The sequence below is a fragment of the Gossypium raimondii genome, chromosome 12 (genome assembly GCF_025698545.1).
Source record: "Gossypium raimondii isolate GPD5lz chromosome 12, ASM2569854v1, whole genome shotgun sequence".
NCBI lineage: Eukaryota > Viridiplantae > Streptophyta > Magnoliopsida > Malvales > Malvaceae > Gossypium > Gossypium raimondii.
In genome coordinates this window covers 11,812,044-11,884,132 of record NC_068576.1, presented here as the reverse complement: position 1 = coordinate 11,884,132, position 72,089 = coordinate 11,812,044, and the positions used below count along the sequence as shown (strand labels likewise).

The following is a 72,089-nucleotide window of genomic DNA, read 5'->3' as shown; positions in this document are numbered from 1 at the left end:
CACAAAACTATATTTTGAAAACGATATTTTATAATTGAAGTGTTTATTGATAGCCTTGCAGACTTTTATTTAAATGTGGTTTGTAGTGATATTAAATGGATTTGAGTTGAATTTTAAACTATTGCTCGAGCATAAATTCGAAAGAATATTTCGCATGAACTTAAAAATACTTTTTCTAAGTTGACGCCAAATGCTATTTACTTGTACCTTTAATCTTTAAAGTGGTCTGGTACCAATTTAAATTTTTGCTTTCAGGTATATATATCTACATTTTAAATTCAACGGTACACAGCTTTGGGAAATGAGTATCTGCCAATTCACAAAGTAATTTAAAAAGAAAGGTGTTTTTTCAACGATTTGACTTGTGACGCCCCATACTTGGATTCGACAATTAAGTCAAGCATAGAGTGTTACAAGCTTATTATTAATATAATAATAATTGACTCAATTTAAGTTAACTTGCGTTAAAAATCATGTTATTCATAAAATACTCTTTTCAAAAATTAAGTTATGCTTTTCAAAAATAAATATTGATTTTAAGAATGGAAAAGAAATATTTTCATTGAGTAATAAGTCATTTTCATTAATCAAATAATTTTCATGAAACAAAAACAAAAAAATACGAAAAAGATTTCATATGTCATTTCCATGGAAGAAACACACTCCAATAAAAAACACCTAAGGTGCATTTAGACACCACATAGTAATTGGATGAAAGCACAATTACTCGAATAATAATTACACCTTCTTGTAATTAAAAGGAATTTTAATTTCTTCTATGTGCTTAGCTAATAGAATGTAATTATATTGTAATTTCTGTGTCATATTTTATGGTATAAATTATAATTACACAACTACATAATTTTAAACTCTATTTTTTTTACAAATACGACCAATAATACTTAAACAAGCAAAAAGGCCTAAAACCAACTCATCTTCCAAGAAAGTATTTAACAATACGAATACTAATAAAATTAACAAGAAAAATAAATATCGTAAGTAATTTCATCTAATTACTTTAGTATTCCGTATTTATTAACTTATTCTCTCTAACATTAAACACATATCATTTATTATTATTGATTAATCACTAAACAAATATAAATAATTAATATAAATACTATATAATTTAATTACTTTTATTACAAATAATCTATTCTCTGCATATAAAAAAAAAATTCTAAATGTATGATGGATATTGTAACGCCCTGAAATCTTTGTTTCTGTGAATTTTGTCATAAATGAGTATTTGCTTCAATGGCTAAGTGTTCTGAGTGTGTGCTTGAGGTCTTAGATTCAAGTCTCACTTTTGGTAATTTATGTTATTTTTGGTCCTATCCTTGTTTGTGGCGGTTTGGCTTATATTTTATTCCGATTCAAATTATATTAGAATGAGCCTGTTGGTTCGAGTGGTAAGGTGTTAGCTTCTCCAGAGGTCTTGTGTTTTAAGTCCTTGTGTGAACGGGAATGTTAACTTTTGCTTCGGTTATGGGATAGAAGTTCGGTGGTAGTGAAATTCTGAGTCAGTTTGGTTGTTAGTGGAGTAGTGAGGGAGGTGGGGATTTTGTGTTAAAGTTTTTATTTAATTTAATTTTTTATTATTTTTCTATTTCCCAAAAACTCTCCTCTTTCTAACGTTCTTCTGTTCTTTCTCCCTCAAAATGTTTTTTTCTCTTTTCTCCTTGTTTTTGTCAAAATCTTTCTTTCAAAATCGCGGTGTTTCGAACTTTTGATCTCTTCGTGCATCTAAATAAGTGAAGGTGGCGAGTTTTTGCTTGGATTAAGGGCAATTGTTAAAGCTAATCTAAACCGGTATTGCTTTTTGTTAGTATTAACTTTTGGGTTTTTGGTGGCAATCAATCATGAGGAACGAAACTCTACTCCTGCAGAATCGTAGTTGGGATTATTCAGGAAATGGGGTAAGTAATGAACACTTAAGTTTTACTGTAGTCAATCTCTTTGTTTTGGTTTAATTGAGGTTTAAATACTAATTTTGAGGCATGTATTGTCAGTTTTTAGGTTCTGGTGGTCTCGGGATTGTTTTCGCATAAAAAATGAACCGTGTGTAACGAAAACATGGAAAATTGAAGTTCAACGAAAGTTAAAAAAGTGGTCTGTCGACGCTACACGGGCGTATGCCCTAACCGTGTGCGACACACTACCGTGTGACAGGTGAGTGTGTGGCCGTGTGAGTCACATTGGCTAGGCCGATTGGGCGTATAAAATTTTGGCTAGGCTGTGTGCGCCACACAGGCAACGCCATTTTGGGCATGTGGGCCCACACGGACATGTGGGCTCAAAATTTTAAAATTTTTCTTAGGGTCACATAAGTTGTTCTGATCAACTATGAGCCTTTCGTAGGGTCAGTAAGGGCAAAGCAAGCCCTAATGCATGATATCTGCCATTCTAATAGGCTAATTTGAGCATTTAAAAACTGATATGTATGATTTGACTAGTTTGTAATAACATGTACGTTATCTGTAAATAAGCATGCAAGACATGTTAATTTTGTTATATCTATTATTTGTTATCTGTGTATGGGGTGGGATTTGTATCTGTGGAGGAAGTGTTCTGTGAGATGAAATTTCACCAATATACTGGCAGCTTGACTACAAACTATTATGTTAAGTTTGGTACATACACTATGTGGTGCGTAGGGCTGGGTGGGTGTTTTATACCCCATATAGTGTTGGGATGGTCGGAAATGGTGTGTAGAGGATGAGGGGTAGGACTTTGCATATCTGTATATATTTGATAATCTGATTTTGATAAGGACTTATGTCCGCTTCTGTTCTAATATACTGAAATTCTGAAATTGATGCATGTATGTTTCCGTTGACTTACACACTTAGTTTATGAAAACTCACATCTGTTTGTCTGTTCTATTTAGCTAATCCTTAAACATAGGCGAGTCGATGCGACAGAGGCTCTACGGTGACCACTAGCCCGTAAATTGTCTTAAATAATGGTTTTTATTTAAAATATAGATTATTTTTGAGAGTTTTGTAATTCTTGGACTCTCCAGACTATTGATTTTAATTTTGGTTTTGGGATGTGTTTTTTTTATTTTTATACTGCAATGTTTAACAAACCACACGATTTTGCACAACAAATGTGTTTTTGAAAACATAAACTCGATTTTTAACTTTAACAATATCCAACTTCCACTGCGAAATAAATTTCCTGAAAGAACAAATTGACAATGTTTTTCTTAACGAAAATATTAATAGGTTTTATTAAATGTGGATTCTTTTTAGTAATAATTTAACACTATAAGATTGATTTCAAAACCCTTCTTTGTAACATTACCAGATAGGCCATAACGTCTAGGTCAAGTTTGGGGTGTTACATTTAGTGGTATCAAAGCCAGGTTGCAAAACTCGGGTTGTAAATTTTGGGTTCAAAATTGAATTTGTAAAAGAAACGATTTTCAAACAAGTTTGTTTCTTATGAGTAAAGTATGTAGTACACCAAGTCTCCGGTGCCGATCCTGTAAGTACTTTTGGACTTAAAATTATTGTAGTTAGAACTATCTAAAACTATTCTTAGTTAGCTAGAAATTGTGATTTCTGCAAGATTTCTGAACTTCTGATAAATATTTAAAGCATAAAAAATTTGCTAATAAACACTAAAACTAATGCATAAAATTTCGTAATGTAGATAAAATTTTGAAATAATGAACGCTCATGGAACTCGTGATCTTGGTACTCGTGGGCGAGGCATGCGCTGTTGGGGGACTAGAGCTGAATCTTCCTCATTAGGCAGTATGCCAAATCTGGATACGAGCGAGACACTGGTATACCTACTACTGAGACTGGGTCTCAAAGCCGCTCGACAGGGGACGATACATTGTCCTAAGCTATGCTAAGAGTTTTGGAGAGGGTCACTGGACCCCATTCTGGATCTGGGGTTGTAAGTTGGTAACTGAACGACTCTGGTTCAACGGAGCTGAACTGTTTAGGGGCGTCACTAGAGTTATCCCAATTGTGGCCGAATACTGGTTAGAGGTCACCGAGAGAATAATGAACGACATCTACTGCACTCTTGAGCAGAAACTAAATAGTGCAATTTTTTTGCTTCGCAATGAGGCATATCAGTGGTGGTTATTGGTTGAGGAGGGTACTCAGTCGAATTGAATTAGTTGAGAGTATTTTAAGACTACCTTCTAGAGAAGTACGTAAGAGCGAGTTATGTGGACCTCACAGACGTGAGTTCATGAATCTTATACAATGGGATAGAACTGTGGCCGTGTATGAGGCCAAATTTCTGAGACTGAGCTGCTATGCTCGAAGGATGGAGGCATATGAGTACGAGAAATGTGTCCGCTTTAAGGATTGTCTAAGAGATAGTTTTAGAGTTCTAATTTCTCAACAGAGGGAGCGAGAGTTCGCTTGTTTGGTGGATAAGGAGTTTGGTGGATAAGCGAAAATCGCTGAAGAGGTGAAGCGCGTGGAGCGCCAAAATAGGGATCGTGAGAGAGGAAAGAATAAGAGGGAATCAAAGCCCTCTAGTTCTGTTCAGAGGCCTAAGAAATGGGCCAGACCTGATGTGCCTTCTAAGGTGGGGGTTCTACTTGTTCCTAATGGGTTTCAGTCGTGTAGTGACAGTGGTAGGCGCTATCTGGACGAGTGTTGGAGGAGATTAAGGGCTTGTCTGTGTTGTGGGTTGTTGGAGCATTGAATTAGAAAGTGTCTACAGCATTCTGATCAGATGCAAGCTATGGGTCCGGGTTTTGTTTAGCCTCAAAGGGTAGTACAATAGCCACTTAGGGGCCGTGGTCCGACAAAGAGTGGTAATGGTTTAAGCATATGGCAAAAAGCGCCAGGTAGAAGTGTTAATTAGACTGAGGCAAGGTAACCTACACTGGTTTATGCCCCCTACACAGATACACCCCTGATGTGATTACGAGTACGTTCGTTATTTTTTATGCCCCCTATACTGCTTTGATAGACATAGGGTCAACACACTCGTTTGTAGCTAGTACTGTCTCCGAAAACTTGGGGATTATTGTTGAGAGTACTTCTAGTGAAATTTTTGTACTGAGTCTGTTGGGTCAATCTGTTCGGGTTCATAGACTGTACAGGAATGTACCACTGGAAGTTCAAGGGGTTATGTTTCCGGCAAATTTGATAGACCTACCGTTTGAAGAGTTCAACTTAATTCTAGTTATGGACTGGTTAGTAGAGCACTGAGTCAGTTTGGATTGCACGACTAAGAAGGTTATTTTGAAAACCGAGGATGATGTGGAAGTGGTTGTAATCAGCTAGAATTGAGATTACTTATCCAATGTGATCTCCACTCTAGTAGTCGAAATACTGATTCGAAAAGGGTGTGAAGCATATCTGGCCTTCATAAGTGTTTCAGTTTCTAGAGACTCTTCTGTCGGGAATATTAGAACAATGAAGGAATTTTCAGATATATTTCTTGAGGAATTACCAAGCTTGCCTCCGAATCGATGAGTTAATTTAAGCATTGAGCTTCTACCGGGTACAACTCCGGTGTCCATCGCTCCATACCGAATGGCACCGAAAGAGCTTACGGAGCTAAAGGCTCAGCTTCAGAAGCTTCTGGATCATGATTTTTTCCCTTCTAGTATGTCTCCATTGGGGGATGTGTATTGATTACCGACAGTTGAATAAACTGACTGTGCAAAATAAGTACCCACTTCCTAGGATTGACGATTTGTTTGATTAGTTTCGTGGGGTTCAGTATTTTCTAAGATAGATCTCCATTTTGGGTATCATCAACTTCGGGTTAAAGAAGCTAACATCTTTAAGATGGATTTTAAGGCTCGTTATGGGCACTACGAGTTCCTAGTCATGCCCTTTGGTTTGTCGAATGCTCCGACTGCATTTATGGATCTGATGAACTGGGTTTTTAGCCGTTTTTGGATCAGTTCATCATAGTCTTTATCGACGATATTCTGGTGTACTCTAAGACCAGGGATGAGCATGATGAGCATCTTAGAGTAGTGCTACAGATACTTCGAGAGAAACAGCTCTACGCTAAGTTGAGCAAATGTGAATTTTAGTTACGAGAAGTAACTTTTTCGGTGCACGTGGTTTCTACTGAGGGGATCCGAGTTGATTCTAGAAAGATTGAGGTTGTACTTCATTAGAAACAATAAGAACGTTTCTAAGATCTGTAGTTTTCTAGATCTTGTAGGTTATTATCGGAGGTTTGTTGAGGGTTTTCGTTGATTGAAACTCCTCTGACTAAGCTTCTACACAATAATGCTCTTTTTTCTGGATTGATACACAAAAATTAAGCTCTGAGAAGCTCAAGTTTGTTCTGACTCAAGTTCTTTTTCTGATACAGCCTGAATTTGGTCAGGAGTTTGTGGTTTATAGTGATGCGTCTCACATCGATTTAGGATGTGTACTAATGTAAGATGGTAAGGTTGTGGCTTATGCATCCCGACAGCTTAAGTCACATGAGGGGAATTATCTTACGCATGATCCCGAGTTAGCTGCTGTGGTGTTTGTTTTAAATATCTGGAGGCACTATTTGTATGATGAGAGGTGTATCATCTACACCGATCATAAGTGCCTCAAGTACGTCCTTACTCAAAAAGAGTTAAACCTTAGGCAGCATAGATGGATTGAGCTATTTAAGGACTATGACTATACGATAAAGTATCATCCTGGTAAGGCCAATGTAGTGGCTGATGCTCTCAGTCATAAAGCAATGTCTGATTTTAGGGCGATGTTTGCTCATCTCAGTTTGTTTGTTGATAGAAGTCTGTTAGCCGAGTTGCAAGTTAAGCCGACTTGGATTGATCAGATTCAGGATAAGCAGTTGAAGGATGATTATTTAGTTCTTTGGTTTTGTCAAGTTGAGAGTGGTAGTACATTTGATTTTAGGTTGAGTAATGATGGGGTTCTATGCTTCCGAGGATAGGTTTTTATACTGAATGACTCTGATTTGAAATAGTCGATTCTGAGGGAACAAATTTTGTTTCCCATTGTCTAACGTGCCAGTAAGTTAAGGCTGAGCACCAGTTGCCTTCGGGTTTTCTTCAACCTATTAAGATTCCCTTATGGAAATGAGAACATGTGGCGATGAACTTCATTAGTGGGTTGTCTTTAACACCTGCTAAGGACTCTATATAGGTCATTGTGGATCGATTGACCAAGTCCGGCTATTTCATTCTGGTTCAGACAGATTATTCTCTGCAGGAGTTGGCCAAGCTCTACATTTCTGAGATTGTGAGATTTCACGGGTTCCAGTTTCGATAATTTCTGATAGAGATCATCGCTTCACTTATCGATTTTGAAAGAAACTTCATGAAGCTCTGGGTTCGAGATTGAACTTCCGTACTGCGTTCTATCCTTAGACCGATGATCAATTTGTGAGGGTGATTCAGATACTAGAGGACATGCTTCGGAGTTGTGTTATTGATTTTCGAGGGAGTTGTGAGCACTTCTTGCCTTTAGCTGAGTTCGCCTACAACAACAGTTTTCAATCTAGCATCCAAATGGCACCTTAAGGGGCTCTGTATGGTCGTAAGTGTCGTACTCCATTGTGTTGGACTGACTTAGGTGAACAACGGGTTTTGGGTCCAAAGTTGGTTTTCGAGATTGAGGACAAATTAAGATTGATTCAGGATCATCTTAAGGAGGCACATTGAGTACTCTGTGGTGGATTTCATGTTCCTTAAGGTATCTCCGTGGAAGAAGGTTCTGTGGTTCGGGCGTAAGGGCAAGTTCAGCCCTAGGTTCATTGGGTCGTATCGAATTCTGAAGCGTTTTCTTCTATTATTGACAGGTTTAAGAGTTTTCTTCTAATTGCAAAACCGTCCAAAGTGGGGGCCAAGTCAACCCAATTTTTGGCTGCACATGGCTGATTATAAACCAACTTTTTGGTTTAATTATACAAGGCCCTTGAAGAGTTAAAGAAATTAGAGATTTACCTGAAGATTTGTTAGAGACCGAGTCATAGTCCTGAGTTGTTGTGGCATTCAAATTGATCAAAAATAAATGAAAAATCAGCCACATTTCCTTAATTCATGGCCGGCCACTCTTGGAGGAGGTTTCAAAGGATGGACACTCCTAATTTTAGCAAACTAGCTCTCTTGCCTCAACTATAAATAAGAGCTCATTTCTCACTTTTTCAATCATCCCTCATCCTTCATCCCTCTCATATCTCATCCTCTCTCTCAACTCCTTTAGCTCTCACACCTATCATCATCCTTGTATAAGAATTTTAGCAAATTAGCCTCTTAAAGAGCCTTTGGTAGGCCACCTTGGACAACCATCAGCAAAGGAGAAACGTAAAAAAGCGAATGAGCCTCGTCAGTCAGAGTCTTGGGTGACAGCCACTTTGAATTGGGTTTAATCTTTCTTTTCTTTTCTTTAATTTAAAGATGTTTTCTATGAGTTCTATGTTCTTGTTTACAACAATGATAACTTAAATTTTATTTAAGCTAGGATGATTATTTTAATTAAATAATATTTATTTGATTCATGCTTATAATGTTTGTGCCTCAATCGATCATGTTTTCAATTAAAATCAAGTTTGTATTTCGTTCATACGTGATTGAAATGCACCTAAATTAGCTGAGCAATCCTAACCAGACGATCGCTAATGGACGCATAATTGAAATGGTTATGCTCAATTTATATCCTAACCTGATTAAATTGTAGGTTGCATAACAACCCTAACCAGGCTCTGTTATCTACATAGTTTTTAGATTTGTGTGATTAAATTGTTTCAAACCTAACACGTCCCTATTGCCTCACACGAATGCTAAGAAACCCTTAGTAAATAAGGATCAGTAAAATGTGTATTTACTAAGTAAAGGGTTCCGACAAGACCTAATTTGGTTTCCAAACTCATGAAAGATCAAGTTGCCATGGAATGTTTTTCCGAATATTATTAAGCATGATGATAATAAATTAAGTTTAATTAAAGTAATTGTCTTAGTTTATTTATGTTACGATTGTTGCAAATTGTGTTAAGTTTTGCTAAAATCTATTTCATTAATATAGTTTGCATATTAGGATAATTTACATTAGGGATCATTGCATCTAGTTTATACCACTTCTCAACTATATTTTATTTTTATTTTTCAAATTGTTAATATAATTTTACTAATTAAGTAACTTAGCACAAATAAAATCCCTGTGGAGACGATAACTCGATACTTACTTATTACTTGATAACGATTGTGTACACTTGCAGAAACCCGAGTGTTACAGAGATCGAGGTTAGACCAGATTTGACATTTGAGGAGGAGTCGGTTAAGATTTTAGATCGAGATGTAAAGGTTTTAAGGACGAAGTCAATCCCATTAGTTAAGGTTCTGTGGCAGAATCCTGGCACTGAGGAAGCCACATCGGAACCTGAGGATTCGATGCGTCAGTAGTATCCTCATCTGTTTGGATCAGGTAAATATCGAGGCCAAAATTTTTTTAGGGGGTAGAGTTGTAATGCCCTGAATTATTTATCTTGTTTCCGTGAACTCTGTCATAAATGAGTATCTGCTTCAATGGCTAAGTGTTCTGGTGTGTCTTTGAGGCATTGGGTTCAAGTTTTACTTTTGGTAATTTATGCTATTTTTGGTCCTATCCTTGTTTGTGGCGGTTTGACATATATTTTTTCCTAGTCAAATTATATTAGAATGAGCCTAATGGTTCGAGTGTGAGGTGTTGGCTTGTCTGGAGGTCTTGTGTTTAAGTCCTTGTGTGAACAAGAATGTTAATTTTTTCTTCGCTTGTCGGATAGAAGTTCGATGGTTGTGAAATTCTGAGTCAGTTTGGCTGTTAGTGGAGTAGTGTAGGAGGTTGGGATTTTGTGTTAAATTTTTTATTTAATTTTATTTTTTATTATTTTTCTCTTTCCCAAAAACACTCCCCTTTCTAACATTCTTCTGTTCTTTCTCCATCAAATTTTTTTCTCTTTTCTCCTCGTTTTTGTCAAAATCTTTCTTTCAAAATCGTGGTGTTTCGAACTTCTGATCTCTTCGTGCATCTAGGTAAGTGAAGGTGGCGAGTTTTTGCTTGGATTATGGGAAATTATTAAAGCTAACCTAAACCGACATTGCTTTTCGTTAGTATTAACTTTTGGGTTTTTGGTGGCAATGAATCATAAGGAACGGAACTCTACTCCTACAGAATCGTAGTTGGGATTATTCAGGAAGTAGGGTAAGTAACGAAAACTTGAGTTTCACTATAGTTGATGCGGTCGTTGAAAGCACCAAAAATATCCTATCCCTAATAAATAATGAAAAAGAGTAGTAAAAGGGAAGTAGGGTCAAATCCTCAAGGACTGGACTTGCAAAATATCTTGTTCTGTGAAATCTCAGGCAGAATCTTGCCCAACAAAACTTGCGTTCCTAAAAAAAATAAAATAAAAATAACAGAATTAAATGTTTGGATTTGAAAACGAAAAATAAAATAAAAACAAATTTAAGAATATTGAATCGAAAGTTAGAGAAATTAAAAATAGAGTTGAGAGAAAGGAAATTCTTATAGGAGATACCAACCTCCAGTTGTCTCGTTCCGCCTTGGGTTCAATCCTCAACTTTTAGATAATCCTTCACAAACTAAATAAGCCAGTTATAGTGGAAGAGGACACCTACGACCACCAGCTTTAAGGATTTAGACTTACGATTTGGTGGAACCTGACTTTAGCCAATAATCGCTTCTGTGGGATCGTCTTATGCTAGATCAACACTTCTCAATGGTGAATCCCACGCCATTTTGTCTCTTGGGCTCGCCAACCTCTGACGTAGTAAGCTAACGAACCTACTGTGGAACCTTCCCAAAACATACAAAGTTGCCGCCTTTGCATACGTTGAAAAGCTTACTTCTTAAGGGACATGGACGGAAGCGTCAGCCCCGTAGTGCGGAGAAACGATGAATACTCGTTGAGAAGGCTAAGTACGGATTCTAAGCCTCAAGAACCCTTTTTGGGGAATATCGAAAACCTTCGGCTAGATGGGTTCAATGGCTCATGGTTGTGGTGGAAAAGAAAATAAATATAATAAAAATAGAGATTTTATTAAAAGGAAATATGAGAAGAACAAAAGCCTAGACTTTTGGGGAGAGAGTGTTTATAGAAAAAGATCCATATCTTTTGAGTCACTTCACCCCCTATTTATAGTGCTAGGGGAGATAGTCTAATCCTACTTAAATTCCTAAAAGATCAATACATTTAATTGAAGAAAAATAAAATAAAATCCTAAAAATAATCCTTAATAATTATCGCAATATTAATTATCCTAATAAAATTAAAATAGAGTTTAATAGAATAAAATCTCTTCTTTTAGCATTTCAACCCTTGTGTCCTCCATGCTTGCACTTTTGGCACCAACTTTTCCTTGTCTCGCACATTGGCCAATTTTATCTCTAAATTCACGCTTTTGGCCCTTAATTTTGCTTTTGCCTCAAATTTAGTTGCTATGAGATAAAAGAGCATAAATAGCTCAAATTAGAAGGATCATACTCAGAATAAATACATAATACATAAAAATACGTTATTCTAGAGTGTTATCAATAGTCAATCTCTTTGTTTTGGTTTAATTGAGGATTAAGGACTGATTTTGAGTCATGTATTGTCGGTTTTTAGGTTCTGGTGGTCTTGGGATTGTTTTCGCATCAAAAACAAACTAGGTGTGTAACGAAAACATGGAAAATCGAGGTTCAGCAAAAGCCAAAAAGTGGCCTTTTGACACTACACGGGCATGTGCGAGGCCGTGTGGGTCACACGGGCTAGGCCGATTAGGCATGTAGACCACAAAGACATGTGGGCCCACACAGGTATGACACACGGGCGTGTGAACTTTGGGCCAGGCCGTGTGGGCCACATGGGCATGTGGACCCAAAATTCTAAAATTTTTCCTAGGGTCACATAAGTCGTTCTGATCAACTGTGGGCCTTCCGTATGGTTGGTAAGGGCAAACCAAACCCTAATGCATGATATTTGTTATTTTGATAGGCTTATTTGAGCATTTAGAAATTGATATGTATGATTTGAATGGTTCGTAATAACATGTATGTTATCCATATAAAAGCATGCAAGACATGTTAATTCTGTTATAAATGTTATCTGTTATATGTCATTCGTGTTTGTGTATGCGGTGGGATTTGTATCTGTAGAGGAAGTGTTCTATGAGACGACATTTCGCTGATATACTGGCAGCTTGACTGCAAACTATTCTGTTAAGTGTCATACAGACACTGTGTGGTGTGTAGGGTTGGGTGAGTGTTTTATACCCCCACGTGGTCTGTTGGGATGGTCGGAGATAGTGTGTAGAGGATGGGGGTAGGACATTGCATATCTGTATGTATCTGATAATCTGATTCTGATAAGGACTTATTTCTGCTTCTGTTCTGATATATTGAAATTTTGAAATTGATGCATGTATGTTTCCGTTGAGTTACACACTGAGTTTATGAAAACTCACATCTGTTTGTCTGTTCTGTTCAGGTAATCCTCAAATATAGGCGGGTAGGTGCAATGGAGGCTCTGAGGTGACCTCTAGTCCATGAACTATCTTAAATAATGGTTTTTATTTAAAATATGGATTATTTTTTAGAGTTTTGTAATTCTTGGACTCTCCGGTCTATTGATTTTAATTTTGGTTTTGGGATGTTTTTATATTTTTATACTGCAATATTCGACAAAACCCACGATTTTGCATAAATAAATGTGTTTCTGAAAACACAAACTCGATTTTCAACTTTAACAACATTAAACTTCTGCTACGAAATAAGTTTCTTGAAAAAGCAAATTAACAATGTTTTCCTTAACAAAAATAATAATAGGTTTGGTTAAATGTGAATTCTTTTTAGTAACAATTTAACACTATAAGATTGATTTCAAAACCATTCTTCGTAATACTCCCAGATTAGGTCATAACGTCTAGGCCGGGTTTGGGGTGTTACAGATATAAGGACTTGTAGCATATTTTGACCTTCAAATCATGCACAAATATGTTTTGAAAGCCAGAGGATAATTAAATTTGAGTTTAATTGTTTATAATTACTCATATAATTACTTCAATATTCATCATCCCTTAAAAATTAAAAAGTATAATTGGAATGCACCAAATACACTCAAAATCTAATTATTATTTGAATTTTCAAACAAATCCTTACACATTTCCTAAATTTGCTTGTAGAATATATACAAAATAATTCTCTCATTGAAGAGAAAATTTAGGAGAGATTTCCAGACAGCCTTTGATGTTAAAGATGAAAGTTTGAGAACTTATAGACCAAAGGAAATTCTAACAAATATATTACTCAATTAGACTTGACAATGATATAACCTTCAGTTAAACCAATCCCAAATTCCTCACAAATTAGCTTATTACCAATGGGTACCAAGTTTGTACAGTAAAACCTCGATAAACGAATATTTGATAAATTAATAATCTCAGTTAAATAATATTTTTTCGATCTCGACTTCGACCAAGGGGATAAAATAATAACCTCGCTAAATGTATAAGATAATAAATTTTAAAAAATCCTTAAGGGCCCAATGAAAATATAAAATAATATTTTATTAAATATACTAAAATTTTATATCTAATACATAAAAATAAAGTTCTTTCTAGACAACTCTTATTTTTTTCAATTTTATTCTTTGCTAAAATATGTATCTATAGTTAATTGTTTCTTCTTTGCATGTGAATCATATATAATTTAATCTTTAAATTTTAGAATGGCATAAATCAAATCTGGTATATTCTTCTCGTGTTGTATTAAATAATTCTTCAAGGTATCCACGGCTAGAAAAACCTCTTTTGGAGAAACATGTGAAAAACACTACTGTCATTTGGATCTTGCTTGTCATCAAATGCCACATCCATTACTCCTGGAATAATTTCTTCATCCGTAGGTGACTCCATCAAAGATTCATTTTCACTTGGATAATTCAAAATCTGTTCAACATCCATGGCATTTCTATATTGTAAATAAGAAATTACTTTTTTTTAATTTATGAATGCCTTCAACATTACCAATTTCTTGTTCGGGAGACATCCTCATCGTATCGAATTTTGCAACGTCAGAAACAATTTGCAATAGTTGCAGACTTCACATCAATATTCCAAGAAACATTAATAAAATGGATTACATCAAATACATTAATCTTTTCAAGATTTATTTCTCTTTTCTTGTAACCTTTCAAGATGCTAGAATAAAAGCGACACCGATAATAAATCTTAACTGCTCTAGTAATTCCAACATCACATGTTTGAATTTTTTATATTGAATTTGGAGGCAAAAAGATAATTCAATGTTTCTCAAGCCTTTAATAACCTTGGGATGGGCTAGGAAATTGTCTACTATAAGCAACACCTTTCTACCAGTCGTTCTAGCATCAAACCAGCAAACAAAATCTTGAAAAAGTAATCCAGTCATCCATGCTTTTTTTTGGCTCGATAATGACAATTAAGATTGTCAATATTCACATCTTTAAAGCATCTAGGATTAGCAAACTTACCAATAACCCAAAGAGGCACTTTATCTGAACCATCCTCATTGCAACAAACCACAATAGTAAGCCTTTCCTTGTCCTTTTTTCGTCCTTCTAATTGATTTGTAGCCCGTGAATGATCTGCTTGCAAACGATAAAATAAGCATGTTTCATCCATATTATAGATATCCTTCTAACCAAAATTTTCCAATTTAGCTCTTATTTGAGGTAAAACATCTTTAATATTCTCCATAACAACTGAACCACTTTCACCAAATCTTCTATAAGACTTAATCTCATCTCTTTCCTTGAACCGTTCTAGCCAATCAATTAAGAAGTTAAATTCGGAATTTGTATCACCATACATTTTCTATAGAAACTATTTTGCTGTAGTTTGAATCATTTCTCCAATCATGTTTACTTTCTCTTGATATTGGAGAAACCACTCATACAATACATTCTCTAATTCGAGATATTTGGCTGATTTGTGCCTTTTAACATTGCTATTCTGTATCTCTTTTGACAAATATTCAAATGACCTTTTAAGAGTATTTGATATTGTTGAATGGCTAACAGAGAGATCAAATGTTTGTTGAAACCTGATAAACTAATAACCTCGGTAAAATAATAAATTTTTCGGGTCCTAATGGTACTATTTTATAGAGGTTTTACTGTATCATCAAAATGGTGTTTCAGAGAGGATGAAGCATGATAACATGTTAAATTTGCATGATTTTTTGTGTTTAAATCAGTTAATTCTTGAATTGATCCCTGCTAAATTACTGATTTTATGTTTTAATCTTGTCAGGAATGCAATTGGAATGCTTTGAGTAAAAAACAAGTAGAAAAGGACTAATTTACAGCACAGTCAATAAAGTGGGACCGAATCAGAAACTTAGAAATAGTCAAGGACTTATCAGTTTTTTTTTTTACCTTGTAAAAGCTAAAATTAGAAGAAAATCTGATTTTATTTTTAGTTAATTCTGATTTTGCGTAGTAGATAGGTAGGCCAAATTTAGTAAATCATATGTATATAAATAGGGTCTTTGTGGTATCTTGAAAATACACTTGAATTCACTTGGAATTGAATAGAATTATTTTTTCCCTTCCAATTTCATACGTTGGTAGCATACTGCTACTCCATTTCCATTTCCTTGTTTCTTTGCAAAATTGTTTAATTGATTTCCAAGTCCCTTCCCTTTCCAAATTCAACCATGGTCATTCAAATCCACTCCACAACCAACTAAAGCATGATTAAAGTCATACTTCACTAAATTCTAACTTAGCTTTAGGCCGGTATTCTTTCTGGTCGAGTATCGTGAGATATGTATCCGTACTAAAATCCTTCCAATCGGTATTCACTATTTTTCCTAAGTATCGGGATTGAAAAATTCATCCCTTAAAGTTAACTCGATTTTAAATCAAAAAGTGTATTGGGTTGGAGTCGTGCTTGCAAACAGTTGGGAAAACGAGTCGGTCGTGCTATATTCGAATCTCCAAGAACAAATCAAGGGAAAAGTGATCGAGTTTAAACTCTCGTGCGGTTGAGGCTGTTAATCCGAGTTGGATTCTTCAAAACGTAAGGCTGTCCGAATCTTGAATCGCGAACACGTGTATCGCGGTTAGATAATCAGTAATGGTTGGTTCGCAGGTCATACCAGAATCAACTTACGAGAGGAAGAATTGGCGGCTAGAACGTACTTAGCCGCTATAACCAGCTTATTATTTGGAGGAGAAAACTAATTTTTAAGGATTGGTCCCGAGATCATAAATCACCGAGTCTAGGGCTAAAGGTTACTTCTTTTGTTATTAAAATTCAAACTTGACTTCTAATTTTATTTTATTCAATATTTACTTAATTGCTTATTTCTACCATTTTATTATTTAATTTACAAACACTTCAAAACTCTCCTGATTCATTTGTTTATTTTCCAACAGGACGTTTGGAGTCGTAGGCACGACTATTGCCATGATTATCGACACGATAGAAATTATGTTCACAAGTTAAACGCAAAAATTGATTATAATACTACTATTTAAGGTTCAACTTTACTACCACTCTTTACTACTATTTATAGTTATTTTAATTGTAGGAATTATTTTTGGTTGTTTCGACGCCCATCAAATTTTGGCGTCGTTGCCGGGGATTGAAGATATTTTTTTCTAATTTTCTTACTTACCTCATGACCAGACCAGAACTGGAGTCTCTAGAGTTTGAACCAGAAATAGAGAAGTTGGCTCAAAAACTCTGAAGAAAAGCCATTCAATGCGGTAAATGACCAAATCTTAGATTCAAAACCATATCTTACACCGAGGACATTTTCTCGTTCAACGAACCAAATAAGATGGTCGAACAAACTATACGCCAACTCGTGGCAACACCGGATGAACAATAGCCCTTATGTATAATTTATCCATCGGGAGGAACGTTGTCCGAGTTGAAGTTGGGTTTCATAAATTTACTACCGACCTTTAGTGGATTATAGAACTAAAATCTACATACCCATCTCAAAGAATTCCATATGGCGTGCACAATCATGAAGCCTTTGTAATGGCCTAAATTCAAGGTTATCCGAACAGTGGTTTCGTAACCACAAGTCTGATTTAAAGAGAAATTTATTTTAATATTTTTGCATGAATATTGATATGATAGGAAAATCGTATGAAAATATCGATAGAAAAATTTTACCGATTTAGTGATTAGTTGAAAAAGAAATTATTGAAGAAATTAGGTAAAAACAAGGTATCGAGACCTCGATCTTGTAAAACCGAGTCAGAAATATTTTTATAAATATTTATGAAATGTTAGTAATATGGTATTAAAATTTCGTTAGAAAATTTTAATGTTTGGGTAGTCAATTAAGTGAAAAGGACTAAATTGAAAAATGTGTAAAAGTTACTAGAAGGATTAAATAGCTCAATTGTTAAATGATGAGGGACATAAATTGTAAATAAGCCCAAAAGGAGATATTTTGGGCGGCTAAAGCTGAGAAAAATCAGGAGATTTAGTGAAATGAGGGTAAAATGGGAAAATAACAAATTTTACTAACATAAAAATGGAACCAAATTGGAATATCTAGAATTCTCTTTATTTTTCTGCATTCTCATCAGCCAAAAATGTCCTAAGGGTTTATTGAAGCTATTTTTTCATAATTTTGCACCAAGTGAGTTAATCATTGCCTTTTCTTGTAATTTTTGTGTTTTTAAGACTTTTACAACTAGGTCCTATTACTAAATTAATTAGTTTTGATTTTATGAATGAAATTGAAAGTTGCTATGAATATGTGCTAGAATTTTATGATGAAATAGTATGAAATTGAAGCTTTAATTTTTTATGAGATGATTTTATTAGGTAATTTCAATAGAAATTAATTTATAAGACTTAATTGTGAAAAGTTTGGAATTAAAGTTTAGTGCTAAAATTTTGATTTCCAAAGGTTATAAAATAGTTTAAAGTAATATAATAAAGTTTTAATTGAGAAAAATCAGCTCAATTGAGAGGTTAATTGAGCAAGGATGAAATTATCATTTATTGAAAGCCTAGGGGAAAAATGGTAATTAACATCATGCACTAAAATAGTTTTGGACAGCAGCAGTAGGTTAAATTTGAAAAATCACCAAAAATTGTAGAAATTTAATTAGAGGATGAATAGAATATGAAATTAAATATTATTTAGACTAGTTTCTTATAAAAGAAACGTGTAAGCAATGGAATTGTAAATCATGAGATATAATAGATTTTGTGAGATAAGGTCAGAATGAATTTGGGTTCCCCTATTCTGACTTTGGAAAATCATTACAAATTGTAAAAAAATTATTATGAGTTATAATTTATGTTCTTAGAATCCTTAATGAGTATATTTTCAAAAAAAACAAACGGAAACATCATCTAAATTCTGTACAATGAGATAATTAATTTTTAGTAAAGAGGGGTCGGAACTGTCAAACAGTGAAATAGGGGAAACTTTAAAGAATAAAATGTACTTATTGGCTAAACCAAAAATTCTGAAAATTTTATGGTAAGAAGATATGTGAGGCTAGTTTCGAGAAAATTTATCGTATATTAATTTTGAGTTCCGCAGCTCAAGATATAAATAATTTAGTTACTATGACTCAATGAGACAGCTTTGAATACACTATAAATAATAATGGAATTATTGAGAATGTTACATATGAACATGAAATGTATTAGATTAATGATTAAATTTATTTATTTAGATCCAGAAAATTCAAATACGAAGCTAGATCGAGGAAAAGAAAAAGTTCGGGATTAGTAGATTTTTGTTTACGAACAAGTATCGAGGTAAGTTCGTGAAACTTGAATTATATTCTTAAATGACTGAAATGTTTGTTATTGATGTGAATATGATTTGAATGTTCATTGTATGAAATTTGATGAAACACTGATATATTTGATAGAAAGGGGAAGAAATCTTGGCTGAATGGAAGGAAAATTCGATAGATCTCTGAAAAGGAATTGACGGTAAAAAGAATCTAGCCCGGACGGGTGGTCCTATCCTGATATAGCCCACCCGAAGAATATGTGGAAAATGGATTTAGCCTGGATGGGTAATCCGAATTAGGGTCTGAATTTAGCCTGGACTGGTAATTCAGATCCACGCTCATTAGAGTAATTGTCGTTGCAGGGGATTTAGCCTGGACTGGTAATCCCGACAATACTCTATGAGTTTATATTATAGGGGATTTAGCCTGGACCAATAATCCCGCTGTAAGGATGAGGTTCGCGGGAGTGTGCTCTCTGAAATAGAAATGTGCGCACATGAATGTGAATTGACGGATCCAGATTTGTACACTTAGGTGTACCCCTAAAAATCCATCGAAATTCCGAGAAGTTCAACGAGATAAATATGGAAAAATAACAAGGAAATGGAAATCATGGAATTGATGAGCTCATCAATCATGGTATAAATTATTGATACATGGAAATTGTTGGACTAATTTGAATGTTGAGTTTGGGCATGATAGGGGAATAATGTATGGAATGGGTGTATGAATGTTTATTGTTTTGTATTGAATGTATTAGGTAAGTATAATTCTTGTTACATGAACTTACTAAGCACAAAGTGCTTACCCTGTTTCTTTTTCCCCTGTTTTGTAGTGTTAAGAGCTCGGAGGTCGGGTTCGGTCAGAGACGTATCACACTATCAACCTCAAAATCTCGGCATATAAAGAAACTTTATTTTGGAAATCAATGGCATGTATAAGCTAGTAAAGTAAATGTTAATGTGAAATGAATGTATGGTTAGCCATTGGTATGGCTAACAAATTTTGGTTTTGGTATGTGATGAGGTTATCTTATGAATACGTTAAATTTATCTTGAAAATATGTTGAAATTGATTGGTTGTGTTGGATTGGTCTCGGTTTAAAATTGCAGGGAAGATTAGATACTTGTAAAAGGGGTTATATTAAATTTAAAAAAAACTTTGGGATTTTGCGAAAAATTTATTCGGTAAAATTTGGTAATGCCTCATACCCTATTTCGGCGACGAATATGGGTAGGGGTTATTACAGCCTTAGGGAGTAACTGAAGATCAAATTAAACTTCGTGTTTTTCTTTTCTCATTAGCCTATTCTTCAAAAGAATGCTATTTTATTCACCTCTGAGATCTGTCAATACATGGCCTGACATATCTTGTTTATTTCTTAACAGGTTCTTTCCTGCAGCTCGAGCAGCTGAACTAAGGAGGGACATTGTAGGAATTCGTCAGAAGGAGACTGAATCGATCTACGATTACTAGGAGCGGTACAAAAATTTGTGTGCAAGTTGCCCACAATATGGACTGACTGAACAATCACTCTTGTAGTATTTCTATGAGTGGTTACTCTCGATGGAAATGAAAATGGTAGATGATGCAAGTGGGGGAACTTGTTAATATGACGCCTCAAAGAGCACGAGAGTTTATTTCAACCATGGCTGCTAACTCTCAACAATTCTGACCGGCTACAGAACCCACAAAACGGGCTCATGGTTTAAGTTCTCTGTCTTTAGAAGATAAAATCGATAATCTGACTAACATTGTTCAAAACTTGCTTACAGATAAAACGAGCCCAGCACGGTTGTGCAGAATTTGCGCTAGGCCAGACCACCCGATGAACTTATGTCGAATTTTACATGAGGATTCGACAGAACAAGCAAATGTTGTCGAAAACTTTTCAGGACCTCCCCAAAGGCGATATAACCCCTACTCGAACTTATATAATGTGGGGTGGGAAGATCACCCAAATCTAAGTTGTGGGTTGAATCCTCGATTCAATCAACCTTTCCAACAAAGGCCACCTCTGAATCAACAATTGTCACTCCCAAAGTCATCTTTGGAAGCCATAGTGGAAAGGCTAGCCAATAGTACCGATAAGTTTCAGCAAAAAATGACATGCATTTGTAGGAGTTAGATAAGCAAGTGAGCAAGCTTACACTTAGAGTTAGCTATTTGGAGTCCCAAGGTAAGCTGCCATCTCAATCTGAACCTAATCCTCGACATAATGTAAGTTCTATGACATTGAGGTGTAGGAAGGTTTTGGAACCCGTTCATGGTATGATTCGTGCCTACGATGCTAATTGACATAAGAAGAAACTTGACACAAAGGCTCCAATGGAGTCAGCACCACAAAAATCATTTGTAGTACCACATTCGTTTCTTGGAAGACTTGTCCAATGCAAGAAGGAGCAAGAAGAGAAGGAGATCCTTGATACCTTTCGAAAGGTAGAAATCAACACACATTTTCTTGATGCAATTAAGAGGAAGAGGAAGCTCTTGGGCAATGAAAAGGTTAGTGTCGGAGAATATGTCTCCATCGTTTTACAAAGGAAAATACCACCTAAATGTAAAGACCAAGGTATGTTTTCCATATCTTGCAAAATAAGTAGTGTCGGTATTAAAAAATCCATCTGTGACTTAGGCGCATCAATTAATGTTATGCCTTTGTCAATTTATAAACTACTTAACGCGAGTCCTTTGAAGGAAACATGTGTAATTATTCAGCTTGCAGATAGATCAGTGGTGCATCTAAAAGGAGTGTTGAGAACATTCTTGTTAAGGTAAACGAACTAATATTTCCTATAAACTTCTACATTATCGACATGGAGGATGACAACTCGGCCATCTCTTCTGACATATTTCTTGGGAGACCATTCTTGTGTACCGCGCGAACTAAAATTGATGTTTGGAGTGGAACACTCACCATGGAATTTGATGGTGAAGTGGTTAGGTTTAATGTTTATGAGGATATGGGACATCCCAGTGATAAGTTACAAACTGTGCCTTGCAGGAATGTAGATCTCGATGTTAAGCAAAAGGAATTATCGATGATCAAAAAACCAATACGTGAAGTTGTCATGAAAGCCTCGAAATTAGAGCTCAAACCATTTCCAGAACGTACAAGGATTCTGACAGTGAAAAATACAAACTTGAACGGAAAAGCTCAAAGACGCCTCAATCCACTAATGAATGGGGAATTCAGGAAGGGCTTCAAGGATAGTGGGCAAAGGTCGAAACCTTTCTGCAAGAACATCCAAGTGCACGGATAATATTTAAGGTCGTCAAGCTAACGACGTTAAACAAAAGTGCTTTTTGGGAGGCAACCCAAATTTATTTTTAATTTATTGAATTTTTGAATTTTAGTTTAATTTAAATTGAAAATAAAATAAATAATAACAAGATTGTTATTTAATCAAGTTAATGTGTTATTTTCAGGTACGTAATGGAGGTTGTCAATTTTTTGGAAATCGGATACTGATGGTGGTGTGGGCACGACGTGCTAAATACTAACAATTATTTAACTATAAAAAAAACCCAACACCCTTAACCCAAATAATAATCCCAAAACCCAAATCCATTTAACCTACCAACCCCATACCCAAATACCAACCCAAATGAAAAAAAAACTCACACAATACCCAAAACCCAAAACAAACCCAAAACCCCCTAACAAGCCTAACGAAACCCAAAAGAAAAAAAAAAGAGAAAAAGGGAAGGAAATTGGGCCGAACAACCAAATTGGCCAAAAGAAAGGAAAAAAAAAAACAAAAGAAAGGGACAATAGGGCCCAAACTGGCCACAAAAAAAAAGAACAAAGAAAATGAACAAAATAAAACACCCAAATCCCAAAACTCTTTTCCTTCTTCATCTTCTCCATAAGGAAAAAGACCCTAACTGTTTAACACCACACCACCGCCATTTTCCTTTTTTCTCCTCCACCAATCGACAACCTCTTCTTACCACCACCAACACTACATTCTCGCTGTTGTTCTCCTCGCCGGTCAACTCTCTCTCCCTTCTCCAAACATCACATCTTTTATTTTTATTTATTTTGTTCTACAATAATCACCAACACTCTAAATGTCAAACCACCATCTTGACCGACATCGAATCTAAAATCCCCATCACCACCATTCGAAAATTAGACCAACCAACGTCACCATGCCACTATCTGTCGCCACTGTAAACTGCCATCGTAAGCAACCAAAGTCGTTTATCCCTAAATACCATATGAAAACCATGGTTTGAACTCGGAACCAAACGACCGACAATATTCTGGCTTCGCTTAATCGCAGACGAAATTGATTTTTAGCACCTCCAATCATTGATTTATACGATGACGACTTAGAACCTTCTCCACCTCCTATGAGATGAATGGCCATGTAACAGCCCGATTTAGGACCTATTCGGAACACTAGTTTCGGGACCACAAATCTGACGAGAAAAAATTTTATTTTCATTATATTTTTATGGCCTACAATTTCACAGAAAGATTTTGTGAAAATTTCATTCGAAAATTGTAAAAAGTACAAAAGTTGAGTTTTACATGTTAGAGTTGTCCAATTGTTATGAAATTTTAAATTCGAGGTCCTTAAATGAAAATTAGACCATTGGTTAAATTGTGGACAAAAATGGACATGAGATAAGTGAAATAGGATTTTTTTTAAGTGAAGGGTATTTTAGTCATTTAGATATTAAAATGAATTAAAAACAAAATTAAAAGCCAATTTTTGTCCATCTTCAAACTAGGGCCGAATTTTACAAGGGGGAAACTGTTGTTAGGGTTTTCAAGCTTCCAAGCTCCATAGTAAGTGATCCCAAGCCCCGTTTTTAATGTTCTTTACGTTTTTGGAGTCCCGGTAACTTGATTTAGCTTATTCTAGCAATAATTTAACCTAGGGTTCATATTTGGAAAAATACCCATAGGTGAAATGTGTTTATTTTGATGTTTTATGGTAGAATCTGAAGCTTGGAATTATGTTAAACAACTTTTGCTAAGCGATTTTAAGTGAAAACGAGTAAAACGACATAATCAGTAAAAATACCTAATGTTCATAAGTGTTAGAGTGGGAATTTGATGTTACCATAGAAGGGGAAAGTGTTCACCATGTTATAAAACATAAGAATAAGGAATGAAATTTAATTTCTGATTTTTGGGACAAAAGTGCAAATATGTAAAAGTTTAGGGGTAAAATTGTAATTATTCCAAAATTTGTGTCGAGGGCTATTTTGATAAATGTGAATATTAAATAAGTTAAATTTGATATTATAGATCAAGAAGAACGTGGAATCAATCTAAAACGGGGAAAGGAAAAGATTGTAGATTAAACTGCAAAAATTTCTATATTTTACGCCGAGGTAAGTTTTTATGTAAATAATGCATTAATTTTTATTTATGATTTGATGTCCTGATATATTTTATGATATGTGGACGAAAGATATATTTTATAATATATGTGGTTGAATACCGAATAAATTTTACAAAATAAGGAAGTGTGAGAAATTTTCTCGGTTGAACCTTAGGAAGATACAAGTGGCATGTCATTAAAGACCTATGTGAAATTGTGAATAAAGTGGATCCTGGTGCTGGTCATATGTTCTACCGGTGGCTGGGTATACCAGCATATGTTGTGGATACCTTACAGCTTGTGTGAGCAACACTGAGTAGTAACGAATGACTGACAGCTTGTGTGAGCAGGCTCGTGATGCGAAACTGTGATTAATGTGAACTCGGGTGCAAACTGTGATTAAGTTCTATCAGTGGCTGGGTATACCGGCATATGTTGCGGATACCTAACAGCTTGTGTGAGCAGCACTGAGTAGTAACAAAAAACTGACAGCTTGTGTGAGCAGACCCGTGAAAGTGAATAGCTCGAGAACGAGCTTTTATGTGAAAAATGATGTGAAGTAGCTTTTCCTACAAGTGAGGCACTTATGTGTAAACTTCTGACGTATCCAATAATATTCCTAAGTGTTCAACCGGAAAATGATTAAGTGAAAAAGAATGTGAATATGTGGTGGGCAATGTGCGCGATATGTGGTCAAACTTGAATGAAGTTGATATGGAACAAGTGTTACAACGAAGATTTGTAAATAATTGATGATAAATAGCTATTGGCATGGCTAATTATGAATATACTTTAGTGTTATGTGAGTGTAAGTGAGAATTAATGCAAAGAAAACATGCTTGAGTAAAATTAACAATAAAAATTATATGGAGAGCATGCAATGGTATCACTTTGGAAAATCACCAAAATATTTTAAAGTGAATTAAATGTTGAATAAAATATTAAATTTAAGCTTATTGAGTCTATTTTCATATGGAAGAAATAGAGTAAGTAAAAGAGTTATAAATTTTGAGATATTTAAATTTTAGTAAGATAGTGTCGAATGATTTTGAAATCCCTGTTTCAAATTTGGAAAATCTCTATAAATTGTAAAAAAAATTATGGATTTTAATTTACATTCTTAAATTCCTCAATGATTCTATTTTTAAGGGAAACAAACGAGAAAACCATTTGAATTTTGTACTAAGAGATAATTATTTTTTAGTGAAGAGAGGTCAGAGTTGTCGAGCAGTGGAACAAGGGAAACTTTAAAGAATAAACTGTACCAATTAGCTAAATCAAAATTTCTGAAAATTTTATGGTAAAAATATATATGAGTCTAGCTTCATGAAAAATTTACGTATCTTAATTTGGAGTTCCTTATCCTTAGATAAAAATAAATTAGTGATTGTGATGCGGAAAAACAACTTGCTGGAATTTGAATGTATAGTGAATTTATAAGTGATTTAAATTATGTATCTATGGAAACATGTTAAAGACTTGTTTATTGTTTATACTTACTTACTAAGCTATATGATTACTCCTCTTTCGTTTTCCTTGTTTTATAGTGTTACCAGTCAGCTCGGAATTCGAAAATAGTCGGGAACTCATCTACACTATCCACAACTTTTGGTATTTTGTAATCAATATTTCTAAATTATGGCATGTATAGAAGACTTGATTTTGATTTTATATGTTACAAAGTATTTAGCCTAAATGTTAGTATATGTTATTTGATAAATTATTTTATACAATGCTAATGATGATAGTTAAAATGTTAAGTATGATTTAAATATATTTGAGAATATAAATGTTGGTTGAAACATTGGAATTGGCTGGGTTACTATCTGAAAATTTGCAGGTGAGGTTACATATTTATAAAGGGGATTATGTCAAAATTTTTGTTAAAAAAAATTCAGTTGGAACAATAACAAGTGTTTGTGTCTAGTAATACCTCATACTTTGTTCCGACGAGGAACACGGGTAAGGGGTGTTACAGGCCACGCCTACTAGGAATCGTCACTGACGAAGCCCAACTTTGATCGAGACAAAACATTCAAAGAGCAACCTCGCTACTTCAGAAAGGTCGATTCCTAACCTACAACCCATTTTACCTCTATTAACGTATTATGTAGGTTACTCGAATGAGGTCGTAACTTTTAACGACCATGGAGAAGGTCCCTCGACTAGAAATGTGCGTGTTTTTCAGTGTTGAACACGGTTGTCCACCATTCGAGCCAATCGACCACCAATACATAAGCCAGCAACGCCTCCACATAGCAATACTGATGCTGCTGGAAATTTGAGTCCACCACCCGACTTGCCCGACGAAAATGTTCAACCATCACGAAATGATCAATGTAATAAGCGAGGCTGTGCCTACACTATTCCCACTGAAAGACGATTATGGGGGCTTCTAAACTCTTCGACCTCGGAGCATCGTGTAAGATTCAACAACATTCGACAACATCCACTCTTGGTCTGTAAGCAAATTGATCTTTACACTCTTGATATGTTAAATATTTGTAATGCTATGAGGAGCTATTTTGATGCTATTGGTTGGAGTTCATTTGCAAATATTTCATGTAGTGCATATTATGAATTGATTTATGAATTCTACACAACATTTAGCTTCAATATTAATGCGTTACGAACTGTTGAAATGCAAGACGTTCTCTATTTTTGGTTACTTGGTAAAGACTTTAGGATGTCAATTTTTTATTTTAATATTTCCATAGGTTCGTTGACCTTGGCAACATTCAAACTGATTCCTACCATACTGTTGTGTTAGATATTCCAAGTAACTTTCATGCTCAAGATGTTTATTGTGCTTTAACTCATTCTAGAAATCAACTTTATAATCCAAAGACCTCTAAGGACTTATTGGTGCATGAACTCACTTTGAGATATATTCATCAATTTTTAGCTTTAAGTTTTTTTAGTCGAAATGATTTGTCATATGTTTTAACTAAAACTGAATTGTTTTTTTTTTTTTGTGTGTGGTGTATGCATTCTGGATTTAAAGTTAATTTAGGATATCAGTTTGTACGGAACTTTCATGTTGTTTTGCGCTCTAATCCACCACTAATACTTGGCCCGTATATTACAAACTTAATCTTTCAACTTTTTCCCTCTGAAGTCGATTTCTTGTCTTTAACATGTGCATATACTATGGATAGTCTAGATGAATATTGTTTGGATTCTATGGGTTGGATTGCCGGCACCCCTACTACGTATTATTTTGTTCCTCTAGGTATACAAACTGCTCGTGGAAATAATGTCTTTCACCAACGTTCAGACTTCACTACTAGAGAGCAAGAGGAACAACCTCCTTCATCTGTAGAAGCATGTTTAAGCCAAATCGAAGCTCGACTTGAAACAGTGGAAATCCAAGTCTCCACAATCCTCGACATCTTGCAAAGTCGTTACCCCCAACACCGACAACATTGTTAAAAACACATGGGGAGTATTCTTAACCTTTCTCTTTGCTTGTTGTTTGAGTTACTGTATTTTGTTGCATATAAAACATGTTTGAAGACAAGTATAAATTAAGTTGGGGGGTTGAAATGGTAAGTATGCATGGTTGATTGATTGATTTTTGCTGCATGTTTCTCTTTTGTATATGTTCAATCTTATGTTGGATTTATTCGATAGTTTGTTTGACATTGAGCCTCTAATCTCATTACTTACTCAATTTGGACAATTGGGTAATTTTTGAATTAAAGTGTTCAAGTATCTAGATTAATCGACATGTGTGTTTTAAAGTTGATATATGTAACTAGATTTTTCATGAAAATTGATTGTTTGGAGAAAAATATTCGCTTGTAAATAAATAAATAAATAAATAAATAAATAAATAAAGGCTTAAGTTATAAGTGAAGGTTTCGAAAAAGTGGTCGAATTTAATAACCGAGATGATGTGCTTGGGTTGTCATATCATCTTGTATAAAAAGGTTCAAGTGACAAACCAAAAACTTGCAAACATTTCGCTAACCGAGCTGTTAAAAAAAAGATTGTTTGAACTGAGTAATCAGGGTAGGGTGGTTGGGTTGTCATCCTAGTTCGCGTAAAAAGGTTTGACTACGTCTAAAAAATATATTATTGCATGAGTAATTGGGAATAATACCTTGCAAATTTTGGTTCAAACTCAATTTAGTGAAATTATTTAGTTTACATGTTTCAATTTTATTGACATTTTTTTATCAAACTAGGTATTTTGAGCACTTATTTATTTTTTGCCTATATTGTTTGCATTGATTATGGATGCGGAAAAGAGGCTTGATTTCTAATAAATTATTGAATAATTTCTAATGTATGAAAGTAAAATATGCTTAAGGACAAGCATGAGTTAAGTAGGGGGATTTGATAACATGTTAAATTTGCATGATTTTTTGCGTTTAAATCGGTTAATTCTTGAATTGATCCCTACTAAATTGGTGATTTTATGTTTAAATCCTGTCAGGAATGCAATTGGGATGCTTTGAGTCAAAAACGAGCAAAAAAGGGACTAATTTGTAGCATAGTCAATAAAGTGGGGCCGAATCAGAAACTTGGAAAAAACCAAGGACTTATTAGATTTCTTTTGACATTGTAAAAGCTAAAATTAAAATAAAATCTGATTTTATTTTTATTTAATTCTAATTTTGTGTAGTGAGTAGTTAGGCCAAATTTAGTAAATTATATATATAAATAGGGCATTTGTGGTATCTTGAAAATACACTTGAATTCACTTGAAATTGAATTAATTATTTTTTCCCTTCCATTTTCATGCGGTAGTAGCATATTGCTACTCCATTTCCATTTCCTTGTTTCTTTGTAAAATTGTGTAATTGATTTCCAAGTCTCTTCCCTTTCCAACTTCCATCATTTTCATTCAAATCCACTCCATAACCAACCAAAGCATGATTATATTCATGCTTCACTAAATTCTAACTTAGCTTTAGGCCGATATTCTTTCCGATCGGGAATCGTGAGATATGTATCTGTACTAAAATCCTTCCAATCGGTATTCACTATTTTTCCTAAGTATCGGGATTGACAAATTCATCCCTTAAAGTTAACTTGCTTTTAAATCAAAAAGCACATTGGGTTGGAGTCGTGTTTGAGGACAGTTGGGGAAACAAGTCGGCCGTGCTATATTCGGATCTCCGAGAACAAATCAAGGGAAAAGTGATCGGGTTTAAATGTCCCGCACGGTTGAGGCTATTAATCCAAGTTGGATTCTTTGGAACGCAAAGCTGTCCGAATCTTGAATCGCGAACGCGTGTATCGTGGTTAGATAATCGACAATGGTTGGTTCGCAGGTCGTACCGGGATCAATTTACAAGAGGAAGAATTGGCGGCTAGGACGTTCTTAGTTGTTATAACCAACTTATTGTTTGGAGGAGAAAACTAATTTTCGAGGATCGATCCCGAGATCGAAAATCACCGAGTCTAGGACTAAGGCTTACTTCTTCTTTTATTAAAATTCAAATTTGACATCTAATTTTATTTTAGTCCATATTTACTTGATTGCTTATTTCTGCCATTTCTATTATTTAGTTTTGAAACATTTCAAAACTCTTGATTTATTTATTTATTTTCCAATTGGACGTTTGGAGTCGTAGGCACGACTATTGTCACGATTATCGACATGACAGAAATTTTGATCACAAGTTAAACACGAAAATTGATTATAATACAAATCCCTGTAGAATTGACCTTACTATCACTCTTTACTATTATTTAGAGTTATTTTAATTGTAAGAATTATTTTTGGTAGTTTCGAAGCCCATCAAAGCCATAAAAGGAGAAAAAGGTAAATTATACCATTAATCACTAAATTAAGGATAAATTTTTGTTTTGGTCACTTATTAAAAAAATTATAATTTGATAACTGAATTATTTAAAAATTTTAAGTTAAGTCAAAGAACTATTCAAAATTCTAATGAGCTCCAAAAGACGATTCGACGATTGAACAGTATATCGATACCCATTGAAGAGTAGAAGAACATAACTTAGATCCAAATCAATTTGACGGTCAATGTGAAAAAATAATTGTTTGAATTTTAATTTGTAAATTCATGACGTAGAAGAGAAAGAAAAAAATCCTCGATTAGTGCAAGTAATGCGAACAAAAAAATCATATAATATTAATTTTAACAACCTGATATCTTAAATGAAAACTTATTTTAGTTAAATGAACAAAACGAAAACTCACTTATAGTAACCAAATTGTAATGATCAAAATTTACCCTAAAAAGAACGGTGACTTCAAGCCAAATGCTTTGAAAACCTTGAGAAGGGCACTCTCGTTCTCCTAACCATTAACAACATTCTCAGGAATGTCACCTGTTTTCGACTCCAGTACCGGAAAAGATGAAGAGGAACAAAATTTCCATGGCACTTCAGTACAATAGGATTACATTAATTGAACAAGCAATCAACATAAATTTTCCATGTCTAAGAGGAAAAATGAGGAACTTTCACTTGTTTTTATTGTTGCTGATGCTAAAAAGAAACAAAAATGACAGTATCATTCATATAGACAACTTTTTCTCAAGCCCAAACATAATCATTCTCCAGTGCTGCTGGTATATCTACAGACACTGAATATCCAACACTGGATAACAGCTTAAATGCTGAACTATTTCACCAATAAAGCAAAGCGAGGACGACAAACACCCCAATCAACAACAGAAGATTCTTCAAAACATTATCTGCCTGCTGCCCTCGTGTCGTCGGCTGGGGAAACCCATGAGCAACACCACCGTGAAATGTATTGAACCCATAAGGAAACCCTGAAGTTGTTCCATACACGGTAGCATCTGGAAATCCATGAAAATGAATATTAAACAAGGATGGCAATAGGCCTCCAAAACCCATGGTGAAGTTACCGATCCTTGCGGTTGCCATCGGAACAAAACTGCCCATCAATCCAAACCCATAATTTGCAAACTGATTTGTTTCCGGGGGTGGAGGAGGAGCAGTAGCCGGCCTTTGCCCAGCTGGGCGGTTTGGGATTTCCATGCCCGAATACGATTTAGAGCGCGGGTCAGTCTTGTTTTTCCCCCTGCCATAAAGGGGAACAAGTTTTTCCTCTTGTATCAGGGCCTTGCAAACCGGACATTCTTGAGAATGCGAGTGATGGTGCAACCATCTATAGAGACATGGCCAGCAGAAGAGATGACCACAAAGTGTGACGATTGGATCTTGAGCCAATTCAAAGCAAATATTGCATTCAAAATCACCAGCATCGTTAGCATTATTACTGCTCGAGCAAGATGGACTTGGTGGAGGCATGCTTGTTGATTCACCAAAACCACTCGCCATTCCTTATATACCTCCAAACACAAAAGATCAAATTTTCATGAGGAAAATGCACAGGATAATAAGGCAAAAAAAAGAAAGAAACAGAAATCCAGAAATTCAAGCTACCGAATCAAAAGATCACCGCTCTCAATCAAACTCTTCAAAACCCAATTCCCACTTTTTTAAAAAAAGAAAAGAAAATTTGAGATGCCAAATTACCAATAGCCACCAAACTAATAAAACCCTAAAACTCCAAAACTTTTTGAATTCGTCAAATTAGCCCATAAAACGATATTGATCATAAACCAATCCCAACAATTAGAGAAAAAAACCCTAACGTAAAATCAGAAAATAGATCAAAGAATAAAAACCCAGAAAACGAAAAATCTAGAAACAAGACCTCATCCGCATTCATTACAAAGTATAAACTAAAAGAAAAAATAAAAACAGATCTAAGAAGTGGGTAAAAGAAACTAACCTGAGAATCAAAAGAATAGATTGATGAGAGTCAAGGGAGAAGGTTATTAAATGGAAATTAGGTAATTTCGGGAATATTCGAGGCTATTCGAAAATTAAAGATTCTCTCTCTCTCTCTCTCTCTCTCTCTCTCTCTCTCTCTCTATATTAACAGAAGAAAATCAGTTAAAAGCAGTGGGGTGGCGTTTTATCTCTCTCACTTGGGGTCAGCACTAACACCTTGTTTGGTGATGGAGGAAAAAAACAACAATTTTTTTAGTAAGAAAAATAAATTATCTTTACTAATAATTGAAATACCACATTATATTAATGATATAAAAATATTACTAGCGGGAGTTGAGAGAGATTGTCAGGATATTTCTTACTTTAATTAGTGGTTGAGGGTTTGATATTCGCCCTGTGTATGAAGCAGTTTTAAAATTTGTGGTCAACATCTACCCTTTAATGAACCTATAAAATGCGAAGGATTAGTTATTGAGTTCGTTCTAATAGATACCTATATATAAGTGATTAATTATTACTAAAAATCTTATATTATATGGAAACTACAAATTTAAAATTCGAATGTGTATTTAAAAATAACATATAATAAATAATGTCATTTTTCTATAGAATGTCAAAAGACATCTAGTTAGTGAAAATAAAATTCAATTTTATAAAATTTAAATATTGAGTTGAATTGTGACATCAACACAATCAATAACATTATTTATACTAGAAATCTTATCACACGCATATGCGTGTAAAACCATAGATTTAGAATATAGATGTGTGTTTAAAAATAGCATACATTAAATAATGAAACTTATGGTTTAAAACTAATTAATCATAATAACACATTAAATATGTATATTATTATAATTAAAAATAGATTAAATTGTGAATAAAGCGAAATTTAAACACAAATAAATCAAGTTAACAATACTAAATGCACTACAATTGTTTATCACGGTGTTGTCATTAATTTGTGAGCTAGTGTTGAGCCAACTCAATTAACAATATTATTAATATTATAGATATAATGATAAAGATAATGAATTGTAAATATTAAAATAAAAATGTAGGGATTTTTACATAAATATTATAAAAAAATAAAAAAATAACCAAAATATTATATTTTTTATTTATGAAAATATTACAAAAAAACAAAAAAAATAGAAAAAAAAGCCTGCGTGATGTGACAAGAGACTGATAGGCGGCACCAAAGGTGCCATTCCCATAGGCGGCACCGATGGTGCCATTCCCATGGGCGGCACCACTCGTGTTATAAACACGAGATCTGTCCAGCTGAAGGAGAAAAATAAGAAGAAAAATAAGAGAAAGAGGAGGTGCTGCGGAAAAAGAGAGAAAAAGAGAGAAAGAGAAGAGGAAAAAAAGGTATTTTTTTTAAAATAATTGATTATATTGTTGTTATGTTTTTTTGTATAATTTTTATTATTTTTTGTTGTTAGTTTAGTTATTAAGATTAATAAAAACTGAAATTGATGGTTTTAGTTAGTATTATTATTATTAGTTTTAAAGTTTAGATGTTACTTAGTTAGTAAAAACTAGTATTATTATTATGGTTAGTTATTATTTTAGTAAAACCCTAATTATTATTATTAGTTACTATTATTTTGAGTATAAAACTATTATTATTTTATTGTGTTAGTTATTAGGATTAGTGGTTAAACGATGTTCATTTACAAAGTGATAACTGAAAAAGTATGAGTTTAAGGATGAAAAATTGCATATTGAAACATTAATTTTGTTATTTAAGTAATTTATTTACCGTTGGAGATTTTTTTTGAGATTTTGTTTATTTTTTGACAGATTAAATATTGAAGATGGATGATAAATTTTTTGTATGCGTTTATTTCGATGGAGTCATCTTGACAACAAGTGTTGGATGTGTATTTGAATGTCGGCAACAAATAGCAATGAGATTTAATAGAAATGTCTCGTTGGATGAAATGAAGGCAAGGATTAATGCAAAAATTCTTAGACGTTGTGGGGGAAGGATATCAAAAATTTTCTACAAGTTTCCAATTTCGACAAATCCAGTCAAATTCACCGAAATGGAAGTTGTAGACGACGAAGACGTGGAGACAATTGTCGCTCTTTACTGTGGGAATGGGAGTGACAAGAATGCATCGATTCACTTATTTGTTAAGTTAGCCGGTATGGAGCAAAATGAAGATGTCAATGCATCCGATGAAGAACACGGAGCTCAAGAACCGTGGATGGTGGCTCCAATATCATACGTTGATAGTGAATCGACTATGGGTGGGATCGGTATCGATCTGAATATTACACCCGATATTGATGTGGTTGGTGGTGAAGAAGAAGGTGGTAGCGATCATTGGGATGAAGAGGTCGATAGTGACGGTGATCCCGATGTGGACGATGTACCTGATGATATTGACGATGAAGATGTCAACAACGATGGAAACATTGACGCTTCTTCGGTCGGGGAGCAGATGCGGCGTATTTTGATACACAATAATCCTGGGCCACACATGTCGCTCATAGACCCGAACGCAGCGTATGTAGTTGAGTTCCCGGAGTACCCTGAAATAGTTCATCCTCACGGGCTGGCCGTAAATTCTGATCATGATGAGTTATTAATAGGCCTGAGATTCAGCTGTAAAGAAGAGTGCGTATTTGCTATTAAACAGTGCAAAGATGAACATATCGATGGATTATAAAGTTGCGGTGTCTACTCAGACAATATATATTGGGAGTGTTGGAAGGCGTGGAAGGTCGAATTGGCGTCTGAATCGCATTCATTAAAAGTTCTCGATGTGAGAGATCTGAAAATTTGTTGGTCCTCATACATGCACATCAACACGTATGACAGAAGATCATGGAAAACTTGATTCGAAAACTATCTGTACGTGTATCATGCCAATGGTGAAGGACATGCCGACCATTAAAGTTTCGATACTGATTACCGAGATCCAAGCACGATTCCAGTATTGAGTATCATATCGAAAGGCATGGATAGCTAAACAGATGGAAATGGAGCAATTGTATGGCGATTACGATTCGTCGTATAACGAGCTACAAGGATGGATAGCTGTTATGCGGGAGTACGTACAGGGGACTGTGATTGAGTTGCAGACAATGCCTTATTATGGCGGGGCGACCGCCATACCGACAAAAAGATTTTCCATCGGATGTTCTGGACGTTTGATCCATGTGTGCGGGCATTTCCCCACTGCAAGCCATTGTGCAGGTGGATGGGACATGGCTATATGAAAAATATACACAGATCCTACTTCTTGCGGTTGCTCAAGATGGCAATAGAAACGTGCTCCTGATAGCATTTGCCATCGTGTCTGGGAAAATGAGTTCCCCATCCTGCCTACTTCGAGCGCACATTGCGTGTTTGGGAAAATGAGTTCCCCGTCCTGCCTGACCTATCTACGTGGGAGGTGCCTCCGACGATTTTCGAGCTTCTCCCAGACAGAGGGCTATGGAGGAATCCAAGAGGTCGTCCGCAATTAAGCAGAATCCGTAATGAAATGGACATTAGGGAGAAATCCGACGGTAAGCGTTGTGGATTATGCAGGTTAAGTGGTCATAGTCGGAATAAATGCCCACAGCGAAACTTTCATGTCGGACAGTCGTCCGGATCGGGTCGGAATTGACCTAATGCTGTAAACTTTATATGTGTAATGATATAAAAAGTATAATTCATTAGAAATAATAAAAATTATTCAGCTTATGCTTATGCTTAAATTGTATCCAAATTAAGTAATAAAACAGTATATGGAAATTGGAATTATTAAAATTATATCGAAAATAGAGGCATTTAACCTTAAATTAGCTTTAATATAATGCAAAATTAAGGTTTAGGGTTTAGGGTTGGTAACATTAGTCAATATATTATGACTACAAATAATGACAATTTATAATTTATCACCTGTTCACCAGTGGATAAACATACAGTTGGTGACTAACCAATGCCAAAAATGGCATCCGATAGAGCGCCCAGGACTGCAGCAATGTGAGGCATCCGCCCATGTCTACAACATCCGGGTTTGTCACCCGACAAAGCTCCCGATACAACACTGCTAGAACGGCGGAGCCCCAGCTATATGAGCTAACACTGGACAAATCAGCTAACAGGGACAAGTACATCAAATGCACCTTGTTGTTGTTTGCATCGGGCATGAGTACTCCCCCTAGGATATGCATGATGTACGCTCGAGCAGCGCACATCAACTCACCTTCAGTGGTAGTCGCTGATAATTGTCCAAATTTGCCTTTCAGCCATGTAAATTTTAAGCCCGTAAAATTCGACTCATCATCCTCTGGCGAGCCTCCTAGGAGCTGATAACAAAGTGCAGCCGGATCGATAAATGAAGATACTCCCATTACGGGACTCCCGTCAATTGGGAGCTCAAGCTGCATTGCAACATCCTCCAAAGTCACAGTGCACTCCCCACACGGAAAATGAAAAGTGTGGGTCTCTGGGCGCCACCGCTCCACTAGCGCAGATAATAAATCATAGCGCAAGTCGGAAGTCCGGATCAATGCTGCTGACCCAAATCCGGCTTGCTTCAAGTACGGCATCAATCGGGCATTCGGAGCTTTCTTTAAACCATTCACACGGCCCCTTATTACTTGGTACAAGTCCTGATAGTGTTAAATTACAAAAAAAATATTACGTTAACATGATTTATTTCTATATATTACGTATATCCTTTTAAAAAAAATAAAACCCGTGATTAACAAATAATAAATCATACCGCCTGATTAGCCGCATCAGATATGTGTCTATCGGATCGAATCAATGGAGCCATTGCGATGCCTGCATGTTGAAAAAAAGTTAGTAAAACACTCTTACTTCGGCCATTTCTTCGTATTTTTTTCTCCGCATTTTATTATTTTAAAAAATATCATAGTTTCTAATTTTTATAATTTTACATTATTTAAGTGCATTATGTTTGAAATTTATTAATTTAGTGTGTTTTTAAAATTAATTTAGTGTCAAAAAAACTCTTATTCCCGCTTCTTTGCTCGTATTATTTTTCCGAATTTTATTACTTTCAATAAAAATATTATTTTCGTATTTTATTATTTTATATTATTTCAAGACATTTTGTTTGAAATATTTGTATTAATTATTTCTGAATTTTAAAAATTTAGTAAAACACTCTTACTTGACCATTTCTTCGTATTTTTTCTCCGCATTTTATTACTTTAAAAATATCATAATTTCTAATTTTATAATTTATTAATTTAGTGTGTTTTTAAATTAATTTAGTGTCAAAAACCCTTATTCTCGCCCTTTGCTCGTATTATTTTCCGAATTTTGTTACTTTCAATAAAAATATTATTTTCGTATTTTATTATTTTATATTATTTCAATACATTTTGTTTGAAATATTTGTATTAATTATTTCTGAATTTTTAAAAAATTTAGTAAAACACTCTTAATTCATCATTTCTTCATATTTTTTCTCTATATTTTATTACTTTAAAAATATCATAATTTCTAATTTTATAAATTTATTAATTTAGTGTGTTTTTAAATTAATTTAGTGTAAAAACCCTTATTCCTCATCATTTGCTCGTATTATTTTCCCAAATTTTATTACTTTCAATAAAAATATTATTTTCAGATTTTATTATTTTATATTATTTCAAAGACATTTTGTTTGAAATATTTGCAATAATTATTTCTGAATTTTTAAAAATTTTATAAAACACTCTTACTTGGTCATTTCTTCGTATTTTTCTCGCATTTTATTACTTTAAAAATATCATAATTTCTAATTTTATAATTTTACTTTATTTTAGTGCATTATGTTTGAAATTTATTAAATATACAATTTTTCAGATTTTATTATTTTCCGTGAATATACAATTTCCGTTTTTTTCTTTTCGTATTTTATGTTTTATTAAACATATTTTTTATCATTTTATTTTTAATGTTATTTTTCTAAAAAACTAATTACAACATTCTAAATAAATTTCATTAAAAAATCCTAATCAACATACAATTTACATAATATGAATTTTTCATGCTAAATAAATTTTATAAAATTTATATGCTAAATAACATAATAAAACACGATAATGTACATAACATAATTTTTTACACACAAATATTACAAAAATTAAAATTAAAATTAAAATTACCTTTTTTTCTTTCTTTTCCTTCCTCCCCTCTTCTTCTTCTTCTTTTTTTTTTCTCCTCTCCTCTCCTTTCCTTTTCTTTCCTTCTTTTTCTTTCTTTTTTCTTCTTCTCCTTTCCTTTTCTTTCTTTCCTCTCCTTTCCTTTTCTTTCGTTTTCTTTCTTTCTTCTTCTTTCCCTCTCCTTCTCTTCTCCCCACCCACCAGCCGGCTGGCCCATTATATAGGCAGTGCTGCCCATGGGAATGGCACCATCGGTGCCGCCTATGGGAAAGGCACCTTTGGTGCCGCGCATGGGATACCCTCCACCAGGGTATTGTCACATCACCTGTAGCCTTTTTTTTTTTTTCTGATTTTTGTTTTTTTGTATTATTTTCGTAATTAAAAAAATATGATATTTTGGTTATTTTTTTATTTTTTTGTAATATTTTTGTAAAAATCCCTAAAAATGTATAAAATTTATTAAAATAATGTTTTGGTTGAGTAGCAAATTTAAGGTTTTGTAAATTTAAAAGAGTATATTCAAATTCAATTATATGCATATTTTTATTTATTTTTTAAAAGTAAAAATATTACCTCGAATAATAAAACTTGTTTTAAATATGAAACATAATTTTATAATTTATTAATCGAGTTGGTGTCCAATTGAATCGTGACACCAATTTAGTTAAAGATTTATTAAGGATTTGTATTTGGTATACTAGCGATGTATTTTTTTATTCTATAAGCAAATTTAAAAAGTGTCACATGTCTCTTTTCTAAATATTTATTTTTAATATTTAATCGTATCCTTTTATTAATAGTATAGATACATAAGTTTGGTGAGTGACAACATTTCATATTAAAAGTTAACTTTTTTTCTTAAGAATTATTAATTTTGTAATGGTAATAAATTTGTTTATAATTCCATTAAATATGGGTTCTAGACATGTTAAATTTTAGTTTTTTTATTTAAAGTTTTTATAAAAGTATGAAAAGATAAAAAATCAGAATAATAATAATAGTCATTTAATAAAAGATATAATAATAATTTTTAACTATGTTGGTATCCGATTAATTCTTAACACCAATTTTGTTAAAAGTATAAATGTTTTAATTTTAAGATATAAAGGGAACATTTTTTTTTATCAAACAAACTTATTTAAGACTTGTTCTTTTTAACTTTGTTAAGTTCCACTTAGTTGAGTGATAAAGGGACACCAACAAAAGTGGGTAAAAGGGAAAAAGAAAAAGATTAAATACTCAATTACAAAATAAGGTTGTTAATGAATTCATGTGATGGTCTGATGGTAAAGAATGTTCACCGTCTTATATGTGGCCTAAGTTTGAGTCGAACTAGTCAAGTTTATTATTCGGGTTTTATCTTATTATTATAATTCACTAAAAAAAAGATTGTTGATAAGGTTAACCTTAAATAAAAGTTTTATTTAATAACCATATTAGCTGTGTTCTACAAAAACTAAAACTTGATTTTTCAACAAGTCAGGAGTTACCTCAATCATAATATTTCTTAGAAATTATAGAAATAAGTAATTAATCTTATAGTAGTTTTGGGTAAATTACAGTGATGATTTTTTGTTGTTGTTGTTTAACTATAAAATTTTTAAAATATTTACTCAACTAAGCAGATTTATTCATCCGTTAAATGTCGCTAAGTTCAAAGATTATTGACAGGAAAATATTAAAATTGAGATAATAATATATTTAACCTTCATTAATAATTATATATTCTATCAATTTGATGATTATAAAAAATTTAACTCTTAATGTTTACAAATTATCTAAATTTGATCCTATTTATAAAATAAGCAATTAATCTTATTTTATTTTAAAATTGGGTTGATTGAATTCCTAATAAAATAAAGTACGATATTTTATATAAATTTGTAGATGGAAATTGTGCAATTATTTTCGACCTCCCTTAGCCAACCTTGGTCACACAATCAAGAAAGATTTGTTTCTACACAAGAAAACAGTCTAAAATTGAACAATGTAATTGTTATACGTATAAGATCAAATCCAGTGGAGCAACTTCATTACCTTGAATACAGCATAAAATTATTACAACATTAACACACTGAAATTTACCTCATTGCTACACTTCCCACGGGCTGTCACCCGTTGATGAATTCCCAGAACGTTTCATCATCTTCTGCAAAACTACCGTCCTCCCCATCCTAATATCACGGCTACAATTTTCGGCCTGTCGACCCAATTCCTCAATGGTTTTCATAAATGCTTCTAATTTTCCCTTGATCTCATTGATTGCAAGCTTCACTGCATCTTCTTCTCTAACTGCAAAATCAGCATTATGCAATAAAGATTCCATCTCAATTTCCAACCGGCTAATCAGCACTTTTATGTTTTCCATGTCATAGATTGTAATGCGGGAACCGATCTCCATTCCGATTATTAACTCCTTCTGCCCTTGCAGCTCGTTCTCATAGCGCTTCCAAAGCCAGTTGCACCATTTTCCAACCGAACCAATAGGAACTGCCATTGCACCCGCCAAAGCTGTGACAACAGGAGGTGCAGCTATGGCTGCTGCCACCACGGAGAAAAGCAACACTGAAACAAAAGTGGCTACAAACAATACATTCGACACCCTCCTCCATGTTTTCAGAGATTTCATTTTCTTATCGAGCTCTCTCTTCCGAGATAGCAATTTCTGTAGCATTAATTCCTGCTGCCTACGGACTGAATCAAACAGTATAAAGAACTCCTTAGTGAATGGCTCCTCAGCTGCTTTAAATTTCCTTAGTTCTTCTAAGGTCTTCACAAATTTCCTCTCATCATCCCCAACTTGTAAACCCACCTCTTCCTCGAAATTCTTAACAGCCAACTGAATGATTAACTGGTTGTTTCGAGCACGCTTGAGGCAATTCTGAAGAGCAGTGCAGAATTCTAAAGTCTTTTTAGTGTTGTCGAAGTATTCCTCAACCAAAGAAAACAAGTCTGGATTGTTCCATATATCTCTCTGACATTCTAAGATGATTTTCACCACTTCTTGGTTGGTTTCAAAAACACATCCAGTGACCTCTTTGAGTGAGTCAAAAGATAAAGCTTGAACACCCATATTAGTAGCCAGTGTGCCAATGACATCGTTGGTGCGTTGATGGAGGGTCGCATCAAATTGCTGCAAAGTTGAATCATGTCTACAAGCAGCCTCGTAGGAGCTCCAGTCTGATTCAGTCCCAGAATCGATCCTGCCTTGGGAAGATACTTCTACAACACCTCCTTTCGTTTTGCTAGATTTGCACCCCATCATAACTGATCAACAAACCCAGAAACACTGTTCAACAGTAACCTAGGTTTACAGTGCTGAAGAAACTTCAAATTTAAGTGAAAACCCAGTAATCAAGTGGTCTCCTATGCCCTTCTCCAATGAAAACTTTTCATAAATCCAACAAAAACAGCTAATTCTTTGTTGAAAGTACAGCAAATTAACCAAAAAAATAAAGGGGGAAAGCTTGGGGGTAAGATTATAAAAACCCAGAGATAGTTTCCAAGTGTAGAGACCAATTAGATCGAGACGAGAACAAAATCAAAATAATTATCCCCAAAGGTTAAAAGATTAAATCTCTCGTATGTAATCCCAGAAATGGATGAGCTAAAATTACCTGAATTTGAGGTGGAAAGTCTTAAGAATTGATGGTTTCTCGATTCCTGATTTCTTCTCTCTTGAAATCCTTAGCAGATAATAGAGCTCTAAAAAGCGAAGCTGCTACGATCCAGTGAACTCAAGGAGGCACCCAATAGCATTAGATAAGGATTTCGAGAGGAGAAAAGAAAGGAAAATGAGAGAAAATAATTGTGAGAGAGGGGGAATGATGAGAGGAATGAAATCTAAAGTGTGCTTTATCTCTTATATTCTTTCCAACTACTGTAAGGTGTGCGAAGGGTGAGAGGAGAGCAGAGTTTGATTGTAGGAATGTCGAGAAAAGTCAAAGAAAGAAAATTGAATCAGAAAGCTTTAGGACCAAAGCCAAGTGCCCGGACACAAGGCGGAAACTTCCTAGATACTACTTCGCTCATGTGGCCCTGTATTCCACAAATAACACATCACTTCTAAATTCAAAAAAAAAAAAAAAAAACACATCACTTCTAGACTTGGAAACATTCAATATTCACAAGGATATAAATACTATTTTGGAATCTCTTAAATTTGAAAATGAGTAAGTTGTTCTCTTTTTTAACGAAAATTATAAAATAATTTTGGGATCTAAATAAGTTAATTAATGATTCAAGTTTATCATACTAACATATTTTTATTATTATTTTGCTTTGAAAAAGTTTCCAAATATATATATTTAAAATTTATGTGCTCTAACATAAAATTAGTTATACTGTAACAAGATTTTAATTTGACATGTTTAATTTTTTAATTTAACTCGAATAATTTCACTAGATTTGACTTGACTCGAATTTTATTTCACTTGCCTCGATTCGAAAAAACTTCAAATCGAGTTAGGATGATAAAATAAGACTCGTCAGCTCGATTAACTTGAAATTTTTTCACTCGATTCGATCAAACGCTCACCCTTAGTTGTGAGTGAGATTGAAATAAAAATATGTTAAGGGCTGAAGTGAAAAAACCATGAAACGTTGAGGATGAATTTTACAATTATACCTAAAATTTAATTCGACAAGTTATTTTACAAAATATTTTTGTTTCATAAACATCAAAAGAATAAAATAAAATATTAGCATTTAATTTTATAGAAATAGTATTTTTAATAAATGTATAATTTATAAATAAAAATGATAGCTATACTTAGTGTATAGGTTTTATTCTTTCGTTAATAACAAAAATAGTTCTTATAGAATAGAAGTAATTAGTGAGGACCAATTTTGATCCAAAGTTCCATTGTGACTATCCAACTCCAATCCCATTTGCACACCATTTTTTATATCAAAACTTAGAGTGAGAGTTTTAGAATTAAAACAATTAGGGGTTAAATCTAAATAAATTAATATAACGAGAGGTAATTTTGTAAATACTCCTGGCAAAGCGAGGTGGGTTTACACTAAACTTGAGCCCCACTATTTCCAAACCGTCCGTTTGGAGTTCTTTTATCATAAAAGTTAGGGGTGAGCATTCGATCGAATTGAATCGAATCGAATCGAAAATTTTTGAGTTAATTGAGTTTTCGAATCTCATTTTATCATCCTAACTTTATTTGAAGTTTTCTCGAATCGAGTCGAGTGAGATGGAATTCGAATCGAATCGAATCGAATATATTTGTTCGAGTTAAATTTTAAAAAATAATTTTGGGTGCTTGTAACCATTGTCACCCATCGTAATAAAATTTGTCCACATTAATCAAATTTTTTATTAACTTTCATCACTTCATAATTTATTTATTAATTTTTTATATATTGGTTAGCTTCTTTGCTTGCTTAATTGTTTCAATTATCTTCAGATTCTTGTCACTATTTATTTTAGAATTAAAAATATATTAAATGTAAAAATATAAATTTTTAATAAAAGTTATTTTAAAAATAAAATGTGAAATTGATACCAATATAAAATTTTAACACGAATATTTTATGGCATAATTAATAATTCAATTTTAATATAAATATTCAATATGACTAAACAATTCAATAATATAAATAATATAAAATGTGAAATTTAATTTAATAATATAAATAGTAGATATAAATAAAATTATTACTATTTATGTTTAGTGATTTTTTGATAATTTTGATTTTTATTTGAGAGTAAAGGTGAGAAGTAAAAGTTTAGGGAAAAATAAAAGTTTTGGGGAATAAAAGTTTGAGGAAAGTAAATAGGGGAGTAAAATTTTGGAGAAAATATTAAAAAAATTGGAGGGGGAGGGTTTGGGATAGATGGGAGGTGGGATGGGAAGGGAATAAAAGTTTTAAGGAAAAAGTGGGAGGGAGTAAAAATTTTGGGGGAAAATAAAAGGTTTTGAGGGTTTTTTGGAGTAAAATTTTGAGAAAAAATAAATGGGAGACTAAAATTTTGGTGGGAAATGGATTTTGGGTAGATTGGGGGGGTTGGGAGGGGAGGGGAGTAAAAGTTTTGGGGGGAAAGTGGGAAGGAGTAAAAGTTTTGAGGGAAAAGTAAAAAGTTTGGGAGTTGCGGATAAAAATGTAAAATATTATAGTTTGATATTCGAATTATTCGAATTATTCGAGTTATTCGAATTATTCGAGTTATTCAAATTCGAAAACTCAACTCGATTCGAACTTGAAATTTGAAAAAAAAATTCGAGTTGATTCGAATAACTCGATTAACTCGAATAACTCGATTCGTTTAACTCAAAATTCGAATTTTTTTTTATTTTTTCGAGTCGAATCGAGTTTTGCTCACCCCTAATAAAAGTAATATATTAGCTTTATTTGCTCAATATTTTGTCTATCCACTATTTTAGTATAGAAACTATTATAACTATTAATTCTGCCCATCTTTCAGAAGGATTTAACTCTTAAAGAATTAATGGAAAAAAGAAAGCTGATTATCGATTTCGTTTGTCTGTTAGTAAAAATGATGGGCAATTTATTCTATATCAAATTATAAGTATTTTGTTGGTTCATAAAATAAACACCAAATTAATCAAAGATACCAAGAAAAAAATTAAAGTGATAAAAATCATTTTTAATTTTTTTGTAAGACATCAAAAATGAATGAAAATAAAGACAAAATCATTATGATTTGTTTGTTCCTGAAAATATTTTATCCTCTAACAATCGATTTAGAATTACAATTTGAATTTCTTTCAATTTAAGGGATAAAAATGATATGCATGAAATGCAATATTTTTAAATAATGTAAAACACTGTGGTCAAGTTTTGACTAAAACAAATATCTTGATAGTGATAAAAGAATGCGTTGAGTTAATTATTATTTAATTAAATTATAATGTAAAAATTTAAATGTTACAATTAGCTCAAAGTTTTTGTAATCTTCAGATATTTGAAATTTAATCTTTATATTTTTATTTTAAGAAATTTAGTTTCTCTACTTTTCAAATTTATAAATTCCAGATCCATTTGTTAACACTTTAATTAGAATGCTAACAATTCTTTATAAGAGCTTGTGAGAGAAATATAATGGTACTAACAATTTTACACAATAAAAGAATTTTAATGATGCTAACAATTCTACACTGACTCTTATAAAGATCCATTTAGGTGGTTAAAAAATTAACAATGTTATAAAGATCCATTTATCATCCCCATTAGCATTGTAACCAAGCTAAAAATAAAATATTATATAAGCTAATCACCATGAAATCTTTAAAAGAGCCAGTCGAGAAATATAAAAAGTCAATGATGAAAGATGAAAAATATGACCATTTTACACAAGAAGCATAAACCAAAGCCTCAAATGTTTTTTAAGTGTGCATATAATTAAGTAAAGAGTAAATTACACCAATAGTCACTTAATTTTAATTTTAATGATAAAACAGTTACTCAACTTTTAACTCAATCACTAAATTTTCAAAAAATAACAAATCAATCTCCACTAACTATTTTCTATTACAGACGTAAAGGGAGTTGCCATTTTCCATCCTTCTCTCCCCTTCCCCTCTCGTCTCCCTCCGCCTACCACCGCTCTCCCATCCCTCTCCCTCTTCCCTACCATCCCTCCCCTTACTCTGATTCTTTCCCTCTCCCCCACCATCCGTTTCCCTCTCTAACTCACCCACCCTTCAAGCCCCTTGATTTTGTCTCCTAAAACCATGGGTCCTGTTCCCAACCAAAAATCTCAGTTAAATGAATAAAAAAAAGGTATTGTTCTTAATTAAATCAAAGTTTGTGTATAATTTTAAGATTTATCTCTAAACATTTTAAAATATTAAAATTTTATCAATCACGTTTACTAGAGTTTGAAAATGAGATCATTATCTTTAGAAGAATACCACTTACTATAATTGTTTTATAATACAATCAATCACAATTTATAATTGCTAGATTTGTTTAGGTGATAAATTTGAATTTTTTAATTATTTAAATAATTACAAAAATGTTATTTCAATTAATTAATCAGATAAATAATACTTTTAGTTATTCCAAATATTTTATACTATCTCAAGACGAATTGCTTGTCTGTAGACTAATATCTTAATTTGCAAAAAAAAAAAAATAAAAAGTGTAGTGGAAATCTAAATATTAATGTTTTTACGAATTCTTAGTATTTATGACGAAGATTACAAATAAAAATCCCACAAATATCTTAATATGTCATGGAGTGATTGATTAAGAAAACTTACTTTAGAGATTAAATAGGGAGTCGAGTCAAATAAACATGCTCCCAAAAACGTTGATATAATACTAAAAAATATTAAAAATATAATATAAAATTTTATTCAAATTTCTTTTTAAAGCTATCGGTTAAGCGGGAATAGGGGATCCTTATCGCCTCTATTTTCTGTTACATTGTTATTTGCGGCAGCCATTCACTGCCATTGATTTGAAATTTGTTTATATCGCTGCGCCACCGCTATTTGGACCCCTGATTTTGATTGATATTATTTTGATTCCATTACTAAATTCTGATTAATGGGTTCTTTTAAAAGTTTTTAACATCTATTAGCAGGAGCTATGATTCGATTGTTTAAAGTAAAAGAAAAGCAGAGAGAAACTGCTGAAAATGCAAAGGATGAAGCCGTCAGGAGAAAGCAAACTGCGGGCGAGTTGCGTTTACACAAAGGTTTGCTTGTTTACTCAATTCATGTTTTATTTTATTTTCCCCCTAAATCCCCTTCATTTTTGTTGCAAAATTCTTTAGCTTTCTTAAAGATTGAATGAGATTAAGCGCTGAAGCAACTGGATTTAAGAGGATCGGTTTGATCTAGGATCGAATAAGGCAATCAGAGGTTAATCAATTTGAATGTCATGCTTGATTTTGCCTAAAATTTGCAGACATTTCTGAGCTAAACCTACCCCAATCCTGTGGCATAACATTTCCTAATGGAAAGGATGACCTGATGAACTTCGAGGTTTCGATTCGACCTGATGAAGGATATTATCAGTAAGAGCTTTGTTTCATGACTCGTATCTTAAACCAAGTAACTTGGTTGTTTTCTAGCAATAATATTTTCGTTAAATTTGTTCTTAGAAGTGGAAAAACTCTTGTTGCACATACAATTCGGCTTATCGCATTTAATAATTCGCCCAACTTACTGCTGTTTTCGCAGCGGTGGCACATTTTTGTTCTCCTTCAAGGTTTCTCCCATCTATCCACATGAGGCACCCAAAGTTAAGTGCAAGACAACGGTAGGTCCCCTGATCCTTGTACCCAAATCGTGTTGGTTTATGTTCTGTTTTGGTTATAACCTGGGTTGTTTGGTGTTGTACTCCGATTTCCAGATCTACCATCCAAATATTGACTTGGAAGGAAATGTTTGCCTTAACATCTTACGTGAAGACTGGAAGCCCGTGCTCAATATAAACACAATAATCTATGGACTATATCATCTGTTTACGGTAATGGCTATTGAATTTCTATGAATTTGCTGCCATCTTTTCCATGTATTTGTATCCATATGATATTTGAATCTTGTGTAAAGGAACCAAATTACGAGGATCCTCTAAATCATGATGCTGCTCAAGTGTTGAGGGATGATCCAAAGTTGTTCGAGTCTAACGTGAGATGGGCTATGAAGGGTTGCCATATCGGAGACACCTTTTACTCACAGTGTATCTAGCTTTTGCGAGTTTAACGTATGTGGCTGAGGGCTTTAGAATGTGACATTCACCGTAAGCTCATACTAATATGATGTCGTTGCTGTTTGCTTTGGTGTAGCAGGAAACCGCATGTGCTTGTTCTATATGGAATTGGACTTCATCTTTGCAGCTCTCCTTTTAATTACAATATTTGAAAAACCATTACTTATAGCTTTGTAATTGTGTATCTTTGCCCTGCACCCCTACCTTTCTTTGAAAATACCCAAGATTCGTGTGATTTTCACACAAGGGCTTCTCTGCTTCTATATTATAATAACTTGCTTCCTTCTTTGTTTCAACACAAGATTTGGTTTCTGTTTACCATTTTCTTCACCTCTCAAGACTTTGAATAAAAGGAGAAGAAAACATAAACAAAATCTGCTCTCCTACGTACCAATGCCACCAAGCAATCACAAGACAAATGAAAACAAAGAAAATGATTGAAGTTTTCTTCCCGAAACTAATTGTCACCATACAAGCTGCAGTCTACTGCATTGATATACGTATTGTTATTTATATATATTAAATAATGAAATTAAAGATAAAATATTTATAAAAATAAAATTTTAATTGAAGTGGTAAAAATTTATTTTAAAAATATTGGTAGTATCAGTTCAAATATTATATATGTAAATTTTACAATACCAAATGAAAAAAACACTTATCAATTATATAAAATTTTATTTAACAAGTTTCATAATTACAATCCATCATCAAATTAATTCAAAATAAACAAGCAAAAAAATCATTTCATAAATCAAGGTTTATAGGTTAAAAGAGGCCTTAAGAAAAAAAATCAATTGAGCCTCTGCACTAAATTCGCACCCAATTAAGCTCTTGTTGTTAATAAAAAATCAATTAAGCCCTTCCATTAATAATTTCATTCTCTGACCATGTTAACCGTTAAAATTAGTTGATGAACCAATCAAATGGTGGCATGTGAAAGCTTCTGGTTTAAGCTTATATTCTCTCGTTAAAAATCATAAGATTTATAAACTTTATAAAATCTAATAAATTATAAAAATTTATAAAAATCATAAAAATAATAAAAACATAAATATTATAAAAATTTATAAAAATATAATAAGTTCTAATAAATTATAATTTTTTTAATAAAATTATAAAATATATGTAAACTACAACAATTCATTTATTGGTTCCTCATTTTAAAAATTAAACCCCTAAAATAAAAATAAACACGTGACATTAGATCAACTATTGGATAATGAGAATAATTGTCATAATCAATATTGTTTGAATTGAACTTGGTAAGCCAAGTGAATTAGTTGGGCTGAAATCGGTAAGGGTATTGGCCTAGAGAAAGCCATTAGATCGATTGGGTTGTGTAACAGCCCAATTTTGGGCCTAGTCAGAACAGTAGTTTCGGGACCACAAATCCGACGAGGAAAAATTTATTTTTATTATATTTTTTATGGTCTACAATTTCACGGAATAATTTTGTGAAAATTTCATTCGAAAATTTCGACGTTTGGGCACTCAATTTAGTCAAAAGGACTAAATTGTAAAAAGTGTAAAACTTGAGTTCTAGAAGCTAGAGGTGTCCAATTGTTATGAAATTTTAAATTGGAGGTCCTTAAATGGAAATTAGACCATTGGTTAATTGTGGACAAAAATGGACATGAGAAAAATGAAATAGGATATTTTTAAGTTAGGGGCATTTTGGTAAATTGGTAATTAAATGGACTAAAAGACAAAATAAAAGCCAAATTTCTTATCCATCTTCTCCATATGGCCGAATATGTCATGGAAGCCATGACTAGGGTTTTGTTCAAGCTTCCAAGCTTCATAGTAAGTCCATCTTTGCCCCGTTTTTAATGTACTTTACATTTTTGAGATATTCGTAGCTCGGTTTATCTATTTCTACCGTTATTTTGAGCTAAGGTTTGTTTTTGAAAATTTACCCATAGATGACATGCATGTTTTTTGATGTTTTATGGAAGAATATGAATGTTTGGAGTGTGATAAACAATTTTTACTAAGTGATTTTTGATGAAATTGCATAAAAAGACTAATTTGTAAAAAGTTGTAAAATGTGTGTAAGTCTGTGAATAAGTGAAAATTTTGGACTGCTATAGTTATGAAAATGGTTCGGCTAGGCCTAAAATGCAAGGAAATTGAATAAAAATTATTTTACGAGCCTAGGGGTAAAATCATAATTTTGTGAAACTTTAAGGGAAAAAATGTAATTTTGCCATAATGTGATTTTTGGACTATATTGAATAATGTGAGTATTAAATAAGTTAAATGTGTTATTATAAATCAAGAAAGATGAGAAATTGATCTTGATCGGTGAAATGTTGAAACGTGAGAATTCCCGGTTGAACCTTCAGAATAGAAATGATACGAATGAGATAGTTATGGTTCACATGTGTAGTACTAAGTGAAGGCTACTATGTGTACCGGATGACATTGACTATAAGGGTGGTGCTATGTGCTGATCCACCGTGTATTTGTTATTATTCCGATGAGTTCAACGGGAAATTGACTAAAAGTCTGTTTGTTTGCTTGTATTTTGCTTTCTGGAAAATGTTTTCATCATTTTCTACCGTTTGTTTGGTAGAAAACAAATTCCCATTGTAAAAGCTTTTCCAAAACACGGGAAAATAACGCATTCTTCTGGGAAAATGTCTTACAGGTTTTTTTTGGTAAGACATTTTCCAAAACACGGAAAATGACGCCTTCTTCTCCCTTTTCCTCTTCCCCTTCCCCTTCCCCTTGGGTTGCAAATCAGTGCCATTACCAGGTACCCTCCTTTATATTCTCTCTAGTATACCCATTTTTATCTCTTCGGTCATTCTAATTTTTGTTATCTATCTATCTATCTATCTTCTTCTTCTTTTTTTCAATCTCTTAGCAAATTTGCCAAGTACCCTACCCCACCCTAAATTCCTCAAGAGCTGCGCGATTTTGAAGAACAACGATGAGAAAGTTTGGTCAAGGACCAACACTAGGGTTGGTGTTAAAGATGCCGACAGTACGGTTTCAGGTTTGAGCCAAAACTTGAGGTTGTACGTACAATTTTTGGCTCCGGTGAAGCGAGGATTGAAGCCCAACAAAGAGGAAGGGAGAAGTATAATTATTACGTGAATATGGGTTACGCTATTCAGACCTTCATAGAGGAGTTCCCAGACATCTTCTACAGAGAGCTCAGTTTTGATATTTACAAGTTCGGATTCAATTTTCCCGCATTTGATTTCTTTGAAATGGAGTAAATAATTGAGAATTCTGTAAAATAAATTTGATTTTTCAAAGTTTTCCTTGTTCATCTATTGATTTTGGATTCTCATCGTTAAATTTAAATAAAAAAAGAGAGAAAGGGTAAAATGAAAATGGTGTCGGCTCAGGCCTTGCCTTTTTCATGGAAACAAGAGCATCTAGAAGCTGGGAAGCACCGGGTACATCTTTTTGTTCTTGATTTTTTCTCTTTATCGGTTGATTTGATGGTTTCTTTCTGTTTTGAAATATGATTTTCGATCTGGTAAATGGTTTGGTTACTATATAGTCAGCTATTTTGGATATCAATTTCGGAATAGGACTAGAATTGGCGGTCTATTTTGGTATTTTCATATATGATCTATAGTATATTTGCATTGTCTTGCAATTCTTTGGTAGATCATGTCTGGAATTGATGGTATATGGAATAAATTATTTTGTTAGATTACACCTTTTGGGAATTTCAATGCTTTTATGCCTTAAATCTTTGGAACTACCTAAGGTGATGCTATTGGAGCTAAAAATATGACCAATGTTTTTTGGTTTTTCTTTTTAAATTGGATTTGAGAGTTCACTTTTGTTATTAAGTACTTTTGTTTGTATTCAAGCTGGAAAAGATGAAGAAGCTTCACTGCATTTGATACTCTAATAACAATGATTTCAGACGAAGAGTGTATTTAAGTTGCATAACGATAGCATTGCAGTTTAAGGTTGCCTATATGTGTTTGTGCCTAAGTGAAGTGTCTTATTTCTACTTCTATTTTGTGATGTGTTGAATCTGTTCTGGTTGTTTAGAACTCTTCTTCTGATTTTTTTCAGTAGTCATTCATGTTCTACTAACTAGGGCTGGTAAACAAAAAGAACTCCCATTCTAGATTTCTATGTTTTGTCTTTGAATGTTGTGCCTTTTACATAGTTTGAAAAGTTAATATCCTCCTAAACCGTCCATTTGGTTGATTGAATTTTGTAAAATTTTTACTTTGGATTTATGCTTATGATAAAAGTTTTCAGTTAGATTTTATTACATAAATGGGTTTTCGCAAATGAACAAAAAATTATTTAGAGTATGTTTACCAAGTATTGTTACAATTGATCCCTCATTTCTTGCAGCTGGAGGAATTCCGTAAGAAAAAAGCAGCCGTGAAAGCCAAGAAGGCATCATCTACCTCCCAAACCAATGTTTCTGATGTTAGCTTAAATGAAAAAAAACAATTAGAAATAACAATTTCTGAAGTGTACTACTTGTAATAACAATTTCCTAACACAAATAAACATTTTTTGAAGTGTACTTTTTGATGTCTTAGAAATATGCCATTATAAGTATCCATGGTTATATTTAACTCATCTGATGCAATTTGACATTCCATAATATATGCAATTTATTACTAGTCTATGTTGTTCTATCCATAAGAACCATGATATAATGGATGAGTATATTTGTATCCTTAGATCTGTGTCTTGTGTATACCATCTTGTCTTTTGGTGTGCATGAGCTGGATCCAGGCTTTGTTTGGTTTGGATATAAGAGGCAAGGATAAGGAGACTCTTAAGCATTTTAGTTATAATGCACTGTTTTGTATGTCAAGCCTAATGTCATGTTGGTTTCTTAAGATAAGCTAATACTAATGGTTGGTCAAAGAACTTGAAGAAGCTGTTGAAATGAAAACATTGTTGTATGTTTTGAAGCTCCTAATACACTCACACGATAATTTGATGTAGAAAACTATAATTTTAAGTATATATATATGTAAAGTATAATTTGGCTTCAAGATTGAAGATATTGATACTTTAATGTGGTGTAATATTAGTTATGCACTTGGAAAATATTGTTGTTATCATGTGGTGTACTACTAATTATGCATTTGGATAATATTATTAATTTCTAGTAGTAATTGTGGTTAGGAAACTAATTTATAATTATTCAATCCTTGTTTTTATTTTTTAACACAATTACAAATAATTTATTTGAATTTAGTTGTTCTCAATTTATGACGGTTAATATTGTAGTTTAATAATTGAGTATTATTATATATTTAATTTGATTTATTTATTTATAAATAAATCATTGCAATATATGTAAAAACAATTTAAAATATAAAAATTTATTAATATGTATATAAATTTATTAATATATGTAAAAATAACTTTTACGGAAAATATTTTCAGGAAATCTGCCAAACAACAGAAAATATTTTACACAGATTCATCCAAACACCAGAAAATATTTTTAGTAAATCATTTTCCAGAAAAGTAAATCATTTTCCAGAAATTATTTTCCGGAAAATATTTTACTGGCAAACAAACAGATCCTAAGTGTAATTGAATATGACTATGTGAAAAATAAGTGCAGATATAAGTGTGAAAATTTACGAACAATGTGCTCGATATTTAATCGAATCTTCGGTAAGATGAAATGTAGTAAGTGAAATTATGAAAGAGTAAAATTTACAACAAAACAGTTTTGGACAGCAGCAGTCGTGTGAATTGGAAAAATCACCAAAAAAGGTAGAAATTGAATTAAAGGTTGAATGAGATATGAAATTAAAACTTATTGAGTTTATTTTCACATAAAAGAAACAATGTAAAAAATAATTATATATTATGAGTTATTTGAATTTTAGTGAGACAGAGTCTGAATGATTTCGAAATCCCCTATTCTGAATTTGGAAAATCATTAAAAATTGTACAAAAATAATTATGGGCTAAACTTTATATTTTTAGAATCCTGAATGAGTCTATTTTCAAGATAAAGAATCGGGAACATCATCAAAATTATGTACAATAAGATAATTAATTTTTAGTGTAGAAAGGTCGAAATTGTCAGCAGTAGAATAGGGGAAAAATTAAAGAATAAACTGTACTTATTGGCTATTGGCTAAACCAAAAATTTTGGAAATTTTATGGTAAGAAGATATGTGAGTCTAGTTTCAGGGAAAATTAACGGATCGAAATTTGGATTTCTGTAGCTCCGGATATAAATAATTTAGTGACTCTGACTTAGACGAACAACTTTGAATTTACATATAAGTAAATAGTGAAAATATGGATAATGTTATTTAAGCGTGTTATATACATTAAGGATGTGGAATGGAGAGGAGGAGGATGAGGAAAATATATGAATGAATTGTGTTTAAATTGGACATATGCCCAAATATAATCGATAAACATTGAATTGGATGGTAAATACATATTTGTATTGAATTTATTAATAGCAATTGTTGAATTTTTAATAATATGTTTAGTAAATAAAAATAAAGTGAATATCGATAGTGAATTGAAAGGAAACTACTAGTGATATGATTTGAATTAAAAGGATCATTGTGGTATGGACGTGCATATTGGATTGAGAAATCGATTTGAATTGTGAGCATGAAAAAATTGTGAATTGAATGAAATTGAAATGAGGCATTGAATTGTTAAGACTTGTGAATTGCATAATTATGTATTGGACCTCGTAAGCCCTATTCAGAGACTCAAAGATAATAATTTGAAAGTTTTAATATTGGATGAAATTTTATGACTCGGTGATAGAGGGTTGCGCGCGGACCAAGATCGAGTTGTCAAGTCATGGGAAACTCCTACGAAAGCTTTAGACGCTTAGATCTGAAACGAAACAGAAAAAATTAAATCTTAGAATTCCAAATCTGAAAAAAAAACCTCAGAACAATAAAGAATCAGCCAAGCTTGAAAACACTTATTAATAGCATTGATTGGAAGCAAAGAAAACAAGATCTAACTTTGAAGAAGACTCCAATGCTGAATCTGACAAAGAAAACACCAAAACAGCAAGTTAAACTTAACAGAACAAGAAAACCAAATTGAAGTAGAACTAGGATTTGTGCGGCAAGAAAGAGGGAAATTATGAATCAAGAACGATTCTTGATGCCCAAGAATGGTGCCGAACAGTTGCTTGAAGATTGAAAAAGGGCTGGAAACGCAACAAAAGAGATTAAACAAGTTAATCAATGAATCGACACAAACAGAAAATTTAAAGAGTAATAAATAACAAGAAAAATAAAGAAAAGTCCTAAGAACCCTTGAAATCGAAAAAGATTTCACAACTCCCTTCAAGCGGCACTAATCTCCCCTCTAATGAAGAACAATGACAAGAAGAAGGCTAAAGATGGCTCCCACAATCTAAAAGATTGTTAAAACTACTTTCAAAGAAAACTCAAGAGAAAATTCTTGGAGAAAAACTCAAGAGAAAATTCTTGGAGAAAAACTCAAGAGAATTTGCAAGCAATCAAAATATGATTTCAAGTGTATTGTTGTTCAAGTATAATGTATAAGGGTGGCTGGCCAAGCCTTACATATATAGGCCTCTATTACTTTCCTAACCCTATTAGGAAAAACTAAAAAAAATCCTAATTATTTGATTTTAAAGGAAAATTCGACCAAGGCTTTTTAAATAGGCCTCTTGGACTGAATGTTTATATAGAAATTAATTTATAAAGTCTAAAATTTAAACTAAGTATTTAAAGAATTAAAACTTAACAAATTGGGCCACTTTGACAATTTGGCCTGATTTTCAACTAAGTTTAATTTAACTTTATTGCTTGGGCTTTGAACATCTTATTGGGCCTTGTCTTCAAGAACTTGGGCTTGTAATCCGTTCTCTCCCGAAATTGGCTTGTTAATGCTCGTAACTGAGATCCAATGCGCCTTAGTTGCAAGATTCGGTTTCTTGGACTAAGATTTCCAAGATTTGAAATCTTGATTTTCTTGATTCTTGAAATCGCTCAAAACAGCAAAATTGGACCAAAATTCAGTTTCTTGATTTTCTTGAAAACAAAAAAGTGAATCTTGATTTTCTTTTTCCTTCGTATACACATCTAAGGCTTTTGTGACTCGTATCATTCCCCCCTTCCTCAAAAAGACTTGTCCTCGAATCTGAAAAATAAAATGGAGATAAGTCAGCCACATTGAAAGTAGAACTTGTAGTCCGATCATAAGCATAACAAAACAAGTATAACGCATGCGAATGGACAGATTCAGATTACCATGCAAACAAGCTAATTTACTCGCTAATGCCTCGTCAAATATTTGAAACAAAGATGGACATGTTTTAAGGCATTCAATCACCTCAAATTGTTTCCACAAACCATGAATAAATCGCGAGTAATAAATCAAATGGTAAACGTAATAATCACAAGTAGGTATTTGAAAAGGTTCACAACGTTCACAGAGTTGCACAATCATACCATGCATTAATCGACGATCTATAGATTCACTCACACATGCATTATCAAAAACAAGAATCTTTTTATCAACCATCAAAATAGATAGATCATCAATAAATAAAATAGGACAGTCCAGCACGTTTCGATCTAAGTGTTTTACAAAAATTGAATCATCAAAATGATCTTTATCACTATCCGAGGAGTACAAAAGTTTTCAAAAGTTTCAAGAATCTTACCTTTATAAATAGAAGAATAAGGGTCAATCTTACCTCTTCCATTTAATACAAACCTTTGCTCACCGAGGGCATAGTGTAGTTGAAGCTCCATTGTTGAGTTAACCTTTGTCAAATGGAACTCAAACTTCGTGTACAACCACAGAAACTATTTAAGGCACGAATATAAATTGAAAACAAATTTGGAAAATTTCGTTTCCTTATTCAAAAACCAAGTATCAAAACAATAGAAAGTATTTGCACACAATAGATGATGCTTGATTTTCCAACAAAATATACCAAAATAGATTCCGGGTTTAAAAACTTGATTTTGATTAGTCATGCCGAGTGTAACAAAGATTTCATTAAACCAATCAAGTTAAACCATGAGGATTTTCGCATACATACCAACATATATTCAAAACTTTTTTTATTCACCAAAATAAATTTGCATAAATTCGCGGATTTTACACTTGGTAAATAAGAGAATAACAACTCACGCTTCCTTTCGTAATGACTTTATCAACCACTATCAAAGAATAACAATTAATCGGATCAAAATGATGGGATCTTTTAAGAAATAAGTCACCAAAAGTTTTATCAATAATTTTCAAAACTGCACGGGACTCGGTTGCTAAAATTTCCTTACCTCGCTTACCTTTGGGCTCATGTAGTGTGATTTCATCTTTGCCTATGTTGATCGTATGAAAGCATCTTTCATTTGAGAGGTATTGAAGTTGAAAGTTATCTTTAGGTATTTCGGGAACCTGAAAAGTAGCAACACAAGAAAAATTCATATCTTGGTTAGTGGAAACATTCATCACTACCCTTTCCTCGTCTTTTTCTTTTGTTTCTTTTTTTCGTCTCTCAATCTCATTCCATATTCGCTCATTTTCTCACATCAACATCTCTTGGATTTCCTTTTCTTTTTATTTCTTTTTGTGTCTTCCTTTCATTACAAGATAGAGATGTTACAAATGAATCAGAACGGAAAGACTCTCATTGGGTATGTACGGAATGACTTGCATACAAACAATGATCCCCTTGTAAAACTTCACTCTCGAAACTTACTTTGCATCGTCTTGAATTCCTCATTGAATAGGAGTCATGATATGAATCTCTTCTCGAATATTCGTTGGATGTTCGTCTTCTTGGCACCCTTATTTCTGCCCTTTCACTTGAGTTAAGTTGTCCTCGTTGGGCTCTTTTCTCCACTTGCATCTCATTGATAGTAGCACTCAATGTTCGAAGTATGGCAGCCCATTCGTCTAACTGTTGTTGGATCATTTTAAATTTATCATGGACATCATTATGGTCATCATCAGCTTGACCAACTCTAGACATTTTTTTCTTTTTTTCAAAAACCTGCAAAACAAACACTCAACACTCGAAAAGGAAAATTAGCAAACCTCACCGTTAATCACTCAAAAAGGAAAATCAAATCCTCAAAGAGGTAGAATTCAGTCTTGTGAGTTCTTTAGTAGAGTCTATATCAATCAATTAGAACGTGTATGAACCAAAACTACCAAAGAATCTTAATTTGCACTAGGAGTCCAAAAATAACGAGACACCAATTGATTTGTGTCGCACCGAGGAAGAATTGTGCACACTTTTAAATCCTACTAACACAAGAAACAAGAAGGTGTTAGATAGTGTAAAGGAATAATAAAGGCAAAACAAATGAAAACCTACAGCTAAGAATCAATAAAAATTGCTGAAACCCAAAAACCCGAAAAACTACGGAGTAACTTGACAACTTCGTTTGAGGTGTTCCCAATCTCCAAAAATCACGAAATTTAAACTGGAATGTCATTAAATATTTTATATTTGATCTGGAAAGTTTCGGCACTAAAATCTACCCGCCGAATATTTTTTTAATTTTTTTCTTGATTTCGTCCTTTTCAATTTTTTTGACTTTTTCTACTGATTTTTTTGCGGAAAATATTTTTTAATAATCTATCATAGTGCCAAAAATATGCATATAAAATTTTAGACCAATTGAACAACGTTTACCCACTCAAATGAATTTTTTTCCAAAAATTTTTCTGGGTAAAAACTGCTGTTTAATGTTTTTAAAAGGAGATCAGTTTAGAAATCAACCAAGAACACCCAAAACGCCCAAAATTTGATACCAAATGGTAGGGGGTTAAGCGCGGACCAAGATTGAGTTGTCAAGTCACGGGAAACTCCTACGAAAGCTTTAGACGCTTAGATCTGAAACGAAACAGAAAAATTAGATCTTAGAATTCTAGATCTGAAACAAAAACCCCAAAACAATAAAGAATCAGCCAAGCTTGAAAACACTTATTAATAGTGTTGATTGGAAGCAAAGAAAACGAGATCTAACTTCGAAGAAGACTCCAACGCTGAATCTGACAAAGAAAACACCAAAACAGCAAGTTAAACTTAACAGAACAAGAAAACCAAATTGAAGTAGAACTAGGATTTGTGCGGCAAGAAAGAGGGAAATTATGAATCAAGAACGATTCTTGATGCCCAAGAATGGTGCCGAACAGTTGCTTGAAGATTGAAAAATGGCTGGAAACGCAACAAAAGAGATTAAACAAGTTAATCAATGAATCGGCACAAGCAGAAAATTTAAAGAGTAATAAATAACAAGAAAAATAAAGAAAAGTCCTAAGAACCCTTGAAATCAAAAAAGATTTCACAACTCCCTTCAAACGACTCTAATCTCCCCTTCAATGAAGAGTAATGGCAAGAAGAAGGCTAAAGATGGCTTCCACAATCTAAAAAATTGTTAAAACTACTTCTAAAGAAAACTCAAGAGAAAATTCTTAGAGAAAAACTCAAGAGAATTTGCAAGCAATCAAAATATGATTTCAAGTGTATTATTGTTCAAGTATAATGTATAAGGGTGGCTGGCCAAACCTTACATATATAGGCCTCTATTACTTTCCTAACCCTATTAGGAAAAACTAAAAAAAAAATCCTAATTATTTGATTTTAAAGGAAAATTCGACCAAGGCTTTTTAAATGGGCCTCTTGGACTGAATGTTTATATAGAAATTAATTTACAAAGTCTAAAATTTAAACTAAGTATTTAAAGAATTAAAACTTAACAAATTGGGTCACTTTGACAATTTGGCCTGATTTTCAACTAAGTTTAATTTAAATTTCTTGATTGGGCTTGGAACATCTTATTGGGCCTTGTCTTCAAGAACTTGGGCATGTAATCCGTTCTCTCCCGAAATTGGCTTGTTAATGCTCGTAACTGAGATCCAATGCGCCTTAGTTGCAAGATTCGGTTTCTTGGACCAAGATTTTCGAGATTTGAAATCTTGATTTTCTTGATTCTTGAAATCGCTCAAAACAGCAAAATTGGACCAAGATTCGGTTTCTTGATTTTCTTGAAAACAAGAAAGTGAATCTTGATTTTCTTTTTCCTTCGTATACGCATCTAAGGCCTTTGTGACTCGTATCACTCGGTTTAATACGTTTACAAGTGTATGTGTTTTGGTAATGCCTCATACCCTATTTCGGTGTCGAATACGGGTAAGGGGTGTTACCGGTCGAGAACCGGGTGGTTAAATCAGATTGTTTTATATTTTAATATTTTTTTATCTTTTAATGATTTATTTCATGGAACCAAACTGATCGGTGAAACCAATGAATTGGTGACTTGACCGGTTCGACCACTGGTCCAATTCTGAAAATCTTGGTCAAAATATTTCATGCTAACATATGCTAATAGTTGACTAATAAAATTTTGGTTTGATAGTATCTAACTGTACCAAAATACATTTATATCTTACAATGCTTAGCACCTGATTTTTAACTTTTCAAGGTCCAAACTACTATATTGCACTTAAAAAAAATAGGAGATAAAAGTTTTAAAAATAAAAATAACAATTTATCAATAATGTTGAAACCAACTTTTATTTTGAGAAACAAAAATTAGTTGTCGATGGAAATTTGGAGTCGCCACCAATCTTTTATTAAGGTGTGATTGGATCACCTAAAACGACTTTGGTCTATGAGTTTTTAGAAAAATGGGTTCGGGAGTCAGTTACGTTTGAGGAAGGATTAGCACCCTCGTAACGCCCAAAAATTGGTACCAAATTGATTAATTAATATCTTAACGTCGAGAGTTAAAAATGCGATCCTTAATTAAATTAAAGTATTTATTAAGACTCCCTCATTTTGAAACAGAAAACATCACACCCAATATGTTAGGGCACGATATTTTATTTTTTGAAGATGAGTTTGTCCAAAAGATTTGTGTGATAAAATTTAAAAGAATATTCAATTGTTTAAGATTTATGACGAAACCGCAGCCCAATGCGTTAGGGAACAATTTCTCAACATCCCAAACATTGAATATTTCCTTTATTAATATATATATATAAGAAAATCTTTGTCTCGAGAAATCAATACGTCACATCCAATGCGTTAGGACACAACATATTAAATTCCCAACAACAAGCTTTTTCATTTTATTTTATTTTGATCAAAGAACAATTCTCGATTGTTAGATTTAACGAAGAAAATCAGAACCCAATACGTTAGGGCTCAATTTTCTTTAAAATCCTAAATACGAGTATTATCTCTATTTTGAAAAGTTCTATTTTAAATTCGAGTAAAAAGATGACGTAATATTATGTTGTATGTATGAATGTCACAATAACAAATACAACAATGACATATAAATAATATAAACAAATAAATAAACAAAATGAATATATGAAAAAAAATCCACGACATGCAAAATATCAAATGAATAAAAATATAAATGTAAACACAATTAAATAGCGAATGAAGAAAGCAAGCAAAATAAATAAAGAAAAGAAGGTATATAGTATACACATAGAAATTATGATGATTAAAATATAAATATGATTCACATATAAAATTTTGGGTTATTAAGTCTTATATATATATATAAAATACATAATGCATTTATGGGAACCAAAGAAAATATAAATATATGCATATATACATAAATTATAAAATATGTGTTAAATATATAAGTAGGTAGTTAAACATTTTCAAAATAAATAAAAACATAGATATATATGTATACATATATAAATATAATAGAATATTCATTAAGAAAAAAATATGTATACATGTACATATAAAATATATTAAATAATATCTACATAATTATCAAAATTAATTAATTTTAAAATATAAATATGTGTATATATACGTGTATATTTTTAAGGAAACATAATACAAATGTATAAGTATAAATATTATTAAAATGTATGCGCATAGGTATATATGCATAATTATAAAAATATATATATATTAAAAATATAGGTAGGTATGTATATATTTTAGCGTTATAAAAATATATGTAAGAATATTAAAATATACATAAATGAATATATAATAACAATAATACTTAATAACAATAAAATCAAATTTAATAAAAATAAAAAATAAAAAATAAATAAAAAAGGACTAAATTGAGCTTTGACATAAATTCTGGGCCTAAATCCGCAAATAAATGAAGTCGAAAAGACCCTATTGAACACGCCAAAGAAAATAAGAGCGCAAGAGAGAGAGAAATTTGAGTGAATACTCTTAAGAATTATTATTACTCCCAACTCCAGTCCTTTACAATGAAGGGAGAGGCATCTATTCATAGTTGAGCCTCCTCAAATCCAACGGTATAGATTAATTACATCAACGACTAAGATTAAAAGGTATCTATAAATTAAATCTCTAAGATTACAAAATCATATCTTCTAAGATTGCATATCATATCTAAGATTACATATCATATCTAAGATTGCATATCATATCTAAGATTACATATCATATCTAAGATTGCATATCCTTGAAGATTATGTTTCCATATGCATCAAGCTTGTAGATAGACCTTCAACCTTTTCAAGTAATGGGCCATCCCAATCAGGCCAAATGATATAATTTTGGATTTTGTTTTATTATTTTGGGTTTATTATTTTTTATGAGCCCGGGCTAAATTGGCTTATTACAAATAAAAAAGAAAGGATCATGCAATTATTGTTTTATTTGCAGAATATTGAGAACATTTTACTCAACATGAACATGATCCTAACGACCTGACGACTATTTCCATAATTCAATGGTTGGTCATGTGTTTATTATGATTTTAAGACTTTATTTTTTTTATAATTTCTAATTTTTTTAGTATTTATATATATTTTTATAATTTATAATTTTATTTTTGAGTTTTTACAAAATTTTAAATATGTTTTATCAATTTTATAATTTTTAATTTATTAGAATTTATAATTTTTATAATATTTATAAGTTTGTATGATTTCTTATAAATTTTTATAATTTTTAAAGTTTATATCAATTTTAATATTTTTATTTTATGAGAAAATATAATATTAAACTAAAAGCTGTCACGTGTCACTATCAAATTGGTTCGTCAATTGATTTTAACTGTCAACGTGGTAAAAAACGGAAACAGTTAACGTAAGGGCTTAATTGATATTTTGATTAATGACAAGGACTTAATTGGGTGTCAATTTAGTGCCTGATTGATTTTTAAATTTTTTTCTGTTAAGGGTTTTAGAACTTATAAGCCTAAAATAAATAATTTATTTTAAAATTTTTAAATCGTAGTCATCTTTTAAAAAAAACATAGGTTGATTTTTTTTTCAATTTTAAACAAATAATTTAATTATGAGACGTACATAGCTCACAGTCCGTCAATGATAATAGAATCAGGGGCTTTAAATTTCCTTTATATATATATATATATATTTTTTTTCATTTTTATTTGTTACCTATAGAGCCGGTTTTAATTAGAAAAAGTCAAGCCTTTTAAAAAATTTCCCTTCAACCTTTGGCTAGCTTTGTCCAAAAGCAAACAGAAATTTACGGTTAGGGTATCTTAAAAATTTATCAACGAAAACTTCTTCGTTCAGATTTCTTCTTTACACATATATATATATATATATATATAAATTTATGTGAGTAGTTATTTATTTATTTATTTATTATGGTTTTATTATGGCTTAATAAGTAAATGAAATTAGAGAAACATCAATGATAAACATGTTTGAAAGGTATGTGTATCTTTGACTCCTTGGTATGTATGAGGTATGTTAATTAAGTATGTGTATAATGGGATATTCGATATGTTTGAGATATGTTTAACGGATATATGTATATGCGTGCTATGTGATATATGATCGTTATCTTCGTTGAACAATGTTTTGTGATACAATTGAATAAAATTGATGTCAAACATGGTTTGAGGTATGTATGAATGTAACTACTAGATCTCGATTGTGATATGTTGGAATGTGTATATATTTGTATATACTTGAGATTATGATACCTTATGATGATAATGCCAGTTCATTTAATTATAATGTATTTTAATGAATTATTGATAAAGAAAAGAATGCCCTATCAACTGTGTTGGATAGAGTTATAGCTATAATTGGCATGTCATAGGGTCTATTTGATAGGTGGGAGATCCAACGCTTTATTTGTGTTATATTCAGTATCTTGTGTGTGTTATATTCAGTGTTTTATGTGTGTCAATTTGATTTAACACTTCAACGCATGCAGAAGTGTGCTGGTGGATTGATCTATGTATCTGTCCTCAAATTTGACTTAATTAACAGGGGTCATAATAATAAAACGAATGTGAATTGTAAATAATAAAAGGATTATGTTATAAACTTAAATATTGAGATCAATTGTGTTATAAGAAACAATATGCTAATTCCCTGAGGGTTCGTCGATATTATTGACAGTTAAGACTTAAGAGTATAAAACAAATACCTTGCGAATGTATTCAAGTTGGATAACATGAAATCTTATGTAAACCGTAAGGTTAACGTATAACTTGTTAATATGTAATTCAATGATTTTTACCTATGTTGCTCAAGTTAATTTCAGTTTATATGTATATTGATTTCAAAATTATGTTAGCATTGTTAAATATCCAATACTCAATGTACGGTATGTTTGTTTCAGGAACAGGTTCAGGATGGATTTTGGTAAAGTTCGAGACTCGTAAAGCATCCCAGGTACAAGACTCAGCTCAGACTAATTTGTGTTCTTTTAACTGTTTCCTAGGTTGAGTCTTAAGGTTTTAATGATATCTTGGAGACTTCTCATATGTTTTAGTATTGTTGGATATTAAGGTGCCTTATAGTTGAACTTAGTTGTATGATGATGATGATGATGATGATGATAGTGATAGTTATTTGCATAGTTTAGCTTGTTATATTATCTTTCTATGATTATTTGATGTGTTGTAAGCTATGATCGTGAATGGTTTGAATGTATTTATACAAGCTAAATCGATGCATGTCAATGGGGTGCTATGTTGGCATAGGTTACTTTGAATTTTTGACTCCGATGTCGACCTCGTGTAACCACGAGATTTGTTAGTTAAATACAATCGACATCTATAATGCATGTACATAAATAGCAATTATGATTGATTTGAAATTGTTTGATTTTTTTAAGTTAGTGTAGTGGAAATGTATTGCGTTTGTTTGAGTTGTTTTGGTAATATAATGTGACGTCATATATTTGGATTCGACAATCATGTCGGGTCAAATATAGAGTGTTACATTATTTATATTGTTTGATAAATTTTAGCTTATATATTTGTGAATATTTATTTAATTTTATTTTATAGACTTTGAATCATAATATATATTATTGACTTCCATATTTATTTTTTCTTCTCAAATTTACCTTTTTAAAGTTATTTTTCTTATATATGGACAATTATTTAGTATACTCTATGGAAATTTTAACTCCACAATTGAGATTAATATTTTGCCACATGTCCAATATATTAAATTTTTTATTTTTAATTATAACTTAAGGGTATATTGCAAAATCTCAACCACATTTATAAAGTTGAAAAATGACATTACCTGTTTACTAAATAATTTCCTCTCTATATATATTAATTTAAAAATATGTTATACTAAAATATTTATCTTCGACTTTTACAAAGGACCACTACTTTGAAAGAATATGAATACTTCACCAAAGATTTCTAAAATATGATTAATTCAGAAGAGAACATATTGTTGCATGTTAGTATCACTTATCTTATGTATATTAAAAATATTTTTAAGAATTAGTTTATTGAATTTTGTGATGGACAAGAGATTGAAACGAGAAGAAATTTTGGTGGGTAATTAGTCAGCAATACTTGGGATATATAATATAGGTCTCCAAAATTTATCAGGATAATTTGCGATCGATATGAAATAGGAGCTTCCAATCTATACAAGTATAAAAATATGTCTAAATATTACTGTGTTTGATATATTAAATACCTTTTTTTTTAAATTTCTCAATCATACGAGAAATTTTAATCATATATTTTATTTTATATATATGGGGTCAAATGTCATGAAATGCGACAATTTTAATTGATAAACAAAATATCAAAGTTATGCTAGGTAAAAGTTTACTAATTATTGTAATTTTATATTAGAAGGGTTAATATGTAGTTTGCCTTTTGAATTTGTTCAAAAGTATTTAGTTGGTACTTGAATTTGTTTTCTATCACCTAGGTTGATACCTTTGCACTAACACCGTTAGTGTGTGTTGATGTGTTACTGATAACTAATTCCGTGGGGACAAGTGGCAGTCTCTCAATATGCCACATGATAGATATAATTTTAAAAAATTTAAAAATATATGAAATAATAAAGAATATTATATTTTCACATAAAAAATATATTATCTTATAATATATTATCTTAGTCGGGGTCTATACGAGCTTACAAAAACTCTTTTCATAACCTGAGACCATTGGAGGACTAAACTAAAAAGTTTCAAAAATATTTCGGGTTGGAGTCGCGACTTCAAGGGTGCGATGTGGCGACCTCCAAAACAGTAGGTTGGCATCACAACTTGAGGACTAAAATGTAAAGTTTCCAAACTTCACCGAGTTGGCATTGCGACATTGAAGGCTGGTGTCACGACATCCATAGTGTGGTGTCGCAACCTTGAGAGCAATCTACTACAAGTTCAATCCTTTTTGATTCCACCCTATCAATCACATAATATTGCCAACTTTTAAGACCTATAATGGCAAGCATAACAAGTAAATGTTCATCCCAACTTCTCAATTCATTATATCATGCCAACTTATGCAATTAAGGCTTAAGAAACCTTTAAAACCAAATGCTCAAAATACACACACAACTCATGACCAAAAATTAGGCACAACTAGACCATACATCAAGCTTAACATACACATACCCATAGGCACAAATCCAATATTATCATTCATAATTAGGGATGACCTTTTACATATTAAAGACCTTATATATATGCCACAACATGAGATACCAAAATGTACATATTTCTACCGTCTTGATGATAGTGTGTTATCTGTACTGATCTGGCTTGATGTGTAACACCCATAACCCTTATCCGTCGTCGAAACAGGGTTATGAAGTATTATCAAACTTTACAGAATAAATATGAACATTTTATAAAATTTAATAAACATATCAGAAACCAATCATAAAATACTCATATTATCCTTTGAATGAGCCCTCGAGGCCCAATATACACCTTAGAAGTGAACCGGGACTAAATTGGATACTCAGGAAATTTTTCCCAAAATCTCAAAAATTTTCTTAAGAGCAGGGGACACACGCCCGTGTGGCTGGCTGTGTGGCTCACACTGCCTGGAGACATGCCCGTGTCTTAGGCCGTGTGGGCATTCGATGTGAGGCACGCGGCCGTGTCTCAGCCTATGTCCATACCCATGTAACTCTCTGACTTGAGTCACACGACCAACCACACGCCAATGTGCTAGGCCATGTGAAAGGTGTAGAGGCCAAACGGCCAAGCCCATCCGCTAGGCCATGCGTAAAAACCTGGGTCTTCTATTTTGAAATTTTAAGATGCAAGGGACACACGGCCAGACCACATGCCCATGTGTTAGGCCGTGTGTGAGACACACGCCCGTGTCTCTGCCCGTGTGGACGAAAATAGGCCATTTTATGGCCTCTTTTCTCACCAGTTCTTGACTTCAACCTACATCTCAAATTTCATACATATAGGCCATAACAAGGTCTCTAAAACAACCAATTCCTATATGTAATATGATCATATTATCACATATATTCTAACATTCTGTAACACCTCTAACCCATATTTGTCACCAAATTAGGGTTAGGACGCATTACCATGCATAATTCCACTCAAAATAGACATAAATTAAAACTTGATAAAACTTAAACCATTATCATATTTAAAATATATGGACTCTCACTATTACAAAATACAACTTACAATTTATTAATCTAGTTTTTACATGCCATAATTAAAATTTAAAACAAACATTTTAAATACCAAGACTAAGGATAGGGTGATGATCTTGTCGATTTATTCTCGAACTTAAAGCTTGATCTTTAATAACTATAAAATAAAAGACATAAACAAATAAAATAAGCTACTATAGCTTAGTAAGTCTATAGCACATCAAAATTTCAAAAATATATTACATAAATATTGAATAATTTTCTTACTCTATAAATAACATTGAAATCTTCACATATGCTATTAAGTGATACATCTGAATCAAATATACGTATACATCAAGATATAACCCAATAATTACTTATATATATATTCTTTAACATCTAAAAATCGAATATACAAATGTATATTTATATAGCGAACACATCTTTATTTGTCAAATTATAAATCACGAATTCAAAGAGATTTAATAAATACACTTATAAACATATATATATATGCTAAATGCATACATATTTACATACATAAATATACTTCACAAAAATATAAAGGTTTATTAAGCTCATACTTTTCTCATAAACAATTAATAAAGATATATGTGTACTTACTGGTACATTTATTCATTATAAATATAAATGCATTATCCATCTTTCATAATCTATCACATTTGTCTCAGATATTAATCATAAATAATCAAATACTTCCATGATAAAAAATTCTTGCAGATGATATGTATATCTATTTAAGATTCAATATACACATAGATATATTTCTTCAATTTCTTAAACAATCACACATATATCAATTTGTATATACCTTTCAATTTCATTTAGTAATTCCAGAGATATAAACACAAAATTTATCAGTAATTTATACCGAATAGAAATATAAACTTCCTCAATTACTGAAATTTGTTCAATTCACATATTTAGACAAATTCACCAGCAATTAGCCTGCTAGGTTTCAGAAACCCGATTCAATTCACCTGCAATTAGCCTGCTAGACTTATCGTCCGAATTATTTCACCAGCACAAAGCCTGCTAGACATAAAGTCCGAATTATTTCACCAGCACAAAGCCTGCTAGACATAAAGTTCGAATAACTTCACCGGCCTTAAGCCTGCTAGGTTTTAAACATGAAACTTTCATTTCACGTATACAAAGTACTTTCTCAAATAATTCTTTACAATAACCAAATATTCGTAGTACACCATAATCAATCAATGAAGATTTTGTAAATCTTATCTTTAATTCAGCTCAAACATTTAATAATTTCATAAACACTCACACATATATATATCTTGCTACTTAACTAAATTTAATACAAAACTTTACATATACTTACACTTATACGAAATAACTATATATGTATATTATTACCTATTCGATATTTCCATTTATATATTACTTAACATTTAAACTTTGGAATATGTTCAGACTTACTAAAAGATATACATCTATACTTCAATTCACATAGAGACATTCATTCAAATTATTTAAGCATATACAATATATATATCCTTAATCAAACTCAAAGATTATACTTAATTATACATACACATATTCAAAATTGTTTTTGCAATTATAGCCCTCATATCATCAAATATTTCCAAATGAAGTTTCAAACATATAGATATACATATATATATATATATATATATATATAATTATATCCATCTATGCACCATTCTTAACTACATTTAATGCTAAAGCTTAATTAGACTTATATTCATATAGCCGAATATAAGTGTACACATATAAGCTGTAGCGACCTAAAAATTTCGGCACGGGCGTTGGATGAAGTGATTATTTAAAACTTGAAAACCGAATCTCGATTTTATTTGAAAAAGGAGTCGCCACCGATCTTTTTTCTAGGTGTGATCGGACACCTAATAAATTCTCTTTTTAGAAGAAAAAATTATTTTTTCTAAAAAAAGAGGTGATTTTAGGTCTACGTGAAAATCCAGAGAAAATTAGAGTTCGGGAGTCGGTTACGCGCGAGGAAGGTATTAGCACCCTCGCGACGCCCAAAATTGGTATCTCGTTAAACGCGCGTTGTCTTAATTTTCAAAAATACAAGTTCAATTTAATAGTTAATCGCGATCCGATCAAAATACGAGAATTTTTTTTAAAAAACACGAAGATTTTTGAAACAATTTTTTTTGAAAACACGAAAAATTTTTAAAACATGAGAATTTTAGAGACACGAAAATTCTTAAAAATACGAAAATTTTTGAAAACACGGAAATTTTTAAAACACGGGAATTTTTGAAAACATGAAAATTTTTGAAACACCGGAATTTTGAAAACACGAGGATTCTTGAAAACACGAAGATTTTTTAAAACACGGAAATTTTTGAAAATACTAGGATTTTTGAAACACGAAACTTTCTTTGAAAACACGAATTTTTTTATTTTTATTTTTAAAACGAATATAAAACACGGGAAATTTTATTATTATTTTTTGAAACACGAGAAATTTTGAGTACATGAAAATTTTTGAAACACGATTTTTTTTTTAAAAGTACCGTATTTGACACGAATCAATGATATTCACCCCTACATGGCGATGAAACCATTGAATTAGTGTTAAATCGATTCAATTTAATATTTAATCGGGATTCTAATAAAACACGAGAATTTTTATTAAAATACAAGGAATTTTAAGTATTTTCGATTTTTAGAAGGGCGTCCCATATTTAACACGAGCCATCGATATTCACCCAACATAGCGATGAAATCAACGGCTCGATGCTAAACCGGTTCGTTGCCTTATGCGTTAAAACGATTTATTTATTTTAAACATGGAAATAAAATCATAATAATATTTCTAAAAAAACTATTTTAAAAATGCTAATTTAATTTAAATGAAACAATATTTAAATAAATGGACTAAATTAAAAAGATTAAGAAATTACCAAAAACCCTTTTCCCTTTTTTTTTTTGCTAGGCGTTGGGCCTAGGCTTGCTCGGACAGTCTGTTGGGCGAATCTGCTGGGTCTCATTGGGTTAGTCATTGTTAATTTGGGCAAAGGCTTGTCTCTCTTCAATTTGCAAAGTGGGCTGTTGGATCTAGTTCTTTGGACAGCCTGTTGTGGCTTGCTTTTTTTTTTCTTTGCTCCTTTTTTGTCGCTTTGTTTTTTTTGGGCTACTTTTTGGGCTTGGGTCCGAACGGCTGTTGGGTGATAATTGGGTTGGGTCACTTTTATGGTCGAAGTCGGTCACGGTCGGTTTGACCCGAGTGTAAGATATTTTTATTTCTTTCTCTTTTTCTTCTCTTTTTTCCTTTCTTTTTCTTCTTCTTCTCCGGGGCCGAACCCTAGCCCCACGCCGCTGCTGACGCTTCCTCCGTCTGGTGGTGCGGTGGTTGACGCGACTCCCTTCTCCTCTCTCTCTCCCTTTCTTTTCTCTTCTCTTTTCTCCCTTTTTCCTTTGGGTTGCTGTTTTTTTTTCTTTTTACTTACTGCACTTTTATTTTCTCTTTGCCTGTTGTGTTGCTTGATTGTGTTGTAGGTGCTGGCGGCAGAGGAAAGGGGAAGACGACGATGGCGGTGGTCGAGCGACGGTGGTGAGGGCTTTTGGTCGCTGCTGTTTGGTTTTTTTTTGGTTTCTCTACTGTTTTTTTTGCTTTGGTTGCCGAATGCCATTCTCTTTCAAATTTTCTTCTTTTAATCTCAATTTTTGTCCTCTTCTTCTTTGTTTTTAGGTGGCAGCGGAGGAGGAGCAGCATGGCCGATTGGGGTGTCAAGCGTGGAGCACGGGGCACGCAAGAACGTAGATTGGGGGCGGTCTTGTCATGCCCAGAAGGACCAAAATGAAAAGGGTGCAAAATTTTTAGGGAAAAATGTAATTTTAAGAAAATACGGGGCCAAAATGTAATTTTTAGAAAGTTAAGGGGTCAAAATGAAATTTTAAGAAAGTTAAGGGGTCAAGATGCAATTTTGAGAAGGCTTAGGGGTTGAAATGCAATTTATATTTTTTGTATTTTTTTCAAAATTTTATTATTACTATTAATATTTAAAACATAAATTAAAAATGGACTAAAACCTAAGTAAGCCCAAAATTAAATCTTAATGGGCCCAATCATTGGGCCCATACGAGACCAAACCGGCCTAAAACCCTAATCGGGCAAAATTCAGTGATGATAGCTGCCCTTCTTTGCTCATCGCTGTGAAACAGGGATAGAGTAAAGACTAAAAAGCACTGAATTTTGTTCGACCATCCAAAATTTTTCTTTTTATTTGAAAAGCAGAAATCGAGAATAGCTCGGCGTGTGACTCAAAGCTCAACTCACCTCTCGAAATATGAGTTGATTTTTGAAAAACAGAAATTTAAAAGAAATACCTCAGCATGTGTCCGAGGCTCAACTCACTTCTCGCAATATGAGTTGATTTTCGAAAAACAGAAATTGAAAAATACCTCGACGTGACTCGAGGCTCAACTCACCTCTCGCAATATGAGTTGATTTTTGAAAAATAGAAATTTAAAAATACCTCAGCGTGTGACCCGAGGCTCAACTCACCTCTCGCAATATGAGTTGATTTTTTTGAAAAACAGAAATTTAAAAATACCTCAGCGTGCGACCCGAGGCTCAACTCACCTCTCGCAATATGA

General features: G+C 32.7%; 5 protein-coding genes across 8 annotated transcripts; 1 reads left to right on the top strand and 4 right to left on the bottom strand.

The window, feature by feature from the left end:
- Positions 1-30,417: 30,417 nt before the first annotated feature.
- LOC105763303 (uncharacterized) lies at positions 30,418-31,964 on the bottom strand. Of its 2 annotated transcripts, none has more exons than XM_012581483.2 (2): positions 31,801-31,964; positions 30,418-31,345 (listed from the first exon to the last, which is right to left on the bottom strand). In XM_012581483.2, the coding sequence occupies exon 2, from the start codon at positions 31,341-31,343 to the stop codon at positions 30,663-30,665; it is 681 nt and encodes a 226-aa protein (XP_012436937.1). In that variant the 5' UTR covers positions 31,344-31,345; positions 31,801-31,964; the 3' UTR covers positions 30,418-30,662. The 2 variants fall into 2 exon arrangements, with proteins under 2 accessions (XP_012436937.1, XP_012436938.1); XM_012581484.2 differs by having other exon boundaries at positions 30,418-31,354; positions 31,801-31,950.
- A 3,738-nt stretch (positions 31,965-35,702) lies between these two features.
- Positions 35,703-38,220, bottom strand: LOC105761982 (protein MAINTENANCE OF MERISTEMS-like). The gene is made up of 3 exons (XM_012579910.2): positions 38,130-38,220; positions 36,536-36,597; positions 35,703-36,422 (listed from the first exon to the last, which is right to left on the bottom strand). The coding sequence occupies exons 1-3, from the start codon at positions 38,218-38,220 to the stop codon at positions 35,703-35,705; spliced, it is 873 nt and encodes a 290-aa protein (XP_012435364.2).
- A 1,683-nt stretch (positions 38,221-39,903) lies between these two features.
- Positions 39,904-41,927, bottom strand: LOC105763302 (UPF0496 protein At2g18630). Its single transcript, XM_012581481.2, has 2 exons — positions 41,546-41,927; positions 39,904-41,195 (listed from the first exon to the last, which is right to left on the bottom strand). Exon 2 carries the CDS (start codon positions 41,191-41,193, stop codon positions 40,021-40,023), a length of 1,173 nt encoding a protein of 390 aa, XP_012436935.2. The 5' UTR covers positions 41,194-41,195; positions 41,546-41,927; the 3' UTR covers positions 39,904-40,020.
- A 4,391-nt stretch (positions 41,928-46,318) lies between these two features.
- LOC105763301 (NEDD8-conjugating enzyme Ubc12) lies at positions 46,319-47,928 on the top strand. Of its 3 annotated transcripts, none has more exons than XM_052624994.1 (6): positions 46,319-46,608; positions 46,821-46,929; positions 47,096-47,174; positions 47,268-47,384; positions 47,468-47,621; positions 47,704-47,928. In XM_052624994.1, the coding sequence occupies exons 1-5, from the start codon at positions 46,500-46,502 to the stop codon at positions 47,603-47,605; spliced, it is 552 nt and encodes a 183-aa protein (XP_052480954.1). In that variant the 5' UTR covers positions 46,319-46,499; the 3' UTR covers positions 47,606-47,621; positions 47,704-47,928. The 3 variants fall into 3 exon arrangements, with proteins under 3 accessions (XP_052480954.1, XP_012436933.1, XP_052480953.1); XM_012581479.2 differs by having other exon boundaries at positions 46,320-46,608; positions 47,707-47,928; XM_052624993.1 differs by having other exon boundaries at positions 46,320-46,608; positions 47,468-47,928.
- Positions 47,929-56,569: 8,641 nt separating this feature from the next.
- Positions 56,570-57,772, bottom strand: LOC128035341 (uncharacterized). The gene is made up of 2 exons (XM_052624792.1): positions 57,322-57,772; positions 56,570-57,017 (listed from the first exon to the last, which is right to left on the bottom strand). Exons 1-2 carry the CDS (start codon positions 57,592-57,594, stop codon positions 56,718-56,720), a joined length of 573 nt encoding a protein of 190 aa, XP_052480752.1. The 5' UTR covers positions 57,595-57,772; the 3' UTR covers positions 56,570-56,717.
- Positions 57,773-72,089: the final 14,317 nt, after the last annotated feature.

What these genes read in the sequence shown, in the direction of transcription:
- LOC105763303 (XM_012581483.2), bottom strand. Translation starts at nt 31,343, where the DNA reads ATGGCGAGTGGTTTTGGTGAATCAACAAGCATGCCTCCACCAAGTCCA.
- LOC105761982 (XM_012579910.2), bottom strand. Translation starts at nt 38,220, where the DNA reads ATGCGCGGCACCAAAGGTGCCTTTCCCATAGGCGGCACCGATGGTGCC. An exon ending in TATAATGGGCCAGCCGGCTG is followed by an intron (nt 36,598 to 38,129) that starts GTGGGTGGGGAG and finishes TTCAACATGCAG; the next exon opens with GCATCGCAATGGCTCCATTG. An exon ending in CTGATGCGGCTAATCAGGCG is followed by an intron (nt 36,423 to 36,535) that starts GTATGATTTATT and finishes TAACACTATCAG; the next exon opens with GACTTGTACCAAGTAATAAG.
- LOC105763302 (XM_012581481.2), bottom strand. Translation starts at nt 41,193, where the DNA reads ATGATGGGGTGCAAATCTAGCAAAACGAAAGGAGGTGTTGTAGAAGTA.
- LOC105763301 (XM_052624994.1), top strand. Translation starts at nt 46,500, where the DNA reads ATGATTCGATTGTTTAAAGTAAAAGAAAAGCAGAGAGAAACTGCTGAA. An exon ending in CGAGTTGCGTTTACACAAAG is followed by an intron (nt 46,609 to 46,820) that starts GTTTGCTTGTTT and finishes TAAAATTTGCAG; the next exon opens with ACATTTCTGAGCTAAACCTA. An exon ending in AAGTTAAGTGCAAGACAACG is followed by an intron (nt 47,175 to 47,267) that starts GTAGGTCCCCTG and finishes TCCGATTTCCAG; the next exon opens with ATCTACCATCCAAATATTGA.
- LOC128035341 (XM_052624792.1), bottom strand. Translation starts at nt 57,594, where the DNA reads ATGTCTAGAGTTGGTCAAGCTGATGATGACCATAATGATGTCCATGAT. An exon ending in GGAATTCAAGACGATGCAAA is followed by an intron (nt 57,018 to 57,321) that starts GTAAGTTTCGAG and finishes GCTACTTTTCAG; the next exon opens with GTTCCCGAAATACCTAAAGA.